Here is a 72,089-nt window from a genome sequence, read left to right on the forward strand (position 1 = left end):
GTACCCGCCACGACATCCGTATCCTGGATAGCATCCTTCACAGACATGTCAAAAACTCTAGCCCTTTGAGTCTCATTCACTGTTGGGGTAGATCCCATAATCCTCAATACATTACTGACCGGGGCTGGTGTCTTGCAATCCCTGGCTATGTGTCCTGGTTTCCCACATTTAAAGCACGTAAATCCAATGGCTCACTACTAGAATTCTGTCAATAGACATCGGTCCTTAGACATCGGTTGCTCAGACGACCGATGAAGCAATATTCTGATTTCACTGAATTTGATAGTTTATTTCTATTTGAACGTCACGTTCATGTTCTTCTGTAAGTGTCACATTATAACTTAATTCATAACTATCATTTATTTTATATAACTGCATCTTGAGATAATGTTCTCTTGAGGTATTGTACGCCTTAACCGTTCTGGTTTGTTTATATAAATATAGAAAGATCTGTTTATGTCAATTTGGATATAACATAATATGGTCAGGGTATTTGGTTATGCAGCTTAGGGTATCAGGTATTATAAGCAATTCACGGTACATTTTAGCTATGACTTGGAGGAATGTATGAAGTAACATTGTTTGGGATACTTTGTCATTATTATTTACAGTTAAAATGGCCTGGAATTGATGGACTCATAGGACCATTGATGTCTGGTACATGCTATTACATAGAGAGAAAGGCCATTTACGGAAATGGTCTAGAAGAAAAAAGGGTAAGGTCTACACTTCCATTTTCTACAAATTTTTAATGCAAATAAAGTTCATCCTTCCAAGTAAAGAAGCCGTATTTTGCAAATCTAATGCCATGTGAAGTAGTGGTACCTCGAATTTGTATTCAGGCATAAAAATGTCCGAGCTCAAGTGCACTCTTGGTATGTCTAACGAGTTCCTTAAATCACTTGGAAAGGTTGTCTACAAATGCAAGGACATATACAATGATCTGACAAAGTATAGTAGTAGTAGTCTAATAGAAACTATGTAGTAGCTCTTGTATTATGCATCTGACCAAATGTAATTCATGTAAACTTGTTAATATTTACTTGAGTAAATGTAATTACGGTTAGAGATATTCATGTACATACATTATAAAATTTATTGCATGAGGGATTTTTGTATCAATCTGTCGTAGAAGATTACCTTACTCGATTCATGTATATGCATTGTAAAACTTATTGCAAGAGGGTTGTTTCTAGTTTTTAGAACCGATGTTAAAAACCATAAATACACATCAGTTTACACATATAAAAGCAATGTCTTAAAATCACAAAGACATTAGTCAAAACAAAATATTCGATGTTAATAAAGGAATATTAGCACATGAAAACAGGGTAATAACATCGATTCAAAAATAAACACCTGATGTCTATTTATCATATTAATATGGGTTTTTAAGAATACAACCGATGTCTATTGTCAACATTGACATCGGGTACTTAGAAAATACTCGATGTCTAATAAGATAGAGACATCGGTTTTTTTTTCAAAGACCGATGTCTAAGAATATAGAGACATCGGTTTTTTATTTTTAATCGATGTTAATTTATAAATATTGCTTGTGTGTTATAGTTTTAAATAGGCCTAATCGTCCTAATATTACATTTCTGAACTTGACATTACACAATTATATAACAAGAATGTGAATTAGACATCAGAAATTTTCCAGAAACGATGTGTAATATTACATAGACATCGGTTTTTAACCGATGTCTATGAGAAAATACATATAACATCAGTCGCGAAGACATCATACATTTTTTACATAGACATCGGTTTTTAACCGATGTCTAAGGTCTTTTTTCTAGTAGTGGCTGGAACCTTCACTGCTGGATTCCGGATAGGCTAATCCTTATTTGCTGGCTCTCTTTGTGGCGCCCTCCAAACCCGGGTCAGAAGTTTGGGGTCCACACAAACACCTTAATTATAACCTGCTTATAACAATAATAAAGATAATAATAATAATATATGCAATGACCCTACTTACCAATCACCACGGACCGCAACAGGTTAAAGTATGCACACAAGCCAAACACACTAATATATTACAAACCGTTCAAATCCCAACTATTTCAAATTCAAACTGAGTATTAAACATTATTACAAACTTAAATTATTCCAAAAGAAGCCTACTAGCTCAGCCTTCTCAACCTGAACCCCTAGCTCTCGCGCTGGACTGGGGATCCTCTTTACCAACTGGTTCATTTTTAACTAGAAAGAATATAAACAACATCGCACAAATGAGCTAACTAGCTCAGCAAGTCACAATGACAAAACTGAGAATAATGATCATCAGGTGAATATGTTTATGATATCAAGTGAACAATGGATTATGATTTAGAATTGGATATTATACTTTTAATTTAAAAACTAAGGTTAGGCTGCTGATCAGTCACGCACTAACCTCGAGCAAGGCACACATCATTGCTCTAACTACTGGATCCAAGGCACACATTGGCCTAACTTGACCATTATATGGTCTGACCACGAATCTGGTCCACAATTTTATAAAAACAATCCAATTCTAACATAATAACAGAATATGCAATAATAAACAATAACCGAAATCATTAACAACAATAAATGTTTAACAATGAAAGGGTTTAAATCCTTGTAAAGATCAACAAGGTACTTTTAAAGCTTGAATGATGGGTAATGAAAGAATTGGATAACAAAGGAAACAACGTTTCAGGGTTTCAAGGATTTGGTCTTTCAAAGCATAAGATATCATGGATTTAGTATATAATAATTCAGTTCAGTGTCTGGTATTTAGTTTGTATGTATTTGTGGAGTAGTATCGTAGATTTGTGGTTCTTGTTTGGGTATACAATAATCAATGGATTAGAAAGAATATGGTTCATAGCTCAAGAACAATAACTGAAATCAGGATTTAGGTTTCCGTGCTTCAAAGCACTTGCAATGTCAACAAGACTATCAAGAATTACAATATCTCGAGAAAGTTCAGAACACTTGCCTGATATTAGCTTACTATGCTGCACTTGCTTTCAATCACAATCGTCTTACTCCTCAACTACCTGTTTCCCTTTCCTACGCCTTGCCTCTTCTGCTCACATATCATAAGCATCTATCAATAATTTACTCACGGAATTCTATTCAACACATACTTCTATCTACCCTTCGTTTTACCCAAATCCGATTAACGGATTGAAAGTTATGCGATAATCAAGTAAACACCGAATATATAGACCGATAGTCAATTAACAAGTCACATGTAGCACATAATACATCACGTAATCAATGATATATTATTTATAAAGAAATCTCGGGTCATAAATAGGCTTTCTAGTATTTAAAATGATTTTTAAAACATTTTTCAGAATTAAAACGGGTCGTTGGATCAATTTCGGGTTAATAAACAGGGTTCGGTTGGCCCATTCTGGCTCCGAAATAATTTTTAGAATAATTATCAAACCTTGGAAATAATTTAGAATAATATTTTAAAACTCGAAACTATTTTTCAGAATTTTTAAATCATTTTTAAATAATTAATTCTAATTAAATAACTAATTAAAATCAATTAATAATTAATTAAATCAATTAATCAATTAATTTTTTTGAATTAATTGACCAATTAATCAATTATAAATTAACTGAAATTAATTAACTAATTAATTTAGATTTATTTGTGAATTAAAAATAATTTTCAGAATTAAAATAATAATTTTTAGAATTTTCAGAAATTAAAAACGAATTTTTATAATAAAAATAAATAGGAAATATGATTTTTAAACATTTTTAAAACAGAAATCCAATTTTTGCAAAGTCTGGAAACTACAGGGACCAAACTGCATCGTTTTCAAAAGTTGGGGTACCAAACTGTAATTTTCCAGCTCTTCGCCGGAAAACAGTCGGTTCGCCGGAGAACACGTTCCCGGCGTCCTCATCCCACCAACACCTTCAAATCACATCTACACAACATCAGGAACACAACCATGCAATCAATTCATCCTAACAATCCCTGAGTTGGCCGGAATTTGGCCGTGAAGTTTTCTAGTTTCCGGCGAACATCGAAAAACTTCAAAACACAACTCCCTTCTCTACAGACCTCGTTGGTTCATGAAACTTATATGACTAGATTGCAAATTTCACAGAGAACACAACCCACTATAACACATCATCAATCTATCACAGAATAAGAAACCCCCAAATTTCAATTAAGAACATTCATACGGGTTATAAACCCTAATTTTGAAATTCGAAAATCAAACTCAAATTTGAACATGTTATTGAACTCCAAATCAGACGTATGACATATGAAAATCATCAGGAAAACAAGCTCTACAACATGCAATCATCAAATTATACAAACAATCATCCGAACGAAAATTCATATTTTTAATAAAATAAATTCGAAAATAAATAAATTTTTAGAAAAATAACCTTGATTTCTGCAGTGAAACAAAGCTCAGAATCTGATAGAACACTTCAAATCCTTCATTTTGGTTACTCAAACTTTGAAAATAGAGATCGGTAACGCCTTCGTTTTGCTGTTTGATTCTTAGAACAGTTTTAAGAAATTAGGGCTTTTCTCTGAAAATTATATAATTAACTATCTGCAAATGATTTTGATACGAAATAAAATACGGTAAAAGGCTATTTATAATTATGGAAAATTTGTATCCCGTTGGATCATTCCGGATATAAAACGGTACGTTTATTTGTAAAAACTGATCCAAACGGTATCGGTTTTCGGGATAATTATCCAAATTAGTACAATTTTAACTGCGGTCTTGGTCTCAGCACCTGGTTACACGTATTACGAAGTGATAATTGGGATAGTTTAATAAAAAGCTCCCGTTTATCGAAAATACGGGTTTTATTGATTTACCGAAACGAATATTGTATCGAAAATGTTGCGCCGGGACCCGCGCAGGACAAACCGTAAGCCGGATCGAAAAAGTCGAAACATGGAAAATGCTCGGAATATTACAATTAGGTTAGGAAGGAGTTCTCGAAAGAGTTTCGGGTTCCAAAAACGTAACAACGGTTGACGTCGGTTGGTTCCCATTTTTATAAAATAGATTTTAATTACCCGGAAAAAGATTTTAGAAATTTTATATGATTCTTATAAATCCATAAACCAACATAAAAATAATTATGAAGATATGACAATTATCTATATTTTATTTTGGACATATAAAAATTAAAATACTCAATTAATATTATTTTTGAATATTCAAGTACAGATAACACTTAACAATTAACTCACAGAATAGATACTGGGCACACATAATAATATCAAAAATAATTACACGATATATCCCGGATATTACACTCTTGCTGCTGATTTCGGCACTCCCTTGAATAGTGCCCTTTCTGATTGCACTTGAAACAAACTACATTCAACTTATTACAAACTCCCTCATGCTTCTTTCCACATACTTGGCAATCTGGAAAAGTTAATCTCAACTGATTTGGCTGATTCGCATTAACTGGACGGTTGCCCTGGCTTCCGTCGCTTGCATTTTGTCTCCTGAAATTAAAATTCCTCCCTGGCTGAAACTTGCCCTTCTTCAAATTTGGAAACTTCCCTGGTTGTGACTGACCTTCATTCCCTTCAAATTTCCTTTTCTTGCTTTCCTTTTCCTTCTGGGACATCTCACTCTCTGTCTCTGCGATCATAGCCTTCTGTACCACTCCTACATAGGTATCCAATTCAAAAAATGGCTACCTTCCCTCTGATCCATGGTTTTAAATCCTGTTGGAATCTTTTAGCTTTCTTCCTGTCAGTATCCACATACGACGGCACATAACTTGACAATTCCTCAAACTTATTCTCATAATCTGCCACCGACATATTCCCTTGCTTTAATTCTAAAAACTTCAGCTCCATCTGATCTTGGACAAACTGAGGAAAATACTTTTCTAAAAACAATTCCTTAAACCTCTCCCAAATAATAACATATGTACCTTCCAATGTCTTCACCATCTCCCACCAATAGGTGGCCTCATTCTTCAGATAGTAACTTGCAAACTCAACCTTCTGTTATTCCTTTACTTTCACTAAGGAAAATTCCTTCTCTATTTCCTTTAACCAAACATTTGCTTCAATCGGCTCTAGGGATCCCTTGAATTCTGGTGGGTTTATTGCTTGAAAAGTTTTGAAAGTTACCTGGGGATTGGTCTGTCTTTGTTGTTGTTGTGCCAGGTGAACTGTTTGTTAGGCCAAAATTTGGAGAATCTGGGCTATTGCTGGGTCCATGGGTCCTGGGTTCACATTTGGATTTGTATCATCTTGGTTGTTATTGTTGTTGGTTTCTTCATTCTGGATGTTGGTGCGGGTATTTCTTCTAGGAGGCATTTTTCTATAAAGAATCAAACTTATTTAGCTTTTAAACCAAATTCTTTGTAGAAAAGAAAAGTTTTGTAAAACAGAAATATCTCCTTTTTGAAAACAGTTATAACTAAGTAAATTGCACGCTTCTTTACAGAATATAAACAGTTATGAAAAACATGGTACATGGTATCACAGGGGTATAACTAGTGCAATGAATAAGGTAAAGTAAAACAGGTGCAATAAAATGAATGACAATACTGAAAAGGAAAGGTGCTGATATATATAGATCCAAAAGTTTTAGGTAGTACAAGCGTAAAGACGCTTCGGAAGTAAAAGTAAAAGGGTACAACAACCTACTCACTAGTCAGCATAACTAGTCTATAAATACAACTCAAAAGTCTACTGATACATACTACACACTACTGTACATACTATACAACCATCACAATACTGCTCAGCATCTCTGGATTTCTAACTCATGGCAAGTCTGGACCTCCAATCTCCTCAAGCCCCTCTAGAACCCACTTAGCCCACTCCACTAGGAAATCAGGGGTGATGTCTTCATTTGTAGCCTTAGCAATCCTCACTACAGCTGCGCTACGAAACGCCTGGAGCCTCTCTCTAAGTCGCCTCTCACCACTCCCAACCTCTCTGGTACGCATAATATGTAGTAACTCCTGAATCTGACCCTGTAGGAATCGCTGCTCCATAAGGCAAGCCTCAAACTGATGATATGGGACAGGATAGGAAGAAAACTGGAAAGGTACTCCTGTAACTGAGTGACTAGTAAAGCCTGAATCAGCAGGTGGGGGTCCTCTGACAGGTGGCCTCATGCCTGGGGGTGGAATAGCCTGCAGTGGTACGGGCTGCAACACAGGTGGAGGTAGTATAGCCAACACTGGTGGAACAACAGGACGTGGATCTGATGACAGTACTCCAACTGAAGGCTCTGAGTGATTAGCTGATACGGGAATAAAAGAGTCGGCCATCGCTGCTATCTGAAATCATATCGCAATATAAGAATCTTGAACCATAACGCGAATTACACTAATACCTGTTATACCGAAGCACTCAACCTCTCGACGTTCTATCTTTCTATTCCTTACTTCTAATCCTAACCCTCTACCCATTTCCGTCAACCTAGGCTTGTGTCAGTGACTTATAACTTGTGGCTCTGATACCAAACCTGTGGCGCCCTCCAAACCCGGGTCAGAAGTTTGGGGTCCACACACACACCTTATTTATAACCTGCTTATAACAATAATAAAGATAATAATAATGTGCAGTGACCCTACTTATCAACTACCACAGACCGCAACAGGTTAAAGTATGCACACAAGCCAAACACACCTACTTATATTACAAACATTCAAATCCCAACTATTTTAAACTCATAACTGAGTATTAAACATTATTACAAACTTTTCCAAACTCAATATATCCCAAAAGAAGCCTACTAGCTTAGGTCGTTCAACCTGAACCCCTAGCTCTCGCGCTGGACTGGGGATCCTCGGTACCAACCGGTTCCTTCTTAACTAGAAAAGAACATAAACAATATCGCACAAATGAGCTAACTAGTTCAGCAAGTCACAATGACAAAACTGAGAATAAGGATCATCAGGTAAATATGATTATGATATCAGGTGAACAATGGATTATGATTTAGAATTGGATATTATATTTTCATGTTAAAAACCAAGGTTAGGTTGTTGATCAGTCACGCACTAACCCCGAGCAAAGCACACAACACTACTCTAACTACTGGACCCAAGGCACACATTGGCCTAACTTGACCATTATATGGTCTGACCACGAATCTGGTCCACAATTTTATAAAAACAATCTAATTCTAACATAATAACAGAATAAGCAATAATAAACAATAACCAAAATCATTAACAACATTTGACGTTCAATAATGAAATGGTTTTAATCTGCATAAGGATCAAAAGAGCATTTTCAAAGTTTGGATGCTAGGTAATGAAAGAATTGGATAACAATGAATCAATGTTTCAGGGTTTCAAGGATTTGGTCTTTCAAAGCATAAAATAGAATGGTTTGAATGTATAAGCAATCTGGTTCAGTGTTTGATATGTAGTTTGTATATATTTGTGGAGTAGTATCGTATATTTGAGGTTCATATTTGGGTATACAACAATTGATGGTCTAAAAAAGAATCGGGTTTACGTCTCAAGATCAATAACTTGGAATTAAGGTTTAGGGTTCAGTGCTTCAAAGCACTTGCAATATAAAACAGGAATATCAATCACGACAATATCTCGAGAAAGTTCAGAACACTTGCCCGGTACTAGCTTACTACACTGCACTTGCTCTCAATCACCATTGTTTTACTCCTTGACTATCTGTTTCCCTTTCCTACGCCTTGCCTCTTCTGCTCACATATCATAAGCATCCATCAATATTTAACTCATACGATTCTATTGGACACATGCTTCTATCTACCCTTCGTTTCACCCAAATCCGATTAACGGATTGAAAGTTACGCAATAAACAAGTAAATATCGAATACACAGACCAACAGTCCACCAACAAGTCACATATAACACATAGCACGTCACATAATCAATAGTATATTATTTATAAAGAAGTCTCCGGTCATAAACAGGCTTTCGGGTACTTAAAATGATTTTTAAAACATTTTTCGGAATTAAAACGGTTCGTTGGATCAATATTGGAATAATAAACAGGGTTCGGCTGGCCAATTTTGGCTTTAAAATAATTTTATAATAATTATCGAGCCATGAAAATAATTCAAAATAGTATTTTAAAGCTCGAAACTATTTTTCATAATTTTTAAATCATTTTTAAGTAATTAAATCTAATTAAATAATTAATTAAAGTCAATTAATAATTAATTAAATCAATTAATCAATTAATTTTTGAATTAATTGACTAATTAATCAATTAAAAATTAACTGAAATTAATTAACTAATTAATTCAGATTTATTTTTGAATTAAAAATATTTTTTTTGAAATTAAAATAATAATTTTAGAATTTTCAGAAATTAAAATCGAATTTTTATAATAAAAATAAATAGGAAATATGATTTTTGAATATTTTTAAAACATGAATCCTAAATTTGCAAACTCTGGAAACTTCAGGGACCAAACTTCATCGTCCCCAAAAGTCCAGGTACCAAACTACAATTTACACCCCCCCCGGTCGCCGGAGAATTCGATTCTGGCACCCTCACCTCACCATCTGCTCCAGATTTATACTAAACAATATCAGGAATCTATTTGTGCAATCAAAACACATCAATAACCCCAAACTTGGCCGGAAATTGGCCAAGAACATCGCCGGTTTCCGGCGAAACATCGAAAATTTAAAAAGACAACTCCCTACGATTCAAGAATCCTCTGTTAACGAGCTATATACCAATCGATTGCAAATTTCATAAGGAACATAATCCACTATAAATCAACAGCTAATAACCCCTAAATCAAAAGCCCCAAATTTCAATTGAAACCATGCATACGGGTTATAAACCCTAATTTTAAAATTCGAGAATTAAACCCACTTTTGAGCATGTTATTGAACTCCAAATCAGACGTATGACATATGAAAATCATCAGGAAAACAAGCTCTACAACATGCAATCATCAAATCATACAAACAATCATCCGAAGAAAAATTCATATTTTTAATAAAAATAATTCGAAATTAAATAAAATGGTACGTTTATTTATAAAAACTAATCCAACCGGTATCGGTTTTCGGGATAGTTATCCAAATCAGTACAATTTGTACCGCGGTCTTGGTCTCAGCGCCTGGTTACACGTATTACGAGGTGATAATTGGGATAGTTTGATAAAAAGCTCCCGTTTATCAAAAATACGAGTTTTATTGATTTACCGAAATGAATATTGTATCGAAAATGTTGCGCCGGGACCCGCGCAGGACAAACCGTACGCCGGATCGAAAAAGTTGAAACATGGAATATGCTTGGAATATTACAATTAGGTTAGGAAGGAGTTCTCGGAAGAGTTTCGGGTTCCAAAAACGTAACAACGGATGACGTCGGTTGGTTCTCGTTTTTATAAAATAGATTTTAAATACTCGGAAAAAGATTTTATCAATTTCATATGATCCTTATAAATCCATAAATCAACATAAAAATAATTAGGAAGATATGACAATTATCTATATTTTATTTTGGACATATAAAAATTAAAATACTCAATTAATAATATTTTTAAACATCCAAACACATTTAACACTTAACAATTAATTCACAGAATGGATACTAAACACATATATTAATTATTTATTAACAAAAATAATTACACGATATATCCCGGATATTACACTTCTCGATACATACACTGTACTTACACTTTCTCGAGATCTCAAGTGACCTAGCTTTCAGACAAAAGGCGGTTTCTCTCTTGTTTTTGCTCTTTTCTCAAAACTTTTTCTTACCCACTACTTCTAAGCACTAAAATGGCATAAAACATTGTTAGAGCTATCATTCCAGAGAAGGAAACTAACTTTATTGCTTTTCTTGATGCTAACCAAACCCCTGATAGTTTCAAGGGGTTTGTGAAGTTTCTTTCTGAATCTTATATTGCAGGTGCTTTAACTGCAAGTCATGTGCTGTATTTGGACGTTCTTCATGAATTTTGGATATCAGCTATAACTAGGACAGTTGTTCTAGAGAATGTCACTTCTATGGTGGTCACATGCACAATTGGAGGCCAGAAAAATTGAGTTTTCAGCTGCTGATGTGAATACAGCCCTAGGATTGTCAACTGAGAATTATGGAGAGATGCTAACTGCAGATGAGCTGAGTGAATTCATGGACTTCATCAACTACAGTGGCTCAATCAACTTGGCAAGCCTGAACAGGACAAACCTTAGGAAGGAATGGTCCTTTGTGTTTGATTCTGTAGTGAGGGCTTTCACTTGCAGTAAAACTGGTTTTGACAACATCTCAAGTGTGGTGCAGAAGCTGGTGTTCTCAATAGCTCACAACAGGCATCTGAATGTTGGGGCTCTAATTATGGAGGAGCTGGCTACCAGACTTACTATGCCTTTGAAGAATAGAGGTAAAGAAATCTTTTTTCCAAGGTTTATTATGTCTACTTTAGCTCATAAAGTAAATGACATACATTTGTTAGCTAGTATTGATAGTAGTAGAATTGGCATTTGTAAGAAAGTGTTTAAAATAATATTTGGCTCACTTACTTCAAAGAATAAGGTGAGTGTAAGTCTTAGAATCACTCCATTTATATTGGAAAGATTCAGGACTTATCTTTACCCTATGCCAGACATGAGGGCTCCTAAATTTGCTAGTTCAGCTATGGTTCCTGAGCCTGTGGAAGCACAAACACAGACACACCAACAGGGACCTTCCAAAGCTGCAGCTTCTTCTTCTAAACCACTAGATGTTAGCAAACCAACCACTTTAGTTTCTCAAAAGACTGAAGTGAGTAAAAAGAAGAGAAAGGAACCAACCCTTGTTGTTGTAAATGAGAGTGAAACAATTCAAACTGAACCAGAGTCACCCTTGGTCAAGAAAACAAAGAAGAGTAAGTTACCTGAGTTGACCACTCAAAACACCTATGTGTCCTCCCAAAAGGGCACAGTTGAACAAATGGGGAGTAAACAGTCACTAGATGCATCCTCTCAACAGGGTGTATCTATTGAAAAGAGCATTCACCCCAATCCATTATGTACTGAGTCAGCACAACCTGCACATAGAGTGTATGGTAGAAGAAATAAGGATGGCACACACAGTGAGGGCACATCACTTGAAGCTCCCTCGCCCATTCAGGGGGAGCTGCCAACACTCACAACTGAGCAAACTTCTCTAATCTCTCAAATTTCTTCATCATATAGAGCACTTGAATCTGATTCTCAAGTGCACCAACACTCAAGTGACATGGTTCATGAAACTGTGCTCACTACCCAGAACCAACATCTAGATGGTGAGAGGCTACTAGCTGGGGTAGACCTTGATGACACCATCACAAACATGGGGGTTTCATCAGTTTTTACTGAAGACCTCATGGTCACTCTTGCACCTTCATGTGCACAATCATCTTTACAGATGAATAGGCTTAAGGGTAGTACTCTTGAGGGAGAGCTATCTAAATCCTCTCCAATTCAATTGGAGGTTCCTCTAGAAGGAACAACTCCCCTCAAAACCCTAGCTGAAATTGCCTTGACAGTTGAAGCTAGGAGTACAATTTCCAATGACCCTGTTATGGGAGAGGCAAGTTCATCACATTTATGTGACAGTGCTCTGTAAGGTGCACAAAGGTTTGAGGCTGGTGTACATGACAGTAACCCAGTCAAATCCTCTCCAATTCCAATGGAGGTTCCTACTATATGTGGTGAACAACAAACTGTCAAAACCATAGGTTTATCTGTGAGTCAAACTGTGACTTCAGTCACAGGTGGTAATGTAAAAATTTCTCAACAGCCATCCATATCTCAATCCAACCAACCACATGTCATGACTCAATGGCTACAAGATATGGAAGTTCAGCCTTCTACAGTTGATGTTATGTTGGTAGATCAAATCTCAGGCTTGGCAAATCTTTCTCAGCAATTGCTCACTTCAGATATGGGGAACCAGGACTATCAATCTATATTGTTATGCTTCAATGAAGAGGTTGAACAACAGAAGGAGAAGATAGTAGAAGAGGCTGAAGAAGATGGAAATGTAGATTCCTGGTTGTCTGGTGACCATGTGGCAGAAATATATAAAGTTTTGGTAAGATTCAGGAGAGAATACATAACTATCTTGGGAAGCAATGCTAAAACTCTCACTCCTCTTGAAGTCTATGATGCCATTATGGATGTGCATAAAGCTCAACTCAAGGCTTTCCATCTCTTTGGAAAGGCCCTTGAAGTAAAACTGACTGGACATGAAGATAAAGTCAAGAGGTTGATCAAGGAAAAGATGGATGACATTGTGCCTTCTCAAAAGGACATCAAAAATCAATTCCAGTCCTTCTCTGAGCAAATATCAAGGATGGATCTGGCCTCCATAGAGAAGGAAGTGTCAAAAATTAAGAGCTCTTTCAAGGCCCTGTTTGATCAAGTTCAAGCTCATATCACAAATTCAAATGATACCAGGGTCAAGCTAGATCAAATTTATTCTGCTAGGTATGAGCCTTCATTTCTTCTCATGGAAGGTGTCAGAAAAGCTGTTGATGAACACTTTGAGTCCTTTTCCACCAAAACCTCTACTCCTCAAATAAGAGAACTTCAAGATCAAATTTCTTCACTTCAAGCTTCCAACTCAGATTTATCTTCACAAGTCAGAGCTCTAACTACATTGGTTGAGAGTCAAGAGCATGATATTCAGGCCCTAGTGGAGTCCCATAAGCATCTACAAATGCAGAATACAGTTGCTTTGGGAGCCATTATGGGAAAACTCAACATACCACTGCCAGCATTGCCTGAAGCTGTAAGACCTGAGATTCCTACTCCCCTACTCATGCCTGTCACAAAGACTAAGGGGGAGATAGATGCAAGGCTAGCACAATTAACACTCAAAAGTCAAGAACAAGGGATAGAACAAGAGAGGCTCCTTATGGCTGCTCAAGGTCCAGGAATGACACAAGAGTTTGACAACTTGCTCACTGGATTAAGGAACTCTCTCAACAACAATTTCTTTACTTACAGAAAGACCTTGGAAAAGACTATCAATTATATCAGGGTGCTGCTGATCCCAGTCAAGGACCAGTTTTTGGAGAAAAGGATAGTGATCAATCTTAATGATTCTGGTGTAGACAGATGTATGCAAGTCAACTTCAATTATCTAATTTCCAGAAGAGCATCTGAAGTAGACATTCTGATTAACAAAGTCAGGATAATCAACAATGAAGAGAAAATGCTACTAGCAGAGTTGAAGAAGGCTCAAGAAGCTGCATTCCCAGAAGCCTGCCTACATCCAAGCAAATGGGTGCACTATATCTACTCTACAACCAAGCAACTGAAACATTTCCAAGTACCTAAAAACTGTGTCATGGCCAACAGAAGACTGATAATGGTGCTTGAGTCTGAGCTGAAAAGTAAGAAATTGAAGACTGGTGAAGATGAAGCTATGATCAAGATTCTGAGGAGATACATTGATAACCCTAAAGCCAATTTGCCTAAAACTCAAATCAACACAGATGACTTGGCTGATGATGAGCAGAAGAAAGATGGTCAAAATCCTTTCGGCTCAAACTCAAGTCAATCTAGCAAGGCAATTGGTGGAAAAGGTGATAGTGAAAAAGAGAAGGAGAAAAAAAAGTGGATCTGAGACTCAAAGGAGGGGTGGAAGGAGACAAAGACAAAATAATAATACCTCACAACCTCTTCAAACCCTAAATATCCAAATACCAATTGCTAAACGTTCACATTCAATCTCATCAAAAACTGATCAACCTCAAACCTCTAAGCCTAAATATTTCTACAAGCTCACAGCAAACTCTCTCCTCAAAACTCAAATCACTCACAGCCATACTTCTCTGAAAAGACTCAAAACTATACCTTCATTCAAGCCACCCCATTAAACACACTTCAAAACAGTTGGAGTTGGTCCAAATGAAGCCAAGGTCAAGAGAAGACTCAGAAGACAAAGAAGAAGACAACTGACAGCTGAATTTCTCAATGATCATGGATTTGGTGAAAAGGCCATCTGGAACAGATATGATCAAGATGATTTCCAACCTCTAAATGTTGTGGATTCAGATGAAGACTACTTCCAAAAGCTAGCTGAAAGAATTGTCAGAATTTGGGTTGTTAACATTAGAGAAGTCAGAATCTACTACAGTGATGGGTCCTTTGAAAATCTTGGAGATAGACTAAAGGATTCTCTCTCAATTGTTGAACTGAAAAGGGTGATAAGCTTGATGAATGGTAAAGATTCAGCCACTAAGGCATGGAGAACAGTATTGGCAGTGTTTGTGGTTAACAGAGAGGAGATGAGAGATAAGCATAAAGAGTTGCTAGCTGAAAGGAGGAGAAAGTATGAGCATGACATTGATGAGTATATCAGAAGATCAGAAGAGTTGAAGGCAGCAGGCAAGAGCAGAATCTCAAAGGATGGAAAATTTCTGAATGTAAAAGTTGGCTCTTTGTCAAGATACAGGATAGGGATGTTAGCTAGTTATCTTAAGCTAGATTTGCTGAAACTAATAGAGGCTCTAACTGACACCCCCATCCTAGAAGAATTAGAAATACTTGTGCAGATTAAGAACATATTTGAGAAAGAATCAAAAAGCTCAGTCTTTATTTAATCATTGTAAGCAGTCAAATGTTCAATGCACAAGTGTTGTATCAACTTTTTTATTATTTTATTTTCATTCCTTAACTTGGGGTTAGTCTTGTTAACAGGCATGAATTTGTGATAAGCAATCTTCTCACAAATTGGGGGAGATTGTTGTGCAAGATATGCCTGTATCATAACAGGACTAAGTCATACTGACAACCCTGAGATTAGTTGTATTGTAACCTTAATCTGTAATTTATACTTGTAACACTTAATGTCTGTAAAATGTAAATGGAGCAGACTGGAGCATTTTTCTCTAAACAGTGTCAAGCCTAAGAATTCTATCTGGAAGAAGATCAAGAAGATCATGCCTCAGAAGAATTATGAAGAAGCTTGGAGTTGAATAAATCTGTTTGGTGTAAAACATTCTAAGTCAAGATCTCTACAAGTCACATAATTAGTGTTATAGAGAAGTCATTCGAGAACTCAGAAAGACCTATCGAGAACTCGGAAAGACCTATCGAGAACTCAGGAATTGTCTATCGAGAACTTAGGAAATGCTATTGGAGATATCGATAAGTCAGATACCCATTCGAGGACTCAGAGATATCGACAAGTATACATTCATTAGAGAACTCTGAGTTATCGATAAGCCAAAGTCCATTAGAGAACTCTGAGTTATCGATAAACCAAAATTCACTAAAGAACTCAGAGTTGTCGATAAGTCAAGTCAACAATGAAGTTTCAGAGATATCGACAAGCCAACATGCCTATCGAGATGTCGAGTTCTCTACAGCTTAATTGGAGATCTCGAAGTGAAGAAATTTCTCTAAGTACAGAATTGCAGAACAGTTCAATATCCAAGGTTGCAAATCAACAAACAATTCATATAGCTGGATTGACAAGTCTACAAAAAGCAGCTTGAGAGATGTGCAAGATCAATGGCAAAGATTAACTGACAGAGGAGATTAAATTAATCACGGGACGCTAAAGATATGCTAAGCCAGAAATGGAAGATTTGCTTTTCTATAAATAGAAATGACAAGTGACAGTTTAAAAAAGCTAATAGCATGTTTATTATCCACTTTGTAAACCAGCAGTTAACTGAGTTATAGAGTTAACATTGGTCCTCTAGTTATAAAAAAGAACAATGTAGATAGAAAATCTGGTAATTCTCTCTCAAGAAAGAAGCTAAGTTCTAAAACAAGAACTTAGAGATTTTGTAGCAAAACACTGCTTGATTTTTAATATAAAATTAAGTGAGTTTTGAAGATCTTTGTTTTACATATTTGCACAGTTATTTATGTTTAACATCTACTCTACTAAATCATTGATAACAACCAACTGCTAAAGCCAAAGTCGATCAAGATCAAACATTTAAGCCAAAATACATTCACCCCCCCCCCTGTGTTGTATTCATACCTAACAAGAACAAATTTTGATTTCTAGATTTTATTTGTAAGATCAAGATGGTTTAAGGATAGATCAAGGCTTTCATGGGCATTCCAAGGATCTTTCATTGATTAAAAGCTTCAAGGAAGGTATAACTCTTCATGATCTTAGTATTAAGTTATTTGGTATAAATTATTATGATGATGAAATGATATATTAAGTGTAATAGTTGTTTTGTCATGTTGAGATCTTAGTTGTTAAGTGCTTTTGTTAATTTTGGGAGTTAAGAGTAGCACTAGTTGTTCTTGGTGATTCATGGTATGATTTGGGCTTAGTTTAAATGGTTTAAAGTGATTGATGAGTGATATTGTCATATGGTTGTATTGGGATTGATTGATGATGGTTTGGTGTTGAATTGATTTGGTAAAATTTTGGGAAATCGCGTAAACATAGCCATCGTAATGCCCAATTTCATACAACTGCTTGTTCTTAGTGTCCGGGACAGAGAGCTAACTGTTGAATCTATGACTTTGCCATGTTTAGCTAGATTATGTCGTAAGCTTCGTTTTGATATGTTTTCGCTTGAATCCGATGTACGGTTTAGGAGAAACGACCGTTCCAAGTAACGGCGTTTCGTGAACGAACCATTTCCCCTTGTCTTACTTTGAAACCTTGTTTAAGACCCTTAAAAGACTAATCGGATAACAAAACAATTATATGAGGTGGGTTAGGCAGTTGGTAGAGTATTTGCGAAAGAGTCGCCTTAAAATTCGTAACGGTTAATTTATTAAAAATGGTGGAGCCGAGGGTACTCGAGCGACTTATGTGAATCGTTAAGGGCAAAAGCGAACATTAGGGTCCAATTGGTTAAAGTCTAGTTTCTTAAGCGACCGTGGTCTAGTTTCGGATTATGTTGTTGTTTATACGTTACCGGACCCACTCTAAGCTTAAGTCTATCTCGGAACGCTCAGGCAAGTTTTCTACCCGTTATACTGTTGTTGTGATGTATATATGTATATGCATTATCTTGTGATAAGTGCATGATTGTTATTAGCAAATCTTGTGATATATTAGAGCATGTTGATATGGTATATATGCATGCCTATTTCGTAATCTTGATATCTAATTGTTGATTCAATTACTTATAAGTTGCATAATACCTATGCTAGAGAGAAGTAGTAGTTGCGTATACCCTTAGTATAGGGGACATAAAGGTGAACATTTTTCTAAACCGGGAGTCGATGTTCCAGAGTATAATATATATATATATATATATATATATATTTATATATATATAGATATAGATTTCAACACTATTAATCGAATAAGGTTTATTCGATAACTTTATTTTATTAATGAATATTATTTTAAATATTCATTCGAGAACTTATGACTCCGCTTATTTTATTAAATAATATTCTTTATTTTATTAAAGAATAATGTTTCGATATTTCAAACTTATTTTCGATTATTCAAATAAAGATCGTACTTTCGTATAAGTATATCTTTGGTTATTTATTATTCAATTCAAGTATGAGTTTTGAAACTTCTACTTCAATTATTTTTATAAGGATTATCCTTATGGGAATATTATTTAAATAATAATATTCAGATATTCTCCAACATATCGGGACTGATTTATTTTATTAAATCAGCATTACTCCAAACATTCTCAAAAAAATGTTTCCGAGTCTTCAAAATGATTTTAAAAGTTAGAGCGGATCCCAAAAATCGTTTTCAAATTTAAGATCTTCCTTTTTGAAGGGGACTTGAATACTCGCTCAATAATCTAAAGGATCCGGCTCTGTGGTGTATTTTATATTCGCAACGAGGTTGTTGTTTTGATAAATGAATTGATTACTTACCCAACGTTCGGGAAGTAAGTCCATCTAATTGAGTCGGCATAAGCGACAGGCCGGGATACGGTCTATCAAAGTGTAAGTGGCTGGGTGGCAGTCCATCAATGCGTAAGAGGTCGGGTGGCGGTCCAGCACAAGGTCCTAATGCGGCCAGGGTGATGACCGGTGGGGGATTCATCCATCTACTAGTAGAAAAGGTTACATATTGGTATCTTTTCCTGATCAGCAAGATATCAGGTTTATGCCAAAATTCTCTTCTTTCCGAATTCATTGAATATGACAACTCTGTTTGTACTTTTCATAACAGAGGGTTTCAAGGAATGTATGAGATATATATATAGGTATATATATATATATCGGGAATTAATGAAATATCTAGTAACTTTATTTCTTTAAATGATATTTCAAAGATTGAATCTATTCAAGTCTTATCTTGTAGTCTCATCTATGTGATGAACTTTTGAAACTGATTATAACTTGAACGGTGGTAGTTCAAGTAGTATTCGGAAAAGATATAAGTATATTGGAGTATCTTGTAACTTCATTTTTTAACTTATATCTAGTAAATGATTATCTTATGTATGACAAAGATTTTTAGAAAAACGTTGAGACAAGGTTAGATATATGAGATCACCTTGCAACGATATCTTTATACAGTTATAGACTGGAACTCTGTGTATATTATGCATGGAAGGGGATTTCCAAAATTTTGAAAAGTATATATACATATATATTGAATATTTTACGACTTGGTCGCGCTAAGTTATCAAACTTGGTTCATTTCTTCTTAACCAAGACTTTCATGAGTACTATGAGAATGCTCATATATTGTAAATTATTATACATATTATTTCGGTGGGCTTGTTGCTCACCCTTGCTTTCTTCTTTCATCACACAACAACAGATAGACAAGATGAACATGACCAAGCTCCCAATTCGTGAACGGATAGGAAACGTTCCGCAGTTTCCTGTAGGCGTTGATGCCGTTGTGGCTGAGGTAGGAACTACCAATAGGCTAGGTTTTCAACTTTTGATGTACCAGACTTATGTATATTTATGAATTGTAATAATGGCAAAGAATATGTAAATTTATTCAGAAACCCTTTTGAGGTGTAATGGCTTATAATTGTGAAATAAAATGACTTGTGTTATTTTTGGATATGCATCTCTGAGACTATAACTTGTGGTGTGTGTGTATATTTTGGGGTCACAATACGCAGTAGTTGGTTGATTATTAAGATTAAGTATTATTAAGGGAAATGGAACTCGTGACAACCCGGATCCCCAACCCCGGATTTGGGGGTGTTACATTTACTGATGTCAAGAATGTGACAAAGTCACATATAACAGCTGTTAATGTTCCTTGTAAAATTATACTTCCTGAAGAAGATAATAAAATCATTCTAGCAACTGAGTCTAAAGCACGCCAGAAGCGTGGTAGACCTATTGGATCCAAGGATAAAACTCCAAGAAAAACAAGAAAACTTGATAAAAAAGTTGGAACATCAAATGACATCATAAATTTAATCACTGAAGAGACGTCTTCCAAGGATGATCAAACATCTGAAATTGTTGATAATGAAGAGATCTCGATAAATTATGTCATTTCAGGAAAGAGGTGGAACAGAAAAGAAATTGTCGTGGATGATATATTTGCATATGCAGCTGTACTTGACATTTTTGAGGAAATCGAGGATCATGAACCTAGATCGATCTACGAATGTAAAAGAAGAAATTATTGGCCAAAGTGGAAAGAAGCTATTGAAGCAGAATTGAAATCACTTGAAAAATGCCAAGTTTTTGGACCTATTGTCCAAACACCTGCAGGTGTAAAACCCGTTAGATATAGATGGGTATTTGTGCGTAAAAGAAATGAAAAAAATGAAATTGTGAGAAACAAGGCACGCCTTGTTGCTCAAGGCTTCTCACAAAGACCGGGAATCGATTACGAAGAAACTTATTCCCCGATAATGGATGCAACAACATTCATATTTTTGATAAGTTTATAAATTCTAGAAGGGCTCTGAATAAATTTAATGGATGTTGTGACTGCCTACTTGTATGGGTCACTCGATAGTGACATTTACATGAAGATCCCTGATGGATTAAAAATGCCTGAAGCATATAGTTCAAGACCCTGAGAGATTTACTCAATTAAATTATAAAGATCATTATACAGATTGAAAAAATTGGGTCATATGTGGTACAATCGTCTCAGTGAATATCTTTTAAAATATGGATATACTAATAATATAATATGTCCATGTGTTTTTATTAAAATGACAAAATTGGGGTTTACTATCATTGCAGTATATGTTGATGATTTAAACATCATTGGAACTCCAGATGAACTCCATGAGATGATTGGATATTTGAAAAGAGAGTTTGAAATGAAGGATTTGGGTAAAACAAAACGCTGCCTTGGTTTTCAAGTTGAACATTTATCTAAGGAATCTTTGTCCACCGGTCTTTATATATTGAAAAGATTCTTAAACGGTTTATTATGGATAAGGCATATCCTGTGTGTACACCCATGATTGTACGATCATTAGAAAAGAAGAAGGATCCATTCCGCCCAAGAGAAAAGGGAGAAGAAATTCTCGGTCCTGAAGTTATGTATCTAAATAAACTAAAACATGTTTTATTATACATGTTTTGACATAATTATAAATTAAGAGCGTGTTAATCTTGAAGTTTCAAAATGATAATTTTATTCAATCTCCACTAACCTATTTTATAAAGTTCTAACTAATTTTGCAGGCGGAAAGTGATAGGGAATGAAAAATTGAATAAATTAAGTGGAGATTTTCTTTTGCTATGAATTTAATTGGTGCAGGCAATTTTTAACGAGGCAACATCACGTGCAAGGAATGATGATTAAAGGAATCCAACATATTTCTTTACAAAGGCATTTCCTACCACTCCATTCGAGAAATTAGTACACATAATTGGGATGTGCAGGCTTCGAGATCTATGTTGATATTCATAGTAATGTCAAAATGAGGGGGAGATATAATACGTTCATTATTACATGTGCTTAACACATGTACTCTTTTTCCTTCACTAGGGTTTTTCCCACGGGTTTTTCCTAGTAAGGTTTTAACGAAGCATGGTGTTCTTATGAGTCATCTAAGGGGGAGTGTTATGTATTAATAGATGACTCTTAGCCTTTAATATCTTAATTACTAACAACCTTTGGCTCTCAATTTTCCTTGTAACATCCATTCTACTAGCATATATAAGGTTTGCTTATACTTTGTTTATACTTTGTTTATGATATAGAATAACAAGATGATCTCTTTCGTTATTATCTAGTTCTCTATCTGAATCTCTATTATATATAAAAAATAAGCTTTTCTTACATTAAAAAACAAAAGAAAACCTGTCAAAAAAGAAGAGAAAAAAGACAATATTGTAATGGATAATTAGTTTGGTGACACACAGACACACAAGGGAGCTTTGGTTTTGTAATACAATGGCAGTTCTCAACATCTCTTACATGTGTCTTTCCAAACCACTCCTTCCAAAATCCAATCACTCTTCTTCTCTTCACTTCTCATCTTCACTTAGTTCTCCCAAAGTACATATTAACCACTTCTAAAAACACATAACATACTTACACAGCCATCTCTATATATCTTGTTGACACATTTTCTTTTTTGCAGGAACTAAAGAACGCCAATGTCAAAGTAAATGAAAATTCTTTTGGAGAGTTTGTAGCTAAAGCAGGCTTTGTGGGTCTTCTCTCTGCTTCGCTCTTCTTTGCATCTGATCCTGCACTTGCATTCAAGGTAACCATTCTACAATTTCAGAGTCTTGTGAAGCATGCTGTGAATTCTTGATTTTTTTTTGACAAGGTTCGAACCCCGACATCCCGTAAAGGGTGCGAGATAGATATGGCCACACCAAGTGGTGTGGGGTTTCTTCCATTTCCTTGAATTATATTGATTCTAGATTAATGAGCAGTTTTTATTTTTGCTGTAATCTTTTAATATGTGAATAGGGTGGAGGTCCTTATGGTTCTGAAGTAACAAGAGGTCAGGATTTAACTGGTAAAGATTTTAGTGGCAAGACTTTGATCAAGCAAGACTTTAAGACGGTACTCATATCCATTTCTACTCACATTATTGGTTATTAGATACTAGAGGCTCATGAATAAGTTTTTGAGTTTCAGTCAATATTGAGACAAGCCAATTTTAAAGGTGCAAAGTTACTTGGAGCTAGTTTCTTCGATGCTGATTTAACAGGTATATGACTTCTGACTGCTACGTTGTAACTTGCAAGATTACTTGTTCGATTTGTTATGAAAATGGTAACTAGGCTAGGTTGAGAGATAATATTGTATTATCCCCTTAAAGCCAAATAATAAAAGGAAAAGATTGAACATGTAGCGGAGAATATAGGAATTGTTCAAATGTGTGTTGCTAGAGGAAGCGGGAAACAGGTGGAAATTTAACTTAATATAAGTACAAATGGGGCAGTATTGATGATTTAGGAACTTGTTGTAACTCAAGTTAAGTAGAATTGTGCTATAGGTAATTCGTTGTATTAATTACGAAACAATACAAGAAAACATTATATATGAAGCTTTGTGAGAGAAACAGTTATGTGTACAGTCGCTGAGCAAGTTTACTTCAAATATAGAAAACTACTTCTATTTTTAGACTAGTTACCGGATGAAACAGAAATTTCTTTTTGTCTAAGAGCCACCGGGCCACATTCAAGATCCTTGATACACTCCAGGAAAAAGCAACACTTGCTAATCCCTTTTGATTAATGTGTTGACATTCCTACCCAATCTCTATGGTAGATTCTACTTAAACAAAACTATGAAAGGGCGGAAAGAAGATAGTAGAAAAGCTTAAGATTGTATTGGGAAGCAACTCAACTTGTGGTTTGTGTGTTTGTTTGCATGTCTTTGATAGTCCACGGCAGTAAGTATGCCCAACAACTGTTTGGTAGAGAATGTTTGTAAGTTGCATGCTCTTCTTGAAAGATTTTACTGTGCTGCATACATTTGTACATATGTTGGTGGTTTAACTATCTTCTCAGGGTTACATTAGTTCCAGCCTTGTTTATTTTTTTCTGGGAGTTGTCTGTTTATTTTTCAGGGGCTGATCTATCAGATGCTGATCTTAGAGGTGCAGACTTTTCGTTGGCAAATGTTACAAAGGTTGTTTACTTTTGATTTGATCGTAAATTTTAGTGAATTCATTTTCTTAAAAAAAGTTAGTTAGTTGCGTATATATCTATGTTAAATACCTTTCCTACCTTATTGGTATTACAATACATGATCTGCTGTATTTGAAAAAAAAATGTCTAAATCTAGGCACTATAATAAAAAGAATTCATTTTTTTTGATGCATTTATTAATATATTTTCTGGTGTCAAATAAAGAGTACATCAAGCTTGGTTGGATTGGCAAAAGTTTATCGTATTCTCTGATTCTAGGAAGAAGTTTAGAACCTCTATGTGTATGCTACTTGAAAATAACTTTTGACAACTAAAGCGCATTGTATCATTTAAAGATATCAGTTGGGACAGTAGGAGTGCCTAAACATTGTGACAAAACTACATTGGTCAAGTATGGTTATCCAAACTCAAGCTCGACTAACTATGAGACGAGTACATGTAAAACATTTTGTTGCACTCAATCTCTCAAAAAAACAAGCCATAGATGAGCCACTGTGAGCTATAAATTTGTAAGGTCTGTGAAACTTGACAATTTACTCATCTTGTAAGCTTATTTAATAGTTCAGGATCCGATAAGTATATTTGCAGTCGCAAATTTGTAATATGTTATTTGATTGTCATTTAGATTGAATGTATTTATCCGGATAAGATTTTGGGTTAGGGTAAAAAGTCAAAACTCAAAATGGAGGAAATGATTACTGTTGATTTTGATTGTCTTCCCGGCTTAGGATCATTGTCCGTTACCAGTAGTCTCTGCATTGACTTTGCAGGAAATATTATCTTAAACTTTATACTTGTTGCTAGATAGTATTATACTAGGGTTGGGATTATTTGTATTCACATGAGAATCCTTCCAAATTTGAGCCACGAACGAAGTGCAATTTATGAACTTTCTATTGTGCTAGTCAAATTTATGCTAGATAGTACCACCCTGATTTTTTTGAATGAGATGTCAGTTGGAGCAAGAGGTAAAATTTAGATGAAGTGCCTAGTTTGCACTTTTGATTTAAATGGTCGCGTCCAACTTGGCACCATTGCTATTCATGTGTACCCTGTAGTTAAACTTATTAAGATTTATATGTATCATTTTATACTTGTTACTAAATAGTAGGTTGGCATTATTTCATATGACAATCCTGGAAAATGTGAACCACAACTAAGAAGTATAGGCCTATTTCTTCTCAAAGTTTAACACTCTGTAATATTAATATAAATTATATGCATAACACATTTAAGTTCTTTCCCTAGATATTGAATAAAAACTAGTCACTGGGTGTCTGACAATGCAAAATATGTGTACTTCACATTGGTTTTCCTGTTTCTTGGTTTGTAAAGGTCACTAACAATAATAACAGATATTGAAAATAGGATCACGTCATCCTGTTAACATTTTTAATCAATAAAAAAATTTGACTGTGAAACCTAATTATCATGACATAATGGACTGTTCCCACCTGATTAGCCTTTTAATTTGGTTATATTATTGAGAATTACATGTGCAGTCCATGCAATAGAAAATTAATGTTACAAGGTTGTCCTTGGACATTCGCGCTCAAAATTCGTCATCTATTCATGACAATTGATGATCACTTTCTGCAGGTCAATTTGACTAATGCTAACTTAGAAGGCGCACTTGCGACGGGAAACACATCTTTTAAGGGATCGATTATAACAGGGGCAGGTAACCAGAACCTTCAACAACAGTTCCTTTCTTGAAGTTCAATTCGTGTTCGATGGTCAGTAATATTAATTTCAAGTAATGTATTGCTTGTTTTTCATGAGCTATCTAGTTCCATGCATATTATTTTGTATGGGACTACTTGCTAGATACAATATCGATTACATATATTATAGATAAGAATAGAACGACAATTAACCATTATTGTAGCACTTTAGCTATAAACCCATAAAAACATCCACCATTACCTATTGGTGCATCGCTTGAACACCCCCTTGGGTTTGTGACCCATAATTTCCAATCATCAGCTGAACAGAAATTAGTTTTTATGCAATTTTAATACAAGGAGGTAGTCGGGGGTGCCTCCTTAGCCCTTGATTCCCATGTGCTAACCAACTTCAACTAAACTCTAAGAAGCTGTTTTTTGTGAACTGAATGGAATTTTTCATTCTTCTCAATTAAAACGTCAACGGGTTAGCTTAACAAAAAAATGTCAATGGGTTGATTGTAAGCCAGTTTTTTGATGCATTGTTTTGCTCCATTCTGAAAGATAATATGTTGTTCGGTAGGGGTTATCTAATTAGTTATTTATCAGTCGTAAGGTTTATCTAATTAGTTATTTATCAGTCGTAACAATTCCAACTCGTGCTTTGTCAGACTTCACCGACGTACCATTGAGGGGAGATCAACTGGAATACCTCTGTAAAGTTGCCGACGGGTAAAAAGTCTCCAACTGTCTTTGGCTTGCTATTGTTCATCTTCATTATTCTAATGTAGTTTATTGTCTGTTAGGGTGAATCCAACAACTGGAAATGAAACAAGAGAAACACTGCTGTGTAGATAAGTGCTCTTCCACTACCAAGGAGCTGTACTTATTACAGGCAAGAATATTTGAGCGCCAGGTTTTTAGTTTCTGTCAAAAGACAACACTGATAATACTCTTCCTTGTTGCTCTGCGAGCATTATGATAGCTAGGTTATATTTATTCTGCTGATTGCATTCACGTTACAGCCAAAAAAAATGCAACAGTTGATCTTGGAATAATATCCATTTTTGGGTTAAATTCTATAATCTTTTCCTCCTCAGCCAAGACGCTAATACCCGGTTTTCATTCTGGGGCAATCTCAAAAAAGGAAAAAAGAATGCTAAACTGTATAAAAGATTAGTAAAAAATTCCCCAAGGTAATTGTAGGGTTCGAACTGAAATTATCATAAATTTCCTTTTCATTGAAAAAGGTAAATGCACCCTGGCGCATGATATCCAGAATCCCAAGGAATCAAGCCCTACTTGAAACGATTTGTAGAATGATACAACAAAACAAAATTGTGTTTCTTAGCTTCCCGTATATATTTGGATCTAATAAAAATCTCCCAGAGTTATGATACATTCTATGTCGCCATATAAAGTTACAACTATATATGGAGAAACCCACTGACCGTGCTGCTCTACATCTCTACCACTAAATTTATCTACATGACTTAATAACTTAAAAGTAACCTCTTAAATGGTTTACAAACTCAAGGGCCACGTCTTCTAATCTTAACCTTCATCTTCCCATAGCTGAAGTTTTCAATCTCGCAAAGTTGTCTAAGTGGTGCCTGCACATTCACATTCGTGTCATCGAATATTAATACTGATAATAGTATAATAGCGAAGGCAGACATATACAAAGAAAATTATGAAACAGAACTACTGGTAATTAAATTAGTTCTTAAAAAAAATCCTAACAAGAAGCTTCTCGAATCATTTAAACTCAGATTCTAGGCAATGATAGACAAACACCAAGAAACAAATTTATTATTATCTCCATTCTTCCTTTTGGAAATAATTTTTTCACGCAGCTCAAAGGATTCAAGTTAGATTACTTAGCATCTTACTCCGTTCCTTGATTAGAAAGAAAAAACTTTGACTCATTGTTCTTGCAATGAAATAATCGACTAAAAGCTTTACTAATGCTGCACTATGTCAAAAGCAATTATGTCCACCTCTTCCCTGCTTCACCTAATTATATGTGTAACTTTAAGGTTTTGATCAGGGGCTTCTGCCAATTTAAGAATATAAGGTTTCAGTTTGTGAACTTTTAGTGAAGTAGAAAAAGCCTCAGACATTTTTATTATTACTTTGGCTCAAGGCAGAGCATGGAAGGACATTTACCATAAATGAAAGTATGGGTTCTGCTTTTGCTATTAGTGCAATAACAAAAGCACCTGAACGACCCAATGTCACTAGTGATTGAATAATAAACGAACACTATAATCAAAATACTAGTGACTGTTGAGGTAATGTAGATGGGGACAGATACCTTTGTAAATTCCCGAGGATCCATCTTTGGAGCGGACACAATAATCTTCTCCACACTACGCCGATAATCAACTTTGCCCTTGCACTTTTTTGATGATTCAACCACAGATTTTTTATAACTTGTTAATGTCTCTGTTTTGCTAACCTCTTGAGCCCAGTCAAAAAAATAAATTATTGGGTGTTCGCAACGGTCAGAGCTAACAGGTCGGGTGTTGAATGTAAATGGTCCATCAGCCCAAGACCGCCATGTTTTGAACGTCTGCAGAGGTATCTCCAAATCCGGAGGCAGTAAGAATGAATTGTATATCTGAATAGTGTAACCCCATGAAATGGATATTGACCATATGCCTCCCCAGTTCTTGTAGTAGCAAACAGAATGCTGCAACGTTCGGGAAGGGTCAAGCTTGTAAGCTTGCATTAGGGTATTTAAAGATTCATCCTGAGTCTGGTTCGGAAACAACGGGCTCAGATAGTCAAGGTGGTGTAATGTTACTAGGGGTGCCACAGGATGTGCTGCAAGGAGACCATACGCATCACCTCTTATGTCATTCTGAAAATGAAAAATTAGCCTCAAATTTAAATTAGGATGTCAATGCTATTAGACTTTTTCATGCAAGTTTTATGTTTTAGTAGTCATTAGACTCATTACTCATTAGCACAACATGGCCATGTAACATTCATGGCATAGTTCATTAACAAAACAAGTATATTAGATAAATTATTTTTGCAAAAAAAAACATACTAGTACTATTACTATCACAATATACACAATTTAGTAAAACATTGGAAATTACAGATTGTTTTTTCTTGTTAAACTTATTGTATTGCAGTTATATTACCTCTTCAATACCAAGGAGGCCTCTTTTCCTCATTCAATTTTACATTAGAAGTTCGTTTTATATGTGGTCATGTATTTGGTCAGAGTGCCTAAGTTTCAGTCAAGGGCTTTCAATACGGAATAATTGTCATGTATATTGATAGCCTATTGAAAAAGCTCTTTCCATCTCCCCAAACCACTGATAAAACCTCAACTTTTCATGCCGCTTATATTTATATTATCTAAGGATTCCTACAATACAATTGATAATTCACTAAAACATATATATTACAATAAATAATATTTTACTTAAAATTTATATTAGTTATATTTTTATTGATCCCGAATAAGTATACAATTCCAGAAGGCTAAATAGAATGGTAACAAATCAGGATTTTCCAACTGCAATATTCCTGTTTCAACAAATGAAAAAAAAAACTAAATTTGCATATCCTATTTTATCTATTTCTAGTTTATTCTTATGGTAGGTTATTAGTGAGTAATAGATGTTAAAATTAAGATCAAAGGCAACAAGGAGGACAACCTACCAGAGATCAATGGCTACAAAGAAGACACCTTAGGGTGCAGTTTCCTATGGAAGACTACACCTGTCAAAACAAAGGAGAAGCACAACTTTCACAACCATTAAAAGTGGGAACCATGTAAAGGGACAGCAAAAAAAAGTCCAGGACAAATCACATGCTTTTTAATAAATTAGACTTGTCATCACTTTGGTAACTCCACAGAAAGTAACCATTCTCTTGAAAGAGACTGTTCTGAAAGCAATAGTCATCCACCAGGATCAAGAAAACTTAAATCAAAATACATAATAGTAGACCACACATTGTTCAACAAAAGTTATTTTCATGATCAGTTCAGCTTAAAAAGCTAATCCCCTGAATATTTCTGAAAACTAAAACCCCAGGAAACAGCTTTTGTCTTGAAAGTATATTCCAAAAATAAATTACGGACTCAGGCAAATAGAAATAGGAGAATAGTGCGTTTCACCTAAAAGCTCAACATAATCAAAGAAGAAAGCAATATGTATTCTTATCTAAAAAAAATTCAAATTGTTCTCTTGTCAAGGTAGTGACTATGATCTCTCCCACCTAACCAATAGTTTCTCGGGATGCATATGTAGGCTCAACTACGCTAACATTGATAATTTGATTTACGCAAGTATAACAAAAAAACATAAGATAAGCAAATGCAGGCTCATCTATGCTCTCATTGATAATTTAATATATGCAAGTATATCAAAAAAAACAAAATATAACAAAACTAAGAGAAAATCTGTATGAGCGAAAGCAGGGCATGCGAACTTGGGATTTTGAATCTACGGGGTCTTGATGGTAAAAATAAATAAAAAGAGCAAAATATACTCCTTACCTTTTTGCAAGAATAGAACCTTAATCAAACTTTCTGGTTCCTAATTCAGTTGGAAAAATTAAGCAAGTATCAATCCTGATATCAAACTTGCGCTACTAGTTTTTGTGACATTAAGGAGATTACAAATCAATGAGGTGAAATAAAGTTATTGCTACAACATTTAAAAAGCTCCACGGGGGCTCATAAACCAGAATTCTGATTTTAGACAGTGATCAAGTGGTGTCAAAATCTTATGCCACAATACTATCTCTGTATGAACACCCTGATGAGCAAGGTAATCATCAATAAGTGGAGCAAGGCAATCATCAATAAGTGGAGAAAAAAGAAACTTTGATTCTTCTAATTTTGTTCAACATTCTTAAACAAAGCCAAAAAAATGATGTATCTTTGAGGCACATACTGAGGTGGAATTTTTTTAAAAGAAGACGGTACCAACAAAATTGACCCTTGGTGCATCTTCACAGTCAATAGACAAAAAAGAAAAGAAAAGATGTTCTAGGTTTAGTTCTAAACGTTGAAAGACTAAAGCAGTCCAAAGGTTCTACCTTTTGAAAACTACAGAGCTTAAACTAACAAGCTTTGATTCCATTAACCCTAGGCATGCTGCATGCATAATATTAAAAAAAAAAAAACTATAGGTGGGCAACTGGGCAAACAGCTCAATGATCAAGAGGAATGGCCCAGTGTGTTATTTACCACAGAGTACAGGGACACCAGTAGGGTAATACTATGGAGGTAAGGTCAGTGTAACTAAAAATATAAGTACGCCTGCACATGCACCAGTAAAATTCTAGTAATATCAAAATCACTATGTTCCCTAAAGACTGGTATACATCTCAAACATGAAATGTTTACCGTCAAAAGTGATTTAAGTGAGTCTGGCTTCATTGAACTAAATATACACACATCTAAAATCTACAATGATTCATTTCAAAATTATATCAACTTCAAGATTTAGGATTTGTGTTGGTCCTATACTGTTATCTAAAATTTCACAAATCAACACATTAGGCCGAACTATCACACGAGATCTACAAATGTGAATGCATCTTGCTTCGCTAAAATCAAATAATGCATTGGTCCGCAAACTAATTTTCTCATATCACCTAATGATCCGCATTCTTCAAATGTGTACTCAACACTAGGTCATTTCGCTCTAAACTAAAAACAAATGTAATACGTTAAACCTGCAAGTCAAAACTATAAAATCTAAAAAAATTCCATACAATTTAAATTTAAGCGAAAAACCATGTAAAAATAATAAATAACATAAACGCAACATTCGAATAGTTAAATTACCTGATGAAACCCGGATTCTTTCGTAAGTGGAACGCCAAACTCACTAACACAAGCCCAAATTCTTTGATCAGAACCATAAAAATTCGAGTACCGATCAAGACAACCATCCATAGCTTGGGACAACTGTTTGGCTAACGGATAACTAACCGCAAATCCACCACCACCAAATGCCATGTCATACGAATGCAACACATCTTGCTCCACACTTTCGGAATTTCCACCAACATAAAACATTTTTTCGTGATCATATTTTTGCAAAACTGTAACTAAATTATCTACAAAGAATACAGTGTCATCATCTCCCATCACAAACCATCTCACATCGGGTAAGCCGACCCGAAATGAGTCGGATACTATCCGAGCTATCCGAACCGCAGACTGTGATGACGAAAATTTGAAGTGTGTCCAATCTGAGGACACTTTGTAAGGTGGTAAGTTCTCGGGCCACTTTGTATCCGGGTCGGGTTTTTCATCCAGCCAAACGAATCCGCGCGTGTAGTTCACGCGCCACCATAACTGACTATATTTCTGCCTGTTGCTCCATGTTTTCGCTGACCCGCCAATTCCAAACACAATATGCGAGATGTTGGTCAAGCTTCCGGGTCGGGTCATGTCGATACAAACGGGTCGGGTCATATTTGTATTGACAGGAAAGTCTTGGTACCCGAACCGCCAACGTGTTTGTGACCCGAAAAATGAGTAGAAGACAATTATAATGGAGGTGATGATGAAGGTGATCATCAAAGTGGCCTTAAACGACGTCGTAATGATGTCGGATAATTTATCGGTGAAAATGGATAGTTTCAAGGATTTGAACGGGTTATGACCCGGTTCTCGTCCTTGTACGGACATGTTCAATGAAACAACAACAAAATTGAGTGTTTTGTATATATGCGTGTTTTGTTTGTGTTCGTGTTTCAGTGTTATGTTGTGTAAGAGAAGGAGAGCAAATATATGGGAAGATGAATTTAAGTGGTGAAATGAAGGTGGTGGGTGAATGGTGATGGTGGTTAATATTTTTCTTTTTACCGTGAGATATCGATTTACAGCCTACAAGGTAAACAAATCAGGAAGATACGAAAAATCGAAAATATGTTTGCTGTCAGGTAGATTTGATATGGAGTATTAAATAGTTGAATTTTGAAGGAAGGTACGAAAATAAAACTACTATACTGTCAGAAAAAATAAAATTGTATCACATTAACATGTGTTATTTAAGCATAAAAACTTTGTAATTTTGTAGTTCTTTATAAGTTTGACCCAGAACCATCAACATTGGGGACTCCTGACACACGTAAGGATGTAATCACATATTTAATATGATAATTTATGAAAAAATAGTAATATAATATATATAATTTATATCATTATCTCAAAAATATTTAAAATTCACGTATTTAATATTAAATACATAATAATTTAATAATATTTGAATTTAAATATATTAATTCAAGTATACTTATAAAATAAAATTGTTAAAATTGAGTATAGTATTCTTTTAAATAAAAAACAAATTATAAAAATATTAGTTACACAGACAAAAAACTTCACCCCGCAAATTTCAATTTCTAGCTCCATTCCGGGTTTAACTATATTTTGACTTCTTTTTTAAATACAAATGGGTTAAACTTCTTGTATCTTTTGTTCTTGTAACATATACAAACAAAATCCAAAATATTTAGCGAGAAAGATAAATAATTTCAGGACATTGTTTAAAATTTTGAGAGGGTCCCTGGATTTTAGTCATCGAAAGGATGTAAAGTAGGATGAAAGAGAATGATAATGAACTACAATTTCAAAGTACGGGAAGAAGGAGGATAAAATTAGGGCCGCAAATCAACAGAGTTGTGGGTGAACAAAATTCGGGATCGGCTCTTTTAAATGAACTCGGCTCGATTTATTTTTTTAAATGAGCCGGCCGAATATTTTGTCTATTCGGCTCGGACTCGGCTCGAACATGGTAACTCGACTAGACTCGGATAAAGTTTATATATATTATAAATAATAAATTATTATCAATCAATTAAATATTTTTAGTGGTACATTTTTTCATCATTTATTCATTATTTTACAAATTTTGTTTATTTTTCTCAATTCAACATTTAGTTTTTCGTAAGTAATTATCAAATTGTTACCATGATACATTCATCTCCTATTATTTATATTTCATAAACATCATTAAATAACTTGTAATTTACATAAACCAAATTTAAGTAAAACAACAAAAAAAATTTAAGTAAAACAACAACATAATAAAATTTGACATCGTCATTTTAAAAAGTAATGTACAATTTATAAACATACAAATGTCTTAATAATTAAAAATAAAAATGGATATATATTTTTAAAACCGTCTTGAAAAATAAAAGATATAGCTAGATTAAGAAATAAGTGTAAAGTGTGAGTGTGCATGTATAATTTTAAGGTAAAACTAGTAGTTGATCTCGATACAACTTGTAAAATTATAAATTAAAATTTAAGATTATTCGATTGAAAAATATATTCAAAATATTAGTGGACAAACTCGACTCGGCTCGAGTTCGGCTCAGTTCGGTTGTTCGTGAACAAACTCGTGTTTGGCTCGGGCTCGACTCGTTTATAAACGGGTCGAGCTTGAACATCACTTTTTGCTCGGTTATTAAACTCGGCTCGGCTCGGCTCGGTTCGTTTTAAAAATAAACTAAGCTCGGCTCGGTTCGGACAGAACTCGGTTCGGCTCTGTTCGTTTGCAGATCTAAATAAAATTCATAAAATTGAACAATTTCTTTTTATTTGTCATAAAAAACAAACTAGCACATTAAATCCTGACAATAAAAAAAGAGAGAAGGAAACTAGCACAAAAAATTAGGGCGTTTACTCGAGGCGCACAGGTACTGCTAGCGATTTTTTCCCGCTCAAACTTATTTATTTAAGCTTGAATGAGTTGAGTTCGAGGAAAAAATTAAATTTGTTTGTTAATCGAGTGAGCCAAGTACGCGAAACTTGATTATGTCAGACACGAAACTCACAAGAACGGCTTGTACTTAGAAACTTGAAAGCTCGTTTATAAAATCAATTGAATAGTTATTTTGTTAATTTTTTTGAAAACTTGAAAATATCTTGACATCTATATAGTTGGATGTTAGAAAAATATTTTTTAAAAATAAAAATATCAATATCAGATGAAGTTATAGGCATGACTAGAAGTGAATATAAATCTATCAAAATCTGAAACCAGGTTATTTTTTTTAATTTTTATAAATTCCAAAATTATTATTAAATTCGTGTGACTGAATAGTTAAAAAATAATTATTGGAACTTGTTTAAAAAAAAATCCCAAACCTCACGAGCCGCTCATGTCGTTAAAGTATGGCTTGCAAGTCAAGTTTGGCAGAGATTTTGTCTCGTTTAAGTTAGACGAGTCGTGGTTCTGCTAACTCAATTAATATTAACTCAAATTATTATTAATTTATGACGCGACTCGTTCGTCCCAAATTATACCCTAAAATTCATATTCCGATTTTAATTAAAAAAAATTATTAATCATGAACCAAGTATTTTGTTAATATCCTGACAAAAATATCAATATAACGAAAATGACTGTTAATTGGAAAATTGCAATTATCCATCTAATGCCCGACATTAAGTATTAACATAGGTCATCTTCACGGTATCACTCTTTCATCTTCGTTCTTAATATATCAGTATACCTTATCGAATTGAAGTCCCCTTGTTTTTTTACTAAACGAATTAAGTTAAAACATAAAATTCATGCTCGTTAATCTTTAGACATACTTAGCTTTAATGTTTGTTGATAATCTCTTTTCTAATTCTGTTATGAGAGCTGTAACCGGGCTCGTACAAGCTGAGTTTGAATCAGACGTAATTCAAAGTAAGATTAATTGAGATGAGTTAAGCCGATCCATTTAACTAATCAAGACTAAAATTATGGTCAAACTCGACTCGTTTAATTTCACAAATCGAGTCGGGCAAACCGAGTCGTTTAATTTTACACTTAATCGAATTTAAACCTCTATCCAAACTGGATTTATTTAGTTTCATGACTCGAGTTGAACCAACTCTTTTAACTAAAAGAATCGAAATCTATGCATAAATTCGACATGTTTAATTAAATAAGTTGAATGAATTCCTTTCCTGTTGACGAGTCTGAGACATTCGAGCTCGGAAGCCATCCTGCCCAGATTACAGTTCTACTATCGGGTTATTTAACCACACAACAAATTATGTATTCCCATAGTAACATTTCTTAAATTTGATAACAGAGAGACATCCAATTAATAGCATCACATGAGGAAGCTGTCCAGGGATTGAAAATGACTCTAAAGAGACATCATGGTCACTGAGATTTCCTGGTTGTTGAGGTTAAATAATGGCCATGCGTTACCAAAATTTCCTAAACTCTGCATTGCATTTTCTCATATAATCTGCTCTGCAGATTCGTATAATTTGATAAATAAAAAACAATGATCACAACCAGAGAAATGGGCCTGATGCCATTGTTCCCTATCAACATTTCTAATAACATGTTATCCATAAAATTGTCCGTTGTTGTCAAATCTTACTTTATTATATTATAATTGTTTATTTTTCCTTTCGTTTATTTCACTCCTACTAAATTTCAATGAAAGTCTATTCTTTCAGTGTGATACCCTACACAAATTATATATATAAATAAATACAATATGATGAGCGCATATAAATTATATTTATTTTTTTGAAAATTACATTTGTTATAGTAAATTGTTTAATGAATGATAAAGAAAATGTGTTCGAGAAATGAAATGTCCTCAATGACGATTCTTTTTATATGCTTGTCATTTTTTCAGTCAGAGTCCGAAATTCAAATCCAGAACATACTTCAAGACATTGATTCCTCGAGCTCAACTACTGCTTTTTTTGACAAATAAATAAAAATTATTAAAATATTAAACTCAGCCCGAACAAATCTCTATATTATCAGCTATAATTATAATTTGTTTATCTATATATCTTAATGACTACTCCTTATTTTATCCATAGGTAAATAAATTTACCCATGACCCAAATCCTATATAATTTGCTATATTCATGAATTATCCAAGTAACTTCAATTGACCCATTTTAATTAATATTTGACCACTTTTGAATTTCAAAATCAATCTATCTATGGAAAATAATTTTAAAAAAATCAAATCATGCATGATTTGCTCCGGTCTGTTACATCACTCTTTCACTCTTCTCTCCAATATCTCTCCAATCACCCTCTCTCTCTCTTTCTCAATTGAGAGGATCATCATTGCATCTGATAATCATATCATGGCACGAAAACGATAACAGAATCATGGAATCTCAAGGTATTGCTTTTAACCAATGTTTACTCATAATCAGTTTGCTTATTATCTGTGACTTTTTCATGTGATAAACCGGACATTACATTCTTCTGAAGGTATCGTCTCTTTTACTCTTTCTTTTTTGTAATTTTAGTATTATTTTTTGTATTGATTAGTCTATTTGTATAAATATTCTTAATCTACATTTATTTTGTTTTGGGCAGAGGATGATGTTGTGTTGATTAATTGTTATTCTCAGTGAACTAACAATGAGATTTACAGAAGGGGAGTTGAATGTAAATCTCAAAACTTTTTCAAGTTTTGAGCAGTTTCTAGTCTATGTGTTTTGATGAGCAAGTGTGTGTGAATTGTTTTGAGCTAATGCATACAGATATATATTCAAACACAAATATAAAGAACACAACAGACTTAAAAACTTTTCTGGTGGATTTGTTGTTCCACCAGAGATGTGTTATCTCAGAAAAACTGTGATTCAAAGAATTAAATCACAGTTGCTTCCTAGTACAAACTAGATGATTTTCTCTCTGGATTTTTCTAAACAGTTCTGGAAAATTCACATCTAATTACTAGCTGCTACTTGGTTTATATATCACCAAGTTTACAAGTGAAGACAAAACTGTAAAATACAATTAAAAGGTTCTTCACATATTTCTTCTTAATTTCTCTATCCAATGCAATTTAGGTTTGGCTGTGAATCTTTGAATACTTCCTTGTTTACACCAGAATGGAAATATTGCATTTTCTTGATTCCTCCTAGAGGCTGCCACATTCCAGTTTGTCTCTGTCAACCCATGTGCCTTGTCAGCTTATGAATTGTCACTATCAACTGCTATTGAACTAAGCATCCGTTGAAGCTTTCATCCGTTGATGTTTTATCCGTTGAAGCTTTATCCGTTGATGCATTAGCAGTTGAAGCTTTATCCGTTGACGCACTAATCCGTTGATGGATCTTATCTGTTGAAGCTTTAGAGATATCCGTTGAAGTTTTGTTTCTTATCCGTTGAAGGTCTTTAATATCAGTTGATACTTTTTCACTTATACAAAATTACAAGGCATGAAATATTTACAATTAGCCCTCCTATTTGCATATCCACTAGTAGTCAACATGACTGATAATTTCCCACAACATCTAAGAAGTACAACTTAAATACAGAGACTGAAATGTGCTACAATACTAAACTTATTTCTAAGTGAAACTACTGCTTCAACGGATAGCCAAGATGGTCTTCTCCGTTGAGGCTACAAACACTAGATTTCTAGTTAAGTGTTTTTGTTTAACTTATCATCAAACTAATACACATATTCCTAACAATCTCCCCATATTTATGTCTACTAGAATTGTAGGCATAAATTTTAGTTTAACTTGATGATAACAAAACACTTAATAAACATATGAACTGTAATAAAGCAGAAATTCAAAAGTGCTGCAAAAATGTGTATGCTGAGATGGAATTGAAAAATTACATTGTTTCCGAGGGTGCTCCTTTAACCTGAGCAGATTAATTTCTTTTCCTTTGACCCCTTGTTTTCTTTCCTAGCCTCCTGTCATTCTCCTCCATTTGGAGTTGGAGTTGTCTGTAGAACTCAACTTCATCTTCTTCATTGATGTCCAACTTTGATTGCATATCCTTGAGAGTTTCATTACTGGCAATCTTGAGCTGATCTTCAAGTCTGAAAAATCTTCTGACTCCTTTATTTTCTCTGAACTCCATCAACCAATGAGGTGATTTATGAACTGTAATTCCTCTTTCTTGGATGAGTAATGTTCTAGGCAAGGCATTGGGCTCCCACCAAGTCTTCCTTATGCCGGCAATCTTGTTGAGAATCTCAGTCTTGGCAGTCCTGGTAAAGCCAGAATCCCTTTTTATGGCTGAGTAAACTCTAACCAAGGTAGAGTAGCCTTCATTCAGAATCCTGTAGAGAGGCCAAGTCCTTTCCCCACTTCCTTTGTATTTGAACACTAGTCTCTCTGGAAGCTGTCTGTAGGCATCTATTCCCCTTACTTCCTCCAGCTCATCCAGATAGAGTTCAATATCTGAAAATTCCTTTATGTCACAAATGTGAACATAATCATCCTTAGAGGCTTGTGGCTTAGGCTTAGGCTTCTGAGTGAATTTGATTGAGGTTAGAGGAGGTGTTGATTTGATTTTCCTTTTCTGTTTCTTTGATGGTGGAGAAGTGGTTAAAAAGTGGGCAATTTGATGGTGTCCCAATCAATTGGTTCCTCCTTAGGAGTGATTGTTTTACAATGGATGTTTATGAAGGGGTCAGGCACAATGGGTTCAGGAATAGAAGGTAGTGGTTTGGATTTTGATTGGGTTTCTTCAGTCTCATCTACCATCATCTTTCTTTTTGCATTGGCCTTCTTTTTGTTCCCTTTCTACCATTCCTTTCTTTCCTTACTTCTTTCTTCCACATCATCACTAATCATGTCCCCCATACCTACATCTTCACTCTTGTCTTCAATTTCTTTCTTTTCTTCAGCTTGACTTGACTTTAGCTGTTTTTCAAGCTTTGCTTGTGCTCTTTTGTCAGCCTTTAGCTTTTTAGCTTCTTCCTTCAACCTTCTGGCTTCTTCCCTCTTGGCTATTGAGAATTCGGGATGTCCTTGTATCACACAGATACTCTTTCCCTCTCTAAAGATAATAGCCATGTTCATCCTTTCAACCACATCCTTGGTCTCCTTGTGCTTCATGATATTATCACCCAAAATCTTGTCTTCATCAGGCTTTGGAAGAGGAAAGTCCACTTCTTTCAGCTGAGCAAGGCTTAGAGGGTTTTTTGTAGAGTCCTTATTGGATCTGTTGTTGGGCTTGAGAACCATAGGTTTCAGATTCTTGGAAGAAATCTCTCCAACCTTATTCCTCCTAACTGGCTTGAGCTCCATAATGATTGGCTCCACCTTTGTGCTATGCTTCACAAATTGTGATTTAGAAGTTGTAGAACCAAAGATTTGTTGCATCCTTTCATCAATTTTCTTCCTTTGCTCTTTGACTTTCATCTCAGCTGCTGCTATCTGGATTAGATCAATTCCATCAAGCTTTCCTTTGATTTGAAGAGTTGAAGAAGTGGTGATGGCAGGAACTAACACTTTAGATATTTGAACTGTTGTTGATGGCTCTCCTTCCCCTTCCCTTTTATTCTCCCCCTTTTTGTTATCATCAAGGATAGGGGTCAAGCCTTGTGCTTTTGCCAGCTGCATTAGTAGATTTTTCTGAGATTGTTGATTCTAAAGAATGGTGACCATAGAGTCTTCAATGATTTGAACTCTGTTTTCCAACCTGGCCAGCCTCTTGTCAGCATCAGATTCTCTCCTCAATCTCACCAACAAATCTTGCATAGTACCATAAGGCATAACTGAATCCAACTTCTCAGCATTGTAGGATTTCAGATCAGCAATATCCTGCTTGAGTTCATCCACACTTAAATTATGTCTGATATGCTGCAATTGCAAGAGATTCAGAGAGTCTAGATGAGCTTGAAGAATAACCTTTGTACCAGCATCTGTAGTCTCCTGAAGGACCTTTTGAATAGTCATTACTTGCTTGACCAAAGCTACACCAAACTGTCCTGGTGTAGATTCCTCTGCCCATGCCCATTCAGGTAGATTTGGAACAGAACTTAAGCCTGCATCTCCCCCTAAGTTCATGCTCCCATCCAAAGAATTAGAGTCATCATCATTAGAATTTTCTCCAAATTCTTCAGATGGCTCACCAGCTTGAGAAGGCAGGCTATTAATAGCAGCTTTATCTCTTAGAAGAGATTCTGAAGTGTGTACAATGTTCAAAGTCTGCTCTGCCTCCACATTGCCCTGAGCAGCCAATAGTTGATAGGCTGAAACAGGATGAGTAAAAGTGTCAACATCCAAGGAAATGTTATCAATTTCAGCTTTGTAATGTTGCTGAAATTGTCTTTCCTTGTCAGCATCATCCACAATCATTGACTCACTAGCAATGGCTGGATCCACCCTTATAGCTTCTGTACCTGCCTTTCTCTCATTTTCTCTATATTCTTGCATCAGGGGCTCCCCCTGGCTCACACACACCCTCACACCCTCACCCTCACCTACTAAGGTGGCACTCCCCTCACTTACTTTTGCCATGCTGGAAGAAATAGCATGCATGTTTTGACTCTCAACCTCTCCTTTTGCCTGTGAGCAACCCAGCCTCTCACTCAAATTCTCACTCCCTTCCCTCAATCCTAGAAGTGATTGCACAGTAACCATGTCTTCTACACTTGGAATTGAATCAGTTATGTGTGTAGAGACCATCAACGGATAGGGAGTATCCGTTGAAGTGGAAACTGATGATATCAACGGATAACTGCTATTAAGCTTATCCGTCGAAGAACAACCACTTCTCAACGGATGAGAGATATCTGTTGAAGAAGGAAAAGATGTAGATATTGAAAGTGATATAATTGTTGAATCTGTGTGAATTGATTTTAAGTGACGTGACACAGATTCTTCAACTAAGTCTGAAAGAATTGGCTGATGATCCAACAAGTCATCTAACAGATGATGATCACCAGGATTTGAGTAGGGCTCCTCCCTGAGTTTTAAAGAGGGAGAATCAGGAATTGATGTGAATATCATATCCACATCCAGAGAGGGTGATGGAGAATTTGGTGATTGATGTGTGTCTATTATGAGAGAATGGGGCTGTGACTCCACATTTGCTGGAGCCACATCAAGCTGAATTTGAGAAGGCAAAGATACAGATGGATGTATCTGTGCAGTGTGTGCCCCTTGTGTGGAAATTTAGGGTTTTAGCCTTCTTTCTTCTTGAAAAAGCTTTGACAGGTGAATGTGTGGCTTCAGTGTCCCTCCCTCTTTTGTTCTGTGTCCCTGGTTGGGGACTATTTTCAATAGCTACATCCTTTTGGGAGGATGCAACTAGGGATGTGTTTGACTCCTTTTGAACCACCACAACCTTTTGAGATACTGTGGCTTGGCTGGTTAGGGTACCACTCACCTCTCCCACCTTATCCTGGGGGGTTTCTTGATGTTCACCCCTCCCCTCACCACTCACACCCTGTTCACTCCCTTCAGGGTTTGTGGTAGTTATTACAACTGTTGTCTTTTGAGAAACAACAGAGGTGGTTTTCTTTGACTTGTATTTTGGAATTTTAATTTTGGTGGCTTTGGTAGGAATCTGTTGGGATAAAGACACAGATTCCATGGCCACACTAGAAGGCAAAGAAATAATGGGGTTGGAAAAAGTAGGAGTTGCAGAAGTATTTACCTCACTTACCTGAGGTGCATTCATTATTGGTGAATATACCAATGGCACCTGGCTGTTGAGGTTGATTCTCAAAAGGTCTGCAAGGACTCTTTTCTCTTGTGCCCAGCATTTTAGTTTATTGCTCTCATTAGTTATGACCAAACCTTCAGCAACATGATTAGCCAATAACATAAAGAATCTAGCATAGTAGATGTTATGACGTCTATTAGCTTTGTTACCTAACATGGAACCTAATTCTAGCATGACATAGTTGCTAAAATTAAAGTACCTATCAGAAACTAGCATGTAGAGCATATTAACAAGAGATGAAGTTATGGCATCAAAATTGCTAATCTTCCCAGAGAAAACCTTGATAAAGGCATCTCCAAGAAAACTCCATTCTTTCCTAAGGCCCTTTCTTCTAATGCTTCCTAAACTAGCAGAATTAAAAGAATAGCCTATGGAATCTAATATAGCAGATACATCTTTATCAGTGTGTGGTGTCATGGCATTATTCTCAGGCAACTTAAAGCAAGATTGTATATCATCACAGTTAATGCAATAATCTTTACCTTTGAGAGAGAAAACAATGGTCATATCTGTGGAGTTGAACTCTGCAGTTGTCCAAATCTTCTCAATTACCTCACAGTAGATGGTTGGGGCTTCCAGCATTGCATAGCTTAGTTTACAGTTTTTGATGAAGTCCATCATCTTGTGATAATCAGAGTGGGCTTCATTCTTTTCAACCAAGGCTACGAAATTGTTCTTTTCGTAAACAAATTCAGGCTGAGACATAATTTTGACTACTGGTGCCATTGTTGTGAGTATAGGTTGTAGAGAAAAACTTAAAAGTTTTGGGAGAGAAAGAGAGTAAAATTTGTAAGAAATCGTAAAGTGAAAATAAGAATTCAATGGGCTTTTATACTTTCTTGAATTAAAATGTAAATAAAATGATTAAATGATACTTTTAAATAAATTACAGCCATTTGAGAATAAAGAAAACTGTAGAAATTCTGAAAACTTCCTTTAATACAAATACATACACCTGTGTGTATATATGTATCAACGGGTAAGTAAAAGAATCAACGATTGTGACTCACTTAAAGTAACTGATGTGACACTTCAACGGATGAGGTAAATAGTTATCCGTTGAAGATTAAAACAGTTTTTATCCGTTGAAGGATAAAATTACCAGAAATGTATTTGTCTTTCAACGGATAATGAACATCCGTTGATAGAACAATTTTGGCTTTCAAGGGATAGGGAATATCCATTGATAGAATAATCTTTACTTAAAGCCAACTTTGTTCTTGCAGCAAATTCATTTCAGGCTTCAAAGCAGATTATAAAGAGGACATAAATTTATGAATAATTAAGCATACCTAGCTCACTTACTAATCTTGTGAATGTTGATTCATCAAGTGGCTTGGTAAATATGTCTGCAATCTGCTTTTCACTTGGAACAAAATGAAGTTCCACTGTACCTTTCATCACATGTTCCCTAATAAAGTGGTACTTGATGTCAATGTACTTGGTTCTTGAGTGCTGTACTGGATTTTCAGTAATGGCAATGGCACTTGTGTTGTCACAGAATATAGGAATTTTGTCAACAGTTAGTCCATAGTCAAATAGTTGATTCCTCATCCACAGTATCTGTGCACAGCAACTACCAGCAGCAATATACTCAGCTTCAGCTGTTGATGTAGAAACAGAATTTTGCTTCTTGCTGAACCATGATACAAGCTTATTCCCTAGAAATTGACAGGTGCCAGTTGTGTTTTTCCTGTCTATTTTGCAGCCTGCATAATCTGCATCTGAGTAGCCAATTAGATCAAAACCAGACTCTCTAGGGTACCAAATTCCTAGATTTGGAGTCCCTTTGAGATATCTGAAAATTCTTTTAATAACCACTAAGTGAGATTCTTTAGGGTCAGCTTGAAATCTAGCACAGAGACATGAAGAAAACATTATATCACGTCTACTAGCAGTTAAATATAAAAGTGAGTCAACCATGCCTCTATAACTTGAAATGTCCACAGACTTTTCAGCCTTGTTTAATTCAAGCTTGGTAGCAGTGGCCATGGGAGTTTTTGCAGATGAACGGTCCATTAGGTCAAACTTCTTTAAAAGATCATAAATATATTTAGTTTGACTAATGAAAATTCCACCACTAACTTGTTTAACTTGTAAACCAAGAAAATAAGTTAGCTCTCCCATCATGCTCATTTCATATTTACTTTGCATTAGCTTAGCAACTTTTTACAAAGCTTATCATCTGTAGATCCAAATATAATATCATCTACATAAATTTGAACAAGTATTGTAGAGCCATTAACATTTCTAAAGAAAAGAGTTTTGTCAACAGTACCTCTTGTGAAGTGATTATCTAGAAGAAATTTTGACAAAGTCTCATACCAGGCTCTAGGTGCTTGCTTTAGTCCATAGAGTGCTTTCAACAGATAATACACATAGTCTGGAAAATTTGGATCTTCAAAACCTGGAGGTTGGCTTACATAAACTTCTTCCTCCAATTCCCCATTCAGAAATGCACTCTTGACATCCATTTGATAGACCTTAAAATTGGCATGGGCTGCATAGGCTAGAAAGATTCTGATGGCTTCAAGTCTGGCAACTGGAGCAAATGTCTCATCAAAATCTATTCCCTCTTGTTGAGAATAGCCTTTAGCTACCAACTTGGCTTTATTCCTTATGACAATGCCATTTTTATCCATCTTGTTTCTGAATACCCATTTTGTGTCAATAGAACTCTTGTTCTTTGGTTTGGGTACTAGCTTCCATACTTTGTTCCTCTCAAATTGGTTTAGCTCCTCTTGCATTGCTAAAATCCAATCTGGATCCAATAGAGCTTCTTCCACTCTCTTTGGTTCCTCCTGTGACAGAAAGCTACTGTACAGACATTCATCTTGAGTAGCCCTTCTAGTTTGCACTTTAGATGTAGCATCACCAATGATCAGTTCAAAAGGGTGATCATTGGTCCATTTCCTTTGAGGTGGTAGATTAGCTCTAGATGAGGTTGCCTCAATATTGTCATGATGTGAGATAGAATGTTGATTGGTTGAAACTCCCCCTGAGTTGCTGATCCTTTGAAAAGAATTGGGAGTTCTATCAACTGATGAAGTGAATTGATTATCCGTTGACAGACTATGATCAACGGATGCTTCATTATGAACTTCAACGGATGATGCACTTTGTCTTTCAACGGATGCTGCAATGCTTCTTTCAATGGAAGATGAATTAAGACTTTCAACGGATGCAGCATTCTGTGCATTATCCAAAGGCAGATTTTGTATTCTTCTCGAGGTGCCTTCTTCATCATTCTCATCTTCACTATCATCACAATATATCTCAATGTTGTCAAATTTGAGTCCTTCATGATGTCCCTCATCTGTTAGTCCATCAATCTTTTTATCATCAAATACAACATGCACAGATTCCATGACAATGTTGGTTCTTAGATTGTAGACCCTATATGATTTTCCAGCATAATAGCCAACAAATATTCCTTCATCAGCCTTTGCATCAAACTTTCCTTTGTGATCAGGTTGATTCCTTAGAATGTAGCATTTGCAACCAAAGACATGCAGAAAATTTAAAGTTGGTTTTCTTCTCTTGAACAATTGATAGGGAGTCATGCCTTTTGCCTGATTAATTAGAGAAATATTCTGAGTGTAACATGCACAGTTAACAGCCTCAGCCCAAAAGTATGTTGGGAGTTTTGACTCTTCAAGCATAGTTCTTGCAGCTTCAATTAGTGATCTGTTCTTCCTTTCCACCACACCATTTTGTTGTGGGGTTCTTGGAGCTGAGAACTCATGCATGATCCCATTTTCTTCACAGAACAACTTCATGGTTGAATTCTTGAACTCAGTTCCATTATCACTCCTAATATTCCTTACTTTGAAATCAGGATAATTGTTGACTTGCTTGATATGATTGATAATGATTTCACTAGCTTCATCCTTTGATCCAAGAAAATGAACCCATGAAAACTTTGAGAAATCATCTACAATCACTAGGCAATATCTTTTCCTTGAAATTGACAATACATTGACTGGTCCAAAAAGATCCATGTGTAGCAGTTGTAGTGGTTCATCAATTGCAGATTTAAGCTTCTTACTGAATGATACTTTCTTTTGTTTTCCTTTCTGACAAGCATCACACAGCCCATCCCTTGTGAATTCTACTAGGGGCAATCCTCTAACTAAGTCCTTTTTGACTAGATCATTCATTGTTTTGAAATTCAAATGGGACAGCTTCTTGTGCCATAGCCAACTTTCAACTGGACTTGCTTTGCTGAAAAGAAAAGTAATTGATTCTGCATTTGTAGAGTTGAAGTCAGCTAAATACACATTCCCTTTTCTAACTCCAGTTAGAACCACTTTGTTGTCCTTCTTACTTGTGACAACACATGCTTCAGAATTGAAGGAAACAGTGTTCCCTCTGTCACATAGTTGACTGATGCTCAATAAATTGTGTTTGAGACCATCAACTAATGCAACTTCATCAATGATGACATTTTCTTTTGAAATCAAGCCATATCCCATAGTGAACCCTTTGCTGTCATCTCCAAAGGTTATGCTAGGGCCAACTCTCTCCTTAAACTCTGTGAGCAGGGTGAAATCTCCTGTCATGTGTCTTGAATAGCCACTGTCCAAGTACCATAGATTCCTTCTTTTTCCCTGCACACAACAAAATCAATCAAGTTGATTTTGGTACCCAAGTTTCCCTGGGTCCAGCCTTGTTAGTCTTTTTCCTAGACTTCATTCCTCCTGCATCTTTTGACTTAGGTAACTTTGGGTCAACCTTGATCTCAGATGTAGTTGGTTGAAGAGTGGGGTTAGTCACAGAATCATTTAGCACATTTGATTGAATTTGATAAGGCATGGATTGTGTAAACATATTATTCCACATAGGCATGTTGTATGGCATCTGAGGCATACTGAATGCATTAAAATAAGGATTATTAACATATGGCATGTTTGCAAAGTGTGCATGAGGATTCTGATGAGACATAACAGGCATAGCATGCAGAGGTGACATAGACATGTTAGGCATGGAGGGAGTTAAAGGCATGGAAGCATTCTTAACAGATTTGTAGTTATCAGATAGATGATTAGCACTTTTACAATGCACACAGCTTTTTCTGGGAGCATACTTATCAGGTGTGTAATTGTTGATTTTCTTTTAGTTTCTTTTTTATCCTCAACCAATTTAAGCCTATTTTTCAGCTGATCTAAAGTCATGTGTCCTATGTTCACCTTACTGGCATCTTTGGATGTGCTAGCTCCTTCTTTGACAAAGTTCTTGAAAGTTGAACCATCCTTCTTATTGAAATTTTTCTTTTTAGAATCACTTGCCTATTTTAATTGATGAGCCTTCAACAGATGCTCTTTTTCTTCCTTCAACGGATAACTTTCATCATCCGTTGATTCCACATCCGTTGATAATCCATCAATTAATTCTAACTCCTTTTTGTTTTTCTTCCAGGCATTCTCACAGAATGATTCAATTCCCTGAACTTTGGCATTCTGAACACTAACATCCCTAGATGTTTTCCAGGCCTTGATTACCTCTTGCTCACTTTCTAACTATTTAGAAAGAATTTCTACTTTCTTAACAGCTTCTTCTAGTTCACTCTCAACAATCAAGCATTTAAGTTTAATCTTTTCAAGCTCAATTACCTGATCCTCTAACACAACATTCCTATCACTTAAAAACACATTATTCTCTTTGATCCTTGTGTTTTCTTTAGCTAGTGATTTAAGGGAAACACGCAAATGATATAATTCATTGGACATATCATTTATGGCTTCATTAAATTCATTTTTAGAAAGCTGAGAGAGGTCAGTAGTAATTACCTGGTTGCTTGATGAACTAGTTTCATTTTCATCAGAATTAGCCATCAGGGCTAGGTTGACATATTCCATATCATCATCTTCATTGGCTCCATCTGCTGCCCAGACATCTTGAGTGAGAAAAGCTCTTTCCTTTTGTTTGAGCAAATCAAAATACTTCTTTTTGTAATCAACTTGCTCAAATTTCTTCTTGTCAGAGGTTGGCTTTCTGCACTCATTTGCAAAGTGTCCACTAATGCCACAGTTATAACATTTGAACTTAGACTTGTCCACCATGTTTTTGTTTGACTTAATGAATTTTGCATTTTTCCTGAATTTCATCTTTGTAAACCTCCTGGACAGAAAAGCCAGATGTTCATCAATATCATCAGAGTCATCTTGACTGGAATTGTCTTCATCCTCAGCTACTTGATCTTTTCCCTTACTTGATTCTGATTTGCTTGTGCCAATTTTGAGACTTGGCATTGTCTTCTCCTCAATCCTGGCTTCAATTTTCTCATTGTCAGCTACAAGTGCAACTGATCCCCCTTTTCTCTTTCCCTTTTCCAACAGCTCATCTTGCTCCATCTCAAGTTCATAAGTCTTCAAAATTCCATATAATCTTTCAAGTGTGAAGTTCTTATAATCTTGAGAATTTCTTAGAGAAACAGTCATAGGCTTCCATTCCTTTGGTAGAGACCTCAGAAATTTTAAGTTGGAATCTTTGACTTGGTACACTCTACCATACAACTTCAATCCATTTAACAGTTTCTGAAATATGTTGAAGGTATCATTTAATGATTCTCCTTCTTCAAAGTGAAAATATTCATATTGTTGAATAAGAAGCTGCATTTTGTTCTCTCTAACCTGCTCAGTACCTTCACAGATGATTTGCACAGTATCCCAAACTTCCTTTGCAGTTTGGCTATTGATGACATTATCAAACATATCTTGATCTAAGCCATTAAACAGAATGTTCATAGCTTTCCTGTCCTTGCGAATTTCTTCCATGTCTTCAATAGTCCATTCTGCTTTTGGCTTGGGAATGGACTGTTCAACAACAACTGTTGCAGTAGCAGCTGTGGCCACTTTATGAGGAATGTGAGGACCAATTTCAATGCAGTTGATGTAGCTTTCATCCTGAGATAGTAGATGTAAATGCATCTTCACTTTCCAGTGATGATAGTTATCTTTTTCCAGGACTGGAATCTTTATACCAATATCCTTCCTACTCATGTTGGTAGCAGGAGGATTCTTCTGTGCACTCATGATGTTAGCAGAATAGATCTTTAAACTCTTTGTATGTTACGAGCTTGCTCTGATACCAATTGTTATTCCCAGTGAACTAACAATGAGATTTACAGAAGGGGGTTTGAATGTAAATCTCAAAACTTTTTCAAGTTTTGAGCAGTTTCTAGTGTATGTGTTTTAATGAGCAAGTGTGTGTGAATTACTTTGAGCTAATGCAGACAGATATATATTCAAACACAAATATAAAGAACACAACAGACTTAAAAACTTTTCTGGTGGATTTGTTGTTCCACCAGAGATGTGTTATTTCAGAAAAACTGTGATTCAAAGAATTAAATCACAGCTGCTTTCTAGTACAAACTAGATGATTTTCTCTCTGGATTTTTCTAAACAGTTCTGGAAAATTCACATCTAATTAATAGCTGCTAATTGGTTTATATATCACCAAGTTTACAAGTGAAGACAAAACTGTAAAATACAATTAAAAGGTTCTTCACATATTTCTTCTTCATTTCTCTATCCAATGCAATTTAGGTTTGGCTGTGAATCTTTGAATACTTCCTTGTTTGCACCAGAATGGAAATGCTGCATTTTCTTGATTCCTCCTAGAGGCTGCCACATTCCAGTTTGTCTCTGTCAACCCATGTGCCTCTGTCAGCTTATGAATTGTCACTATCAACTGCTATTGAACTAAGCATCCGTTGAAGCTTTCACCCGTTGATGCTTTATCCATTGAAGCTTTATCCGTTCATGCATTAGCAGTTGAAGCTTTATCCGTTGACGCACTTATCCGTTGATGGATCTTATCTGTTGAAGCTTTAGAGACATCCGTTGAAGCTTTGTTTCTTATCCGTTGAAGGTCTTTAATATCAGTTGATATTTTTTCACTTATACAAAATTACAAGGCATGAAATATTTACAATTAGCCCTCCTATTTGCATATCCACTAGTAGTCAACATGACTGATAATTTCCCACAACATCTAAGAAGTACAACTTAAATACAGAGACTGAAATGTGCTACAATACTAAACTTATTTCTAAGTGAAGCTACTCCTTCAACGGATAGCGAAGATGGTCTTATCCGTTGAGGCTACAAACACTAGATTTCTACTTAAGTGTTTTTGTTTAACTTATCATCAAACTAATACACATATTCCTAACATTAATTCTGCAACAGTGGTTAAGAATCGCTAATCAAGGTATGTATTTTTATTTTATAACCAACACGTTTTTCTATTTTTATGTATTGAGTTTTGAGAATGATGAATGTGAGATTAAGAGCATCTACATGTATTATACAACTTTGATAATCTTTGTGATATGTAGACTAGCCTAATGCACACCTACTGTTTGATAAATTTTGCTTCTGCTCAAAGTTTTCGTCAATATTAGTGATGGATTGGATTTCTACATGATTCGCTTCTTTGATTTTATGTAGTAGTCACGAACATGTATCTTTATGTTTTCTGCATGTTTTAGAAATTTATTAGTTGATTGTCATCTGTATAGTTGCTTAGTTATTTTCATATGCTATTGCAGATTGTTTTCCGATGATTCACTCACAAATAAGACAAATTGTAAGCACCAAAGAGGAGGAAGTATAGACATGGTTAAGAAGGTGAATCTAAAAGCTCTATTTGTAACGCTACATTGGACACTAATCAATGCACGTTTAAGATTAGCTTTCAACCATATATATTATATTTGCTTTATTTGATTTACAATTATATGTTAATTCTTTACAGAGAAAAAGATAAAAAATTACACAATACTTTCTTATCAAGAGTACATATCTATCTCGCCTGTTCTAATTTTTAAGCATATTTTTTATAACTTTTTGTATGATCCATCGATTACATATGAATATTGAATTTTTGTTAAATTGATTATGTATGTGTTTATACAGATTATACATATATTTCTTAAATCGATTTAATATATTTCTTCACTCCCTCATTTATGTAATTACAGTATTGTTAATGCAATACAACAAACAAACGGGTTAGCAAATCATATTTCTTCTTTTTTCAATTTTTCTTTTTATTCGTCTCTTCACTCGCTCCTTTATGTAATTACAGCATTATTGGTTTTATAGAGTTAATATATTTGCATTATTATTCTTTACCTATATTTGTTTTGATTAAGGTAGGAGATGGCGATTGGTTGATTAATTCTGCAGCAGTAGTTATAGAATCACAAATCAAGGTACGTACACCAACTGTTTGATTTTAAATCTCAAGCATCTCATTTTTTTAAATTTGTTTTTTTTTATTTTTCTTCATCTTCCTACGATTTAGTAATATATGTTTTTACATATTATATGCATATCCAATATGTGTTTGTTATATTTTAAAATCAATATTTGACTTTTTTAATATGATGATTCTCTAAAGATCAATGAAAGTGGATATCAAAAGAGCTTTCATGTCAAGATCATGGTTATCTCCGTTATTTTAATTTGTAAGATTAATTTTTATTATCTTCTGTGTGATCTTTGAATGAGATTAATTTGTTTTTATTATCTTTTTTCTCATGTTGATTCTCTGTATATTATAATTTTGTAGATTTGATTCTTAAATTTCATTTTTACCAGATACAATGTTGATATGTTAAAAACTTTCTCATTTATGCGTTTCTTAAGGTTTGTCCATCTGCGCTTTCTCTTTATAATATCTACGTTATTAAGGTGTACGCTCTTTGTTTAAAATTTCTGCTGATATATGTTTGTCCACATCTGTCTGTTTTACATCTATTTTTGTTGCTTACATATTTATTGTAGGTTTGCAATTTATTTTCTGATTATGCAATCACAATGAAAATACTCTGTCAAGCACCACGATAAAGTAAAGAAGAAGCATGATAAATAAGGTGAAATACCTCTCTGAATAAACACTGTTACAGTGTTTTTTTAATTGACATGATAAGAATTTAGTGAAAACAAAGCCCTCATTCGGTGATTTCATCTATAATTTTTATTTTAGAATTGTATAAATTGTAGCCTTCATCTCCATTTTATCATTTACTTTATGCCTATCAATTCTATGATATGATATAATAACAAATGTACTCTCCGTACTAACCTACTGATATACATCTTATTAAAATATAAAGGCCTGGAGTTGGTATGGAAAAAAATTAAAAATAATCTCATGACATCATTACACAAAACCGTATTGCACTTGGCATGTGTTTCCTGTATTACACTTGGCATGTGTTTCTATACATATACGCATTGTTGGCGCATCACAGACAACCATGGCTAATTTTAAGAGTCGTTAAACCAACAATTTATGAATATACAGTCCTAAACAAAATTTTTAATTGAAGAAACAACTTAGGTACACCTGTATATAGCCTGACCTGAATATTATGATTTTTGAATCCTGGTTTCATCTCAAATATTAACTCTGCGTGTGTTTCATTTGCAAACTTTAATTTTATATATTGATCTCGAGCCTAAATGTTATGTTTTGTGTTTGAACTGCCATCTTTTTCTCTTTGAGGTTTGTAAGTTATCTACTGTCGGACAATGTGATTGTGTTAATGTTAATTCTAAAACTTTTGATAAGAACAATGTTCACACCAAATATTTTAGGGAACCTATTGACTTGATTGGAGCTTTTGATCTAAGTTACAGAAGCTTACTGATTAACCTTTGGCACAAATATGGTTAATTCTTCCTCATTATTGGACCTTATCTCGAGATCTTCTCACTATTTTGGCTCAGAGAATCAAGTTGCAGATGAAGGGTATAGGTTAAAACTATCTTCTCATTGATGGTGAGTTTCTTCATTTGATCCTCTTACTAATTTAAAATCATATATAAAAATTAAATCCAACTTATTAACAGTGGACTAAATTTTTAATACAAATGCGAAAACAGTAGTTATCAGTTGAACCTGTCACAAATGTTTTGAAACCAATTCTGATAAACAGAAGTTGGAATTCAAGTTCACAACTCTCATCCTTGAGTTCATGTCCAGTGAGAGGTGTAAATAAAGATATTTTATCCAATGACCAAGGTTCTGCATTAGAATTCGAATCCATGTTTGTCTGTTTATAATCTATATAGCATCTAATTGTAATCTGAACACATCTGTTGTCTTCTTAACCTCTGACTCTATTTTTTTGCAGCTTGAGGTTGTGAAATGATTGCAAATAAGGCTCTGATTGTGTTTGTGTCTGTTGTTGCAGTTTATCAGACCCCAAAAAAATCGATTGTGGCTTGGGTATTGCAAAAGTTTCGTGGAAACTTAGAAAATAAAAAAGACCGGTTAAGTTTTAAATAATAGCAATCTAGTCTTGAATGTATATCCTCCATATTTTAAATATCCCCCAAGTTCCCCTTTTGTACGTCTATATAAAGCTATTTCATACCCAAAGTTGTTAAATCAAAGTTTCCCTTAAAAATGATAGAGCAACTTGCAGTAGGGAGAGTGTTAGGAGATGTGGTTGGTACTTTCAGTCCAAGTGTGAAGATGAAGGTTACTTATAACAGTAAAAACAAGTTTGTTATGGTCATGAGCTGATGCCTACTGTCATTACCTGAAGGCCTCGCGTTGAGATCGGAGGTCAATATTTAAGGGAAACTTAAACACTTGTACGTTCTGCCGTAGAGTACAAGCTTTATTGTTAATCATACAAACTCATTTCAGTTGTCACAAGTTTTAGACTCTCGACCACTATGATACGAAAGAGATATCTGGTATGAATTTAGCAGTGTACGCATTTTGTAGGTAATGATTAATCCAGATGCTCAAAGCCCCAGCGGTCCATATCTGAAGGAGCATGTTCACTGGTTAGTATCATTTAAGCACTCATCATTTGTCTTATAACACACAAAATGTGCACATATTAATCACCTTAAGCCCTAAATAATAAAGATAGTATATGAATTTCAGGATTGTTACTAATATTTCGGGCACAACAGACATATCCTTCAGTTAGTTTCTCTGCTGACACTAATCATAAGGACACACATTACTCGGAACAAGATTAGTAGTGTTAAAATATACTAACATATGTGGATATAATGTTAAATAGGAAGGGAAGTAGTGAAGTACTACTAGCCATCATAGATAGGGATCCACCGGTACATGTTTGTATTGTCTAATTAAGGAGAGAGAAAGGCATGCAGTGAATAGAGTACCATCATCTAAAGACAATTTTAACACCAGATGCTACTTTGAAGAGTATGGTTTAGGCCTCCCTATGGTTGCTGTCTACTTTGATGCTCAACAAAAAACTGCTGCGAGAAGAAGATCTTGATCAATCTTTACTATTATCTGTAACATTGATTCATGATTTCATGTATATGGACGTGACTGTCTGTGTGTGAGAGATAATGATTGTCAATGCTAAAATGTAAAAATAGTTGGCTATATGATTAGCTATAATTATTTTTTAGAATTTTAGCCGAGGGGTTAGAAATTATATTCCAATGGTATTATCTATATTTTCAATATGTAAAGTTATATCTAAGGGTTTTTATGTTGTACAAATATAGTCAACTAAAAATAATTTATACTAAGAGGTTACAAGGTTGGAGTGTAATTTTTTTTACATATTTTCTGAAATTGACACATAATGCGCTAGATTATTTAGCTAAGAGTTTTCAAGTATTGGAAATTAAAAATACTCTTAATTTATTCCCTTTTATTTTGACACGTGACAAGATAAATTTCAACATACTTATATATTTTATAATTTACAGCTTACTATATCTCAAATAGAATGCTAAAGCAATGTTATGTATTACATAACTTTACAAAATTATAGAGTAATGCTAAAGTAATTTGAGATTTAAAGAAAACATATCTACACATTTTTTTTATAAAAATTTATATTTTTATGTATCTACATTGTGCACCTTATAAGAAAATTATTTTTGGAATAAATTCGAATTTGGAAGGAGTTCACTATTACACACATCTTAAGGATATGAATGCCGGAGTGGAGATTATAACTCACTAAAAGGTTCTTGCAACATATCCAAATTCTAAGTTTGTGCAGAACATAAATAACATATCTAATTTTTAGTAATTTTAGGGATTGTTTAGGAAAAACTTTTTTAGTAATCAGTAGTAATTCTATTTTCCTAAAATGTATTTTTAAGTTTTGTGTTGTTTTATAATATGTATATTGCAATATTTTGGATGATTTTAAATACAAAATTTGAACTCTGTAAATTTAAAATTTTACAAATTCTATAATCTAGATATTAATTTGTTAAAGTTTTAATTCTTCTTTTTCCATTTCTTTCTATGTATATTAATTTTTTAATCAAAATGAGCAAAAAATATTCGTGAAATTTAAGAATAATTTTGATATTAAAATTTGAAAGCACTTATATTTTAAATAGTAGCATAAAAGTCAAGAATTTAAATTTTAAAATCAGGACTCATAATAAGGTTAATATACTCATATGGATGTACAATAATCTTTCTTTTATCAAATAATTTTGTATAAATACAACAAATTACAAGTTTATGATTTTTTGTTAACAAGTCTAAATACAAGTTTATTCATTCTTACATTATCCTAAAAAAATCAAATTTTTGAGTATGTAAATAATAAATTTATTTTATATGCATACTTTTTATTGTATTTAACTAATAAAATTATTAAGTTCATTCAAATTATGTACAAAAAAATATTATGAAGCTAAAAGTGCAATATAAAATTATGATAAATTATGTAACCTTATGTAATATTGATTTTAAGGTCTATTATATTTTGATATTAAAATCTCAAATATTGAATGAATTAATGAAAATCTCCAAAATTTTAAAAAAGAGATATTATCAAAAATAATGATAATTTTGTTGGCCACCAGTTTCACCTTTTAAGAAAGTATGACATTATTACATTATTAAATCATATTAACTAAATTAATGCTAATTTAAATGAGAATTTAAATGTTATGTTTTTAATAAATTATCTTTATTGATTAGTACATCCCACATCGATAACATTCTTATATTAAATTCTAATTCTCCCTTCGTTCTAATGACAGTGACTTATATATATTTGATCCTATTAATTACAATTAGGTTTTTTCTTATTATTTTTAAAAATTTACTATAATTTGATGCTAATTAAAAATTTTATCATGTCAGAGTAAAAATTCATGGAGGTGGATATTTATGTAATATTTTTATGCATTTTCAATATATGCATACACAGTTTACATTTTCGAAAAATTATATTTATTTATATTTCAAAATTATTATTTTATTTTATGTAATTTTAATTTTTTTTTACATCAAACTCTGTTGAGAAAATAAATATTGTAATTTGAAAATATTTTTTTTGAAGAATTAATTTTAAAATGCTTAAAATAGGAGGTGTTAGTGTAAGTTGGCTATAAGTAATATTAAAATGAGTTTATTAATAAAAATACTCCGTTAGATAAATAATTTTAATGCACTAATGTTTACTTTTGTAAATTGTATACATCAAATATAATATAGTGGTTGTCAATTAAAATATTTTAAAATAAGTTAAGTAGAGTATTTATATATTTTTTTCAAAATTTTAAGTGAGAGGTGTCTCCCGTATCGCGACGCCGAGTAATATTAAACTAAATTGTATATCAAAATTGAGTTACTTTGAATATAACTATATAATTTTCATTTATCTATAGTATATAGTTACCTTTTGACAATTAAGGTAATTTATGTAATTTTAAATTTTTTTACATCAAACCGTGTCGAGAAAATAAATATTTTAATTTTATTATCTTTTTTTTGAAGAATTAATTTTTATAATATTTAAAATTGAAGGTGTGAATTTAAGGTGGCTATCAATAATATTAAAAAGAATTTTTAATAAAAAGTTTGAGTTGCAAAATAATTTTAATGAATTAATGTTTACTTTGGCAATTTGTATACATCAAATATAATATAGTGGTTGTCAATTAAAATTTTTTAAAATAACTTATGTAGAGTATTTATATTTTTTTCCAAAATTCAAAGTGCGAGGCGTCACTATCGCTATAAGCCGACACCGAGTAATATTGAACTAAATTATATATCAAATTTCAGTATAACTAGATAATTTCCATTTATCTATAGTATATATTTACCTTTTGACAATTAAGGTAATTTATGTAATTTTAAATTTTCTTACATCAAATTGTGTCGAGAAAAGAAATATTTTAATTTTATTATCATTTTTTTGAAAAATTAATTTTATAATATTTAAAATTGGAGGCGTCAGTTTAAGGTAGCTATCAATAATATTAAAATGAATTTTTAATAAAAAGATTTTGTTACAAAATAATTTTAATGCACTAATGTTTACTTTTGCAAATTATATGCAAGGGTTGACAACTATCCTCTTCGTCACGGTGGTCACGGGTTCGAATCCCACTGGAAGAGAATTTATGATTATGCCTCTTGAGTCATAGTCTGTCGCTTAAATGCGGTTTACCTTGATTCACGTGGTTTGCATGCTATTGCGTGAACCCGTAGGGTTTACCAGTGCGCACCCGAAGGATAGCGGTTGCGGGTTGTCTACGATAAAAAAAATAACATAGTGGTTGTCAATTAACATATTTTAAAATTTCAAAATAACTTATGTAGAGTATTTATATTTATTTTTTCAAAGTTTAAAGTGCGAGGTGTCGCCGTAAGGCAACACCGAGTAATATTGAAATAAATTGTATATCAAAATTCAGCTATTTCGAATATAACTATATAATTTTCATTTGTCAATAGTGTATATTTACCTTTTCACAATTAAAGTAACTTATGTAATTTTAAAACTTTTTACATCTAAATGTGTCGAGAAAAGATATATTTTAATTTTATTATCTTTTTTGAAGAATTAATTTTATAATGTTTAAAATTATCAGTTTAAGGTGCATATCAATAATATTAAAATAAATTTTTACTAAAAAATTTCCGTTAGCAAAATAATTTTAATGGACTAATGTTTACTTTTGCAAATTGTATACATCAAATATAACATATTGGTTGTTAATTAATTTTTTTTTTAAATGACTTATGTAGAGTATTTACATATATTTTTTCAAAGTTTAAAGTGCTAAGTGTCTCCGTAAGGCGACGCCGAGTAATATTGAACTATATTTTATATCAAAATTTAGCTATTTTGAATATAACTATATAATTTTTATTTGTCTATAATATACATTTATCTTCTGACAATTAAGATAATTTATGTAATTTTAAATTTTTTACATCAAACTGTGTCGAGAAAAAAAATATTTTAATTTTATTTTTTTTGAAGAATTAATTTTATAATGTTTAAAATTGGAGGTGTTAGTTTAAGTGGCTATCGGTAATATTAAAATAATTTTTTAATAAAAAGTTTTCGTTGCAAAATAATTTTGATGCACTAATGTTGCAAATTGTAAACATCAAATAAAATATAGTGGTTGTCAATTAACATATTATAAAATAACTTATGTAGAGTAATCATATTTTTTATTTTTTCAAAGTTTAAAGTGCGAAGTGTCGCCGTAAGCGACGTCGAGTGATATTGAACTAAATTTTATATCAAAATTTAGTTATTTTGAATATAATTATATAATTTTATTTGTTTATATTATATAGTTATATTTTGACAATTAAAGTAATTTTATGTAATTTTAATTTTTTTTTAGCAAAATGTCACGATAAAAAAAACATTTTAATTTTATAATAATTTATTTGAAGAAGTAATTTTATAATGTTTGAATTAGGAGGTGTGAGTGTAAGATGGCTATCAATATTATTAAAATGATTTTTCAATAAAAAAATTATGTTAGAAAAATAATATTAATACATTAATGTTTAATTTTGTAAATTGTATACATCAAATATAACATAGTGTTTTGCAGGCTATTACGTGAGCCAATGGAGTTTACCCAGTGCGTAGGCAAGGGTAGCGGTTATGGGTTTTCTACGATAAATAAAATATAACATAATGTTTGTCAATTAACATATTTTAAAATAACTTATATAGAGTATTTACACTTTTTATTTTTTCAAAGTTCAAAGTGCGAGGGGTCGCTGTAAGGCGACGCCGAGTAATATTGAACTAAATTTATATCAAAATTTAATAACTATTTGTGGAATAATTGACAAAAATTGATTTCGAGTTTATATGTTTAATGTGTTAAAACTGCGATCAACTGAAATAATCGAGTAAACAACATTTATAACCTACAAAAATTGCGTAAATAATATTTATCTACTGAAAAAATGAACTTTCAAAGATGTAATGAAAATAAGATATTAATACCTCTCTCGGTTGAATTAATTATATATATATTACTAATATAATATTTAATCCACTTTAAACTATTTTAAAAAAATTAAATTTATTTTAAAACTTAAAATTTAACTATTTTAATTAATTGGTATTGAAGAAACTTATTTAATTCCTGACAACAAAATTCAATCATAATTACTAATTCATAAACTATTATAAAAAATATTGGTTATTTCTAATAAAGACAACTAATTGATAAACTGTTATTAGTAATAATAATAGATATTATTCTATTAAGCTTTTAATAGAAAATTTTCAATATAATTGTATATGTATCTAAATTTACCTTAACTTTCATCATATGTAGTTGAATTTTACATAATATAATCTTCTACAATATATTATTTTACATAACCTATGAACCATGTATTTTAAAATTGTGTTTCTAATGGAATACTATACGTTTTAATTGATTAAATCATGTGTGAAGAAATTACTATTATTTCTATAATTTTGTCCACATAATAATTCTATTTTGGACACATAATTATGATGAATATTGCATTCTAAACTGTTCCAATAAATTTAGTTATTTAAAATCCCACAACTTTTTGGAATAGACACATCTCCTCAACTTTTCTATTTTATTTTTTATTCGTAAAACTCTTCAACTATTTGGAGCAGACACATTTACTGAATTATTTTCTTTATATACTAGCAACAATCATTTAATAATATCTCATATAATCAAATTATACTCATAAACAGTTAACTTTTGCGTTATACATTTAGGGAGAATGGAACATTTTGAGCGTGTATGGCAATTTCCTCCTAATGGTTGGGTGAAGATCAATGTCCATATTGAGTTTATTCAGAATGCTCCTGAAGGCGATAATATAAATGATATTTGTGTTGTTCTAAGAGACGCGGGAGGTCATCTTCTCAGACTTACTTATGGCACAATTCCGGGACTTACAAATTTCAATAGTGTATTATGGGCTATTTTATTAGGCATGCGCCGTGCATTCCAGGATTCTTACGAACGGGTTATCAGTGAAACCGACAATATACAAGCATATCGGGAATGCAAATATTAGAAAGGAGAAGGGATTACACCACATTCCAGACAGGCTTTTAGACTTATTCTTTCAAGGCTTAGTGATAAGAATATCCGTTATGAACTTAATTTGGTTCATCCTAATAGGAATGCAGTTGCACGTCGTTTGGCAACACTTGGACGACATGATATGCAAGACCTTCGAATATTTGATAGGCCTGTTACAGATATACATAATTTCCTAAACATGGATTTAGGTATTGGGCCAGAGCAAGCAAGATTTCAAGACTATGAAGTTAATGATCCTGAACCAGCAAATGATGGTCAGGTTGTGCAAGTTTAAAAATCTTTCAATGTATGTGAATGTGATATATGTCGATCATATAAGGAAGACATGTTTGTATATAGAATAGACTGCATTTGTAATTTTTTTTCAATGTATATATATCTTTTTAATCATCTACAATAATTCAACATAAACAATCAATCATATTTGCATTTATTGCATTAAAGCGTTTATCACTGTCCTCCAAGTAGAACAATTACAATACATTATCACAGCATATCGACTACAACATAATTTATATATTTCGAGCATAATCATCTAATAATATGTGAAGCTTTCCAGTTTCTTCAATCAACATATCAGCACGAGCATTAAAATTATTAAGATATTCTTTCCATCCATCTCCAAACTTTTCAAATGCACTTACCATTTCTTCTGTGTTCTGTTTGAATTTTTTCTCATGGCCATGTAGAGATGCTGCGTGAATTCCCTGTATAAGAATGTGGAATTTCAGTACTACTTTATGATGACTCTCCACGTTTTTTCTTTAATCCATTCTTCAGAGTATTTTCTATTTCGCTGTGAAACATTGAAACTGAGTCCATTCAATTAGTAATATAAAGCAATATAAATCATAAAAACAGATAAACATCTGAATATTACTTGAATTATTCCTCAAGGCCAATAGAACGAGCAAATTATTCAGATTGCCTATTTTCCATTGTAGCAAACATCTCTGAGAAGAAAATCTTTGTTTCTTCCATGTCATTATTGAATTCTGCGCACGTTATAACCAAATTTTGCAACTCTTGCTCCGCTACATTCTTTATTCCTGACCATCTCTTCCTCTTTTCACTTCTTGAAGTCATTTTGTAATCTGTAGTATACATCAAAATGTTAAAAACACTTAAAGGTATATATACATGTGAGTATGTCTGGTAATTTTTGGCAGTTCTTTTCTGATAAATTTAACAGTTACCATAATTTAGAATAACCAAATGGTAGTTATAAATTTGAATTTTTTTCCTGTTTTCAACTGTCATGTTACTCTGATTATGTGATGTGTCCTTAAGGAATATGTTGATTATCTCCTCATTCTGAGAAGATACTTTAAAAAAGGTTTACAAAAAACCATGTTACATGTGTTGGAGCATATTGTGCATATTCACATACTCATTCTTTTCCTCATATTTGGAGATCGTCACTTCTACTGCAAGAGGATATGAATCAGGATCATTACATGTTTTTGGATTACTCATGCATCAACCTATGAATGCGGCTAAGGGTATGCATCATAGTTTCTCAGCATTAGAAATGTAATTAGCATGTGAATATGCATCCTATTATATGCATCCTACTATTTTTGACAATTATCTATTATGGTTGGATCTATTATATCTTGAAAATTATATTTAAATACTATCCGCTTTAATCTTTAGTAGCACGGCATCATGAATTGGAATGGATTAATTAACATTACTCACATTTTTGTACTTCTTGAACATATCTATCAATACATTTTTCAAATTAGATAGAAAATAAAGAGGGACAATTTTTCACTTTATATGTAGTAATCATATATTCTCACAAAAAAATGTGATGCATTTGCAAAAATAATATCCATATGTTGTAGTTTGACAATGTTTGTGATGTAGATAACGTTAAATTGATTTTTCTAACTTTGTAGCTACTATGATCTACCTAAAAAAGATACGTGCCGACTAAAGAAAATTTTGAAAAAAGATGTAGCAATCTCTTGAGATCGAATTTCAACCGGAAGTGATTTTCAAAAAAAAAGTTTGTACATTACAATATGCAAATCATTACAAACATGCAGAGGTTTATGAGAAAAAACCAAATTTATAGATAAGTATCCAAATGAAAAAGGTACAATTTACCCTGTGCATATGAGTCATCAACTTGAAAATATATCAAAACTATATTTTAGTCTACTATTGACAATAAAACGGCACTCCCGTAATAATATTAAGGATTCGGTTCAAGGTCTCATCACCAGCTTGAAAACTTAAGTCGCATATGCAGACACAAAATTACAATATCATTCAATGTAATTTAAAGTATAACCACATGGAACACGTTCAAATTGATACAAAGAGTATTCCAACAGCATTAGAATATCAAAACTCAGTCTCCAAACTACCTTGATATTGTAATATAGCAGAATTAGATCCTATAAAATATATGGAGGATAATTACTAATTGGGAGGATTGACTTCAATGTTAAAAGTTGGAACAACGCTGTCTTGCTGTAATGTGAAGCGCAAATTGTCATCTTCCTTTAAGTCAAGATCTTTGAATTTGCTCCATCCACGTGAAAATCTAGCAGCTATACCGTTTAGAACTACTTTTGTATCCCAAACTCCTTGGCCCGTTCTGAACGTCACCATATCTCCGCTTTTCCACATTTGATCTCGAAATCTTATAGTTTTAGGAATGTGCTGCACAGCAGTTGAACATGTTAGCATAATTTGATCAGTCTTTTCCTGAACATAATACAACAAGGTATTCGAAATAGTTATATTATAGTCTTATATATTATTATTTACCGCTCCATGACATTTAGAGTTCAAGAGACTTCCATCCAATAATTTAGAAAACTGGAGATTCATTGCAACTTGCGCATCATATGGATTGTTGTTTTCCATCAACTCCATTATCTGTATTCCAGAATTGACCTCTGCAGGGTTATCATATCCTCCCACCTCCATTTCAGTTGACACACCCACAATTTTAACATTTTGTTCTAAGTACAGATATAAGACAATGTTAAAATCACGACCAGTGCCTATGTAAAATGATCCTGTAAAGTAAATAAGGAAACAAAACATATGGCATGCCAATATCAACAGGTGAATCTGTAGCATTATCTTCAAAGAGAAAAATTTTGCCACTAGGCCTTCTCCTCCCATTACTTTCCGCTGTGGAACGTGTAATTTCCTTTACTTCACACATAAAAATCCTTCCACAAAACTCACCATTCACATCAAAACTAAATAATATCATATCATTCTCCACAAGACCAAAATACTTAATCAGTTATTTTAGCCCATAAATTATTCTTAATTTAGCATCGTATATCACATGCCACAGAATCCCATTGATTACAATATGTTCAACACCAAGGAGCTGCTTTTCAGTCTCCTGGCCTAAAAATCTCGGGATTGTCTGTTACACTGTTAAAACATAAAAGAATTATTGATCATTTACTAAAAATATACAAGAATATTTAAAAAAATAATAGGTTACTCACAAGATATCCAAGCTTCAAAGAGCCCTAAAAAAATTCTTATAAAACGATCTTCTTCCATTCCTATCCCCTGTTTGTTAATTATCCAATTTAAATTTATTAGTAAATATATTTGTATCTTCCAGGTATTAAAAAACTGATGTTTCAAATAAAGTGTTGCACCCTCATAACAATATCAAAAGATTGTGAGATACCTTCTATTTTCTCAGCTTCCACTTCTTTCTTTTTAAAAATAAAAAGTAGAACAATCTCTGGTAGCTCCTGAGCCATATTCATAGCTACAACACTACCTGCACAGATATCCAACTCCTAGAACTCCAGACCATCCTTTCCCAAACCAACACTTTTCTTCAACCCAATGGATGAGTACATTCCATTTTTTGCAGCCATGCTTCAAACAGATCCTGGACAATCATTTCCATCGCTTATACAAATTTTCCAAATGAGTAGGCAATTCTTGTTCAATTGAGCACATTGAATATTATATTTAAGATTAGTAACCCAATGTTTATACATATGAGGCAAATAATAAATGTATAAATAGAGAGAGTGGTTACCATATTATCCAAGTTCTCCATACTTGAGTATTGTCTGATCACCATCAAGGATTGTTCAAAATCAAGTCTTATAGCATTGTAGTGAATACAAGTAAGGTACCTCCCAGTAACATCATGATTACGATAATATATAAACTAATCCATCATCCAATTATTATAGTTCTCTTTATTGAAAAAAAACATTGGCTCAACTGAGGGATTTGTAATCGAAACAGCCATACGGTTGAAACAACTGGACTGAAAAGTTGTCATACCCATAATATTCAAAAACAACAACATAATACATCTTTAAATCATAAAATCTCATAAATTCTTGAAGGCCGCATATTTTCTTTCGATACTTATCATAATTCGCATTCCAAACAATTGTCTTGCACTTTATGTGCAATTGGGAATGAAGTTTACTCCAAAATTTATCAATAAAACTAGACGGAACCCTCTGCAATTTTGGATAAATGATGTAGTCAGGTACAATTTAAATTCAACTTCTTAATAACGTTTAAATATAATCAGTAAAATACTTACAAATGCTCTATCCTCATCTCTCTCCACATTTGCAGAAACAAAGCTGCCTAACGGTTTTCGTCCCTACCTATATTTAACATTGATTAATCATGTATACCTAAATTTTTAATTCAGCTTCCAACAAGCAATGAAAAATATTGTGTGACATATTTACCCATATCTCAGTCAACATTCCATGAGTTGTGCTTTCTCTTAAGTTCCTGAACATTGAAATTTAAAACTCAATCCAAAACAGTTCATGCAGAAATCTTAATAAAATCGTGAATAATCTACTATTGGAAATCTTAACAATTTGCTCTACAGAAGTACAGGCATCCAGTGGTGAACTAATTATATCAATTTGAAATCAAATCATTGTTTATATGACTCCGAACTAAAATATGCAATCAACATCAATACATGGAATACTCTTATACATACAAGTGGAGCATTATATATACTGAAAATTTATATTTGAATGAAAATTAAAGTCTTAATCAAACTATTCACCTTGAACTTTACAACCAGTTGACAACAACTAAAACATGGATGGATGGGGTTACTAACCTCCAAATTTTTTCATAATATTCTGATTTAGAGAGTTGGTTTCCGTGATTTGAAGTAGTAGCCATCGATCCTCCCTCCGCGGAGCTCTGTTCTATGTTTTGTTGGCCATTAACGATATTGTTCAATAGGCCTAAACCCAATATTTTGTTAAAGATATGTTGGGTATGAATTACCTAATCTAAAAATATAAATTTAAATTCTTTTAAATTAAATATTACAATATACATATTATTGAAATTTTGTAAAGTTTATTTAATTAAATTTTACAATTTACATATTGTTGAGATTATTTTAATTTTTTATTAATTAAATAAATTATTTTTAGATCATTTCCTTCATAAAATTGTAATATACCTTAAAATTAATCTATGTCATATGAAAAAAGTGAAACATGCGCTGATTTTATTACAAACAAAATTTAAAATTAGTTAATTATGTTTATAAAAAAAATTATGACCACATAACATATATCTTTCTAACATATGTGAAAAAGTATATTCGCGTAATTTTTTTCGTTAAAAGAGTAATGTTGTGTTAGTGTTCATCTGAAAAGTTACGTAAATATTTATCTTTATATTATTTAATATTTTTTAAAAAATTAATTATATTTAGAACGCGTAGCGCGGGCAAAAATCCCTAGTTGTATTAAAAACAAGCTAAATAAATTGATGTACCTGATTTAATTCACTTGATTTTTCTTTCTTCTAACCAGTACGAGGACTCGCTTGCAAGTTGAAATGCTCAATGACACCTGACTATAACACTCGTCCTAAATTGGGTGAGTAAAAATTTTCATAATCATACAAAATAATTATTTTAAATTGATCAAATCGAAATTTTAGGTTTTTGTACGGTTTGAATTGGTTATGATCTAGTTTTTTCAAAACCCGTAAAATAACGGTTTTGATTTGGATTTGTTTTTTATACCGTCTGTTATATTCAAATCACCCGAATATATTAAAATATTTTAATAATATATTTTGAGGATACATATATTATATAAATTATTGATAATTATAAATAATTGAATCCATGTTATATTAAGTATACTTAGATGTTAAATATTATATTTAAAAGATTCAAATTATTACATAATGAACTTGTTTTATTGATAATTTAATAATTTTTAATTTTTTTTCCTAATATATATATATGCACATATTTTTCTTAATAGTTTAAACGGAAACCGCCCAACCCAAAATATTATAATTTGAACACCTATAATTTTGAACTAACGATTATGACTACGAGAATTGGAAAAATAATATATTTAATTTGGGTGATTTTACCCCTACAACCCGCCAAATCTGCCCCATGTTTACCCGCGTGACACGTATTTTCATTTTAGTTGCGTTCTGAAACGTGGATGGATCTTATGATTACACGTGCATCTATTTATTTCGTTTACGGATCACCCAATAAACACACAGTACTATTATACACTATACAGTAGTAGTTTTTTAGTAGACTTTCTATTTTGTTCGTTGATTTAGTTATAAGAAAAATGATCCCATCCATTGAGAAAATATGCATATTGTACAGTTAAAATTATGAAGCTTTTTCAAAATAAAATAAAATTAGGAACCTCGGTCTTTGTGACTTTATCCTGAATGTATTTTTAGAGAAAATAACTATAATCTATTATATATATATATAAGGGGTTAGTGAGACATTTTATTCATGTTTAAATTACTATTTTGTCCCCACATTATTATATATTAATGATATTATATTTAATACTCATGTATTAATTGTATCTAATTTATGCACATGTATTAATTAGTCATTATTACATCTAATCATTACAATTTCATTATTTATATTAATAATTTAGTACTTTATATAAATTTTACATTTATCTCATTATAATTTTAACACCAATTGATAACACAATGTTTGAAATTTATTATTTTAAGAACATATATTCATTACATCGATTATATTCAAGGGATACAACACTATTAGAGTTATTAGACTTGCACAGGAAAATGTAAGAAAGTTTTAGTGGTAGAGGTAATGGAGATTATAATTATAAGAACATCGTTCTACCAAAATAAATATAAATAGATACTGACTGGAGTTTTCAAGAATGACGAATTGATTATGACTGCGATTGTTAATCGTAGGGTGAAAGAGTTTGTCAATAAATTTGGAACGAATACACATGTGAATTAATATTAAAAGTCGTTATAAAATAATTTAGGGGTTTATGAGACATTTTATTCATGTTGAAATTACTATAATACCCCTATATTATAATATATTAATGATATTTTATTTAATGCGTATGTATTAATTGTATTTTTGATATGAATGGAATTTAATATAAATGTATTAGTGTTTATTACATATAAGCATTATAATTTAATTATTCATATTAACAGTTTAGTACTTTACATTAATTATATTTATCAGATTATAATATTAACACAAATCGATAACACAATATTTAAAATTTATCATTTTGAGGAATATATTTATTATACCGATTATATTTAAGGAAAATCGTTGTTAGGACAAGTGCACTTGAGCATGAAAAATAAAAAAATATTTTTAATAGTAACGGTAATACCAAATTTAATATAGCATTGATTGTTAATTAACAGTATGGGAAAGAATTTGTTAATGAATTTAGAATGAGATTTTCAGAATACACATGCAAATCAATACAAAGAGTCATTTATAAAATATTCATAATTTACGTATCGTGAAATGTAAATTATAAAATAGATAATACACATGCATGTAATAATATATATATATATATATATATATGTTATGGATAAAAAACTAAGGTTATTATTTGTTGTATTTATTGCTAAGGTTCGGGAGCTCAAGGCCTTTAATGGCTGCTCTCGTGTTTCGTAGCTTAACTCTGCCTTTACGAGATGCCTACATATCTCTGTGAATTAGAGAATCAAGCCAAAAAATATAATTCTAATTTGTGGGGGTGAGACCCCGTATATAGATGTTGGTGGTCCTTGAATTGGACTTGGTATAGGAGACTTGGTGATCAAGTCTCTGAATTAGAATGGACTTTGGGGTCCTAAATAGTAGGAAACTAATTCCTTATCCTTCTCGGTCCCTTAGAGGCTAATCTGCAAGGATTTATGTCCTCATTGGGACTCTTTTCAATAGCTGATTTTCCCTTATTAATTAATTATGAAATTAATTAATATTCAGGGTTTTTGGGCCTTCTTTGTTCCATCAGGCCTGATCTGGTCCATCAGGCCTGATCAATGTGTTAACCTTTTTGGTCTGAATGTCATACATCTTCTTATTAGGCCTAGCAACCCAAATCATGTATAATTACTGTAATAATTAATTATATAATCAGGATTTATTTATCCCTATCATTTGCCCCCAACTTTTGGAAAACCGTATAAGATTTCGCAAAAGTTAAGTTCGTTCATTCCCTTTCAGGGTATCGTTTTGCGTAAAGTGTGGAGCGACCTACACGCTTACAACGATTTACCTTGTACGTGGCTTCAGGGTCGTTTAAAAACTTCCCCTTATATTTTCTTACCTTCTCCGTATTTTTAGGAATTTTCTGTTATTTTTCAGGAATTTTCCCTTTTTTCCGAGATTATTTCACATTTTCTGCAATTTTTCACAAATATTCTCAAATTTTCAGCCCTTTTTCGATCAGGATCCTAGTCGAAATTTCGACCTGGATCCTAGTCGAACTTTGGGCCAGCTTTCCAATCCCGGTCGAAGGACTTCGACTAGGATCCACGACCTGGCTTTCGACCAGGATCCTAGTCGAACCTTCGACCTGGATTATGGTCGAAAACTAGTGTCTTTCTTTGCTTCCTGGTCATTTGATTTCGACTAGGATCCATGATCTGGGTTTCGACCAGGATCCTAGTCGAACCTTCGACCTAGATCTTAGTCGAGACTTTTGTGCTTATTTGCTTCCTGGTCGTTAGATTTCGACTAGAATTCACGACCTGGGTTTCGACTAGGATCCTAGTCGATTCTTCGACCTGGATTTTAGTCTAGGTTTCTGCACCCCATTCTTGAAAAATATTGTGCTTGATTCAGGAATTCGGCCTTGATCCTGGCCTGGCTTTCGACCTCAATCTAGTTCTATTATACCCGTAATTTTCGGGTGTCTGTTCGAAAGAATTAGAACAGAATTCACGACTTGGAACTCGACCTCAATCCTGGTCTTATTGGGCTTCCTTCTTATCCAATTTGGATTGGGCCTCATCTTTTTTAGGGCTTTGATTTGGGTCTTCTATTTTTCCAAATCCTAATTGGATTTGGGCCTTCTATTTTCCAAATCTTAATTGGATTTGGGCTTTTTATTTTTCCAAATCTTAATTGGATTTGGGGCTTTTTATTTTTCCAAATCCTAATTGGATTTGGGTTTTTTATTTTTCCAAATCCTAATTGGATTTGGGCCTCTTATTAATCTGGGCTTAATATATTAAAACACCTTCTTTAGAATTCTCTAGAATTCTAGGAAATTTTTATTTAATTTCTTTGGAATTCCTTGGAATATTCTGGTATGTTCCATTTATGGGCTTTTTTCTTTGGGCCTTTATCCTTACTGGGTTTTTTGTCCCTTCAACTTCACTTTTTCTCCTATATAAAGGAGTGAGTAGAGTCTACTGCTCCTCACTTTCTCATTTCTAAATTCTCCTTCTTTCTTCTTCTGTTAAGAATCTCAGAACAATAACTGTAGGTCGGAGTATCTTAAGCCCCAAAGCCTTTTTTAGGAGCATTACTTCGGGTAAGACTTCTCCCTTTACTTTTTGTGCTTGTTTTTGCATAGTTTGCGTTTTAAAATTGTCACTTTATGTGCCTTTTTTTGAGATGGCTGACAAGAAAATGACCCGTTTGGCCAAGATGAATGTGGCCAGAAAGTCCAATGAATTCCCCATTCGGTCAAGGTACACTTCCTTGATTGATATGATCAACACTCGAGGGGACGAGTACCTGTCAGATGCGCATCTAGACGCGCACGACCATATCAGTGCCTTGCGGGATCCAAAGGAGCTGGACAAGTTGAGCGGTTATTTCAGAATCAAGGATCCTTTCAAGCTAGTTCTTGCAGGTCCGGCCGACAGGGCCTGTCAGTGGAGGAAAGACGCACTATGCGTCTTTATGGATACTTTAAGGGCAGGTATTAGACTCCCCTTTCACCCATTCATCCATGTTTTGCTAGCTGATGTGGGAATCAACCCTTGCCAACTCCCTCCTAACTCTTGGAGGTTGATTCTGTGCTATCTGTCGCAATGCGCCAAGCACAATGTCTCTACCTTTGTTGATGTTTTTAGAAAGATTTTCCAGTTCAAGAACAGTCCTGACAAGAATCCGGGGTGGGTTTCTTTAAACCAGCGCCCAACCGTTCCCCACATAGTGAACGGGAAGTCCATCCCTGACAACGACTTGGGGTGGAAGAAAGATTTTCTGTTCGTCGTTTGGAAGGGTGGCGATTGGGGCACCCTATTTCGCTCGTCTTTTGGGCTAGCCGTAGATGGGAGCCCAAATGATATAATTTTGTCTGAGGAGGAGACCAGAACTTTCAACCTCCTTACGCAAGATAATGGGACTTCCCATTCTTGGGATCTTATCAGGGAGACCATTCTTGTAGAACGCGGCCTTTCTCCTGTCCCTAAGAAGAGTACGTTTCCTTCCTTATCTAGTTGTTTTCGTTCCTTCTATCTTCTACTTTGCTAACTTCCCAACTCACTTATCTTATTTGTTGCAGTGGCTGAGAAAATTGAGGAGGCTACAAAGCCTAAAGACCTGGAAATGACCAGGATGAAGCGTGCTGGAAAGGTCTTTAAATACCCGCGCCTTGGGGATCGTTTCCCGAAGTTCCTACTCCAGGCAAAGGAACCAGGCGAAGAAGGCCCCAACCAAGTTTTACGTACCAAGCAAAAACCAGGGTCTTACTTCCAACCTGCTTGAGGAATCTGGGGCAAGGATTCGATTGTTGGCAACACAGCGCTTGCCAAGGAATGGTCTATGCATTCCATTTCCCCGGTTGACTATCAAGACTTTGTCCTTCAACAGGACTTGAAGGCTAACGAGCTTTTCGAAGCTCAAGCTTTGGCGACGGTACGTCTTTTTCCTTTACCATTCGTAGTTTTCCTTTTGCCTTTTTGATTTTTTCCATTTCTTACCTTTGCTTTGTATCTTGTAGGCGAACGCCCATTTTCAAGGGGCGATTTACCAAGCCAAGGCTTGGAAGGTTGGCCTCGAGGATGCGAACAAGAAGCTGGAGGAGGCCAACCAAAGAACAGAGGCCCTTGAAGTCCAACTTACCTCATGTACTTCTGACTTGGAAACGACCGGGGCTGAAAATGTTATCCTCAAGGCTCAAAAGGATAAAGCCTTTGACGGCTGGATGGACACTCAGGAGTTCAAGGATTTAATGGTGGAGCATGATGCCCTCCTTCATCCAGTCAGCTATAAGGAAGGCTGGGACGCCGCTGTGGAGGCCATTCAGGATGAGTTTCCAGAAGTCCTTGAACAGTCCTCCTTCCCTTGCCCTGTGCGA

The 72,089-nt window shown here is 33.8% G+C and overlaps 2 protein-coding genes and 1 pseudogene across 3 annotated transcripts; 2 read left to right on the forward strand and 1 right to left on the reverse strand.

Moving 5' to 3' along the window:
- Nucleotides 1-22,165: 22,165 nt before the first annotated feature.
- LOC141689726 (thylakoid lumenal 15 kDa protein 1, chloroplastic) lies at nt 22,166-26,736 on the forward strand. Of its 2 annotated transcripts, none has more exons than XR_012562489.1 (8): nt 22,166-22,360; nt 22,446-22,571; nt 22,784-22,879; nt 22,955-23,027; nt 23,892-23,953; nt 25,573-25,709; nt 26,309-26,369; nt 26,444-26,736. XR_012562489.1 is itself a non-coding variant. In XM_074494084.1 (8 exons), the coding sequence occupies exons 1-8, from the start codon at nt 22,256-22,258 to the stop codon at nt 26,493-26,495; spliced, it is 657 nt and encodes a 218-aa protein (XP_074350185.1). In that variant the 5' UTR covers nt 22,172-22,255; the 3' UTR covers nt 26,496-26,736. The 2 variants fall into 2 exon arrangements, 1 of the variants encoding a protein (XP_074350185.1); XM_074494084.1 differs by having other exon boundaries at nt 22,172-22,360; nt 25,573-25,654.
- A 93-nt stretch (nt 26,737-26,829) lies between these two features.
- On the reverse strand, nt 26,830-32,530 carry LOC141689725 (uncharacterized). The gene is made up of 3 exons (XM_074494083.1): nt 31,459-32,530; nt 27,955-28,503; nt 26,830-27,250 (listed from the first exon to the last, which is right to left on the reverse strand). Exons 1-3 carry the CDS (start codon nt 32,308-32,310, stop codon nt 27,170-27,172), a joined length of 1,482 nt encoding a protein of 493 aa, XP_074350184.1. The 5' UTR covers nt 32,311-32,530; the 3' UTR covers nt 26,830-27,169.
- Nucleotides 32,531-53,527: 20,997 nt separating this feature from the next.
- On the forward strand, nt 53,528-54,386 carry LOC141691269 (protein TERMINAL FLOWER 1-like; annotated as a pseudogene).
- The last annotated feature ends 17,703 nt before the right edge of the window (nt 54,387-72,089 follow it).

Source organism: Apium graveolens, chromosome 10 (genome assembly GCF_009905375.1).
Source record: "Apium graveolens cultivar Ventura chromosome 10, ASM990537v1, whole genome shotgun sequence".
Classification (NCBI taxonomy): Eukaryota; Viridiplantae; Streptophyta; class Magnoliopsida; order Apiales; family Apiaceae; genus Apium; species Apium graveolens.

What these genes read in the sequence shown, in the direction of transcription:
- LOC141689725 (XM_074494083.1), bottom strand. Translation starts at nt 32,310, where the DNA reads ATGTCCGTACAAGGACGAGAACCGGGTCATAACCCGTTCAAATCCTTG. An exon ending in AAGAATCCGGGTTTCATCAG is followed by an intron (nt 28,504 to 31,458) that starts GTAATTTAACTA and finishes TTTCATTTTCAG; the next exon opens with AATGACATAAGAGGTGATGC. An exon ending in ATCCTCGGGAATTTACAAAG is followed by an intron (nt 27,251 to 27,954) that starts GTATCTGTCCCC and finishes GTGAATGTGCAG; the next exon opens with GCACCACTTAGACAACTTTG.
- LOC141689726 (XM_074494084.1), top strand. Translation starts at nt 22,256, where the DNA reads ATGGCAGTTCTCAACATCTCTTACATGTGTCTTTCCAAACCACTCCTT. An exon ending in CTTCACTTAGTTCTCCCAAA is followed by an intron (nt 22,361 to 22,445) that starts GTACATATTAAC and finishes TCTTTTTTGCAG; the next exon opens with GAACTAAAGAACGCCAATGT. An exon ending in CTTCGATGCTGATTTAACAG is followed by an intron (nt 23,028 to 23,891) that starts GTATATGACTTC and finishes TTTATTTTTCAG; the next exon opens with GGGCTGATCTATCAGATGCT.